Below are 52,629 nucleotides of genomic sequence, written 5' to 3' on the forward strand. Positions count from 1 at the left end.
AAAAAAAAAAAAAAAAGCCTAGAGGTTGCAGTCCTAATTTCAGACCAAACAAACTTTAAACCAACAAAGATCAAAAAAGACAAAGAAGGGTGTAATGTAATGGTAAAGTGTTCAATTCAGTAAGAAGAGTTAAATATCCTAAATATACATGCACCCAACACAGGAGCACCAAGATTCATAAAGGAAATCCTTAGAGACCTACAAAAAGACTTAGACTCCCACACAATAATAGTGGTAAACTTCTACCTTCCACTGGCAGGACAGATCATTGAGGCAGGAAATTAACAAAATATTTAGGACCTGAACTCAACATTGGACTGAATGGATCTAATAGACTTCTACAGAACCGTCTACCCAAAAACAACAGAATATACACTCTTCTCCCTCCATATGGCATGTACTCTAAAATCACCCACACAATCAGACATAAAATGATCCTCAGCAAGTGTAAAAGAGCCAAAATCATACTGAGCATGCTCTTGGACCACAGAATGATAAAAATAGAAATCAAGACTTAAAAAATTGCTCAAAACCATGCAATTACATGGAAATTAAACAGCCTGTTCCTGAATGCCTTTTGGGTTAATAATAAAATTAGGGAAGAAATTATGTTATTTGAAACTAATGAGAAAAAAGATACAAAAGTATCTTTGCAACACAGAATCTCTGGAACACAGCCATTGCAGTAAGAGGAAATTTATAGCACTAAATACCACATCAAAAAGTTAGAAAAATCTCAAATTGACAATTTAACATAACTAAAAGAACTAGAGAAGCAAGAGCAAACCAATCCCAACTGAAGAAGATTGAGACACAAAAAACAATTCAAAAGATTGGTGAATCCAGTTGTTTGTTTGAAAAAAAAATCAATAAGATATGCCACTAGCTAGACTAATAAAGAAGAAAAGAGAGAAGATTCAAATACGCAATTAGAAATGGCAAAAAGGGCCAGGCACCATGACTCATACCTGTAATCCCAGCACTTTGGGAGGCTGAGGCAGGTAGATCATCTAAGGTCATGAGTTCAAGACCAGCCTAGCCAACATGGTGAAATCCCATTTCTACTAAAACTACAAAATAATTAGCTGGCTGTGGTGGCAGGTGCCTGTAATTGCAGCTACTCAGGAGGCTAAAGCCAGAGAATAGCTTGAATCCAGGCAGCAGAGGTTTCAGTGAGCCAAGATCATGCCATTGCACTCCAGCCAGGGGGACAAAGCAATATTCTGTCTCTAAAAAAAAGAAAAAGAAAAAGGAAGGAAGGAAGGAAGGAAGGAGGGAAGGAAGGAAGGACGGACGGAAGGGAGGGAGGGAGGGAGGGAGGGAGAGAGAAAGAGAGAAAGAAAGAAAAGAAAGAAAGAAGGAAAGAAAGAAAGAAAGAAAGAAAGAAAGAAAGAAAGAAAGAAAGAAAGAAAGAAGAAGAAGAAGGAAAGAAAGAAAGGAAGGAAGGAAGGAAGGAAGGAAGAAGGAAAGAAGGAAGGAAGGAAGAAGAAAGGAAGGAAGGAAGAAGAAAGGAAGGAAGGAAGAAGAAAGGAAGGAAGGAAGAAGAAAGGAAGGAAGGAAGGAAGGAAGAAGAAAGGAAGGAAGGAAGGAAGGAAGGAAGGAAGGAAGGAAGGAAGGAAGGAAGGAAGGAAGGACAAAGGGGATGTTACCACCAACCCAACAGACATACAAACAACCATCAAATACTACATGAAAACATATATGAACACAAACTGGAAAACCTAGAAGAAATGAATAAATTCCTGGAAATATACACCTTTCCTAGACTGAACCAGAAAGAAATTGATTCCCTAAGCAGACCAATCATGAGTTCTAAAGCTGAATCAGTAATAAATATCCTACCAACCAAAATTAGCACAGGACCAGAAAGATACACAGTCAAATTCTACTAGATGTATAAAGAAGAGATGGTACCATTTCAACTGAAACTATTTTTTTAAATTGAGGAGGAGGGACTCCTCCTCAATTTATTTTATGAGACCAGCATCATCCTGATAACAAAATCTGGCAGAGACATAGCCAAAAAAGAAAACTTCAGACCAATATCCTTAATGAACATTGATGCAAAAATCCTCAACAAAATACTGCAAGTTGAATCTAGCAGCACATCAAAAAGCTGATCTACCATGCTAAAGCAGGCTTTATCCCTGGGTTGCAAAGTTGGTTTGACATATATGCAAATCAATAAATATTATTCATTACATAAACAGAACTAAAGACAAAAACCACATAATCATCTCAATAGATGTAGAAAAAGGTTTTGATAAAATTCAATATCACTTCATGTTAAAAACTCTCGACAAACTAGGTGTTGAAGAAATATACCTCAAAATACTTAGTGCCTTCTATCACAAACCCACAGCCAACATTACACTGAATGAACAAAAGCTGGAAGCATTTCCCTTGAAAACATAATTTTAATAGTAGTAATGTTATTAATAAAGCAACAATCTATTTGTTTAAAAAAAAAAGAAAGAAAGAAAACTAGCACAAGACAAGGATGCCTTCTCTCACCACTCCTATTTAACAAAGTACTGGAAGACCTGGCTAGAGCAATTAGGCAAGAGAAAGAAATAAAAGGCATTCAAACAGGAAGACAGGAAATCAAACTATCCTGGTTTGCAGATAACATGATTCTATACCTAGAAAGCCTCATAATGTTGGCCCACAGTTTCTTCAGCTGATAAACAACTTCAGCAAAGTTTTAAATACAAAGTCAACATACAAATTCAGTAGCATTCCTATATACCAACAACAGCCAAGCCAAGAGCCAAATAAGAAATTCAATCCCATTCACAACAGCCACAAAAAGAATAAACCACCAAGAAATACAGCTAAACAGGGAGGTTAAAGATCTCTGCAATGAGAATTACAAGACACTGTCTAAAGAAACCAGAGATGACAAAAACAAATGGAAAAACATTCTATGTTCATGAATAGAAAGAATCTATATCATTAAAATGGCCATCTGCTCAAAGCAATTTACAAATTCAATGCTATTTCTATTAAACTACCAGTGACATTCTTCACAGAACTAAAGAAAACTATTTTAAAATTCATATGAAACCAAAAAAGAGCCCAAATATCTAAGACAATCCTAAGCAAAAAGAACAAAGCTGGAGGTACCACAGTATCTGACTTCAAACAACATTACAAGGCTACAGTAACCAAAACACCATGGTACTGGTACAAAAACAGATACGCCAATGAAACAGAAAAAAGAACCCAGAAATAAGACTACCCACCTACAACTATCTGATCATCTACAAACCTGACAAAAATGAGCAATGGGGAAAAGATTCCCTATTCAATAATTGGTGCTGGCCTAAGTAGTTAGTCACATAGAGAAGATTAAAACTGGATCCCTTCCTCACATCATACACAAAAATCGACTCAAGATGAATTAAAACTTAAATGTACAACCCAAAATTATAAAATCTCTGGAAGACAACCTAGGCAATGCCATTCTAAACATAAGAACTGGGAAAGATCTTGTCATGAAGATGCCAAAAGCAATTGCAACAAAACCAAACATTAAAAATGGAGATCTAACTAAGCTTAAGAGCTTCTGCACAGGAAAGGAAACCATCAACAGAGTAAATAGGCACTCTACAGAATGGGAGAAAATACTTGCAAACTATGCATCTGACAAAGGTCTAATATTCTAGATCTATTAGGAACTTAAACAAATTAACAAGCAAAAATCAACCAACACCATTAAAAAGTGGGCGAAGGACATAAACAGACACTTTTCAAAAGAAGGCACACATGTAGCCAACAAGCACATGAAAAAAGCTTAATATTGTTGATCATTAGAGAAATCCACACTAAAGCCACAATGACACACCATCTTACACCAGCCAGAATGGCTATTATAAAAAGGCAAAAAATAGCAGATTCTGCTAGGTCGAAGAACTTACACAATGTTGGTGGGAGGGTAAATTAGTTTGACCTTTGTGGAAGGCAGTGTCGTGATTTTTCGAAGAGCTAAAAAACAGAACTGGCATTTGACCCAGCAATCCCATTAGGCATGTATACCCAAAGGCATATAAATTGTTCTATTATAAAGATACATGCACACGTATGTCCATCACAGTACTATTCACAAGAGCAAAGACATGAAATTAACCTAAGTGCCCATCAATGGTAGACTGGATAAAGAAAATGTGGTACATATACACTGTGGAATACTACACAGTTATGAAAAATAATGAGAATATGTTCTTTGCAAGAACATGAACGGAGCTGGAGGCCATTCCTTAGCAAACTAATGCAGGAACAGAAAACCAAATACCCCATGTTCTCACAAGTGGAAGCTAAATGTTGAGAGCCCATGGACCCAAAGGGCAGAACAACACAGAATGGGACCTATTTGAGGGTGGGGATGGGAGGAGGGAGAGAATCAGAAGAAAAATAACTATTGAGTCCTAGGCTTAGTACCTGGGTGATGAATAATCTGTACAACATGCCCGATAACAAGTTTCCCTGTATAACAAGCCTGCATGTGCACTCTGCATGTAAAATAAAAGTTTAAGAAAAAAGAAAACTGATATTTAGCCTGATTACCAGTTACAAGGCAGTGGCAGTGAATCAGGAATTACTGATGTATTATCTGCATGTGAAAGACATACAATGGGAAGTGAAAGAAATTCTGGAAATCTCAGACCAAAAAAGAATACCAAGAGAAATCTTGTTTTAGGCTGGGATCACCCACCCATATTGGTTATTTAGAATGAATTAACTGGGAACTGAATTGAACAGGAGTCTGACAATAGATGAAGCCCCTTCTGAGGCAAAGCTCTTCTCTGTGGCTTGGAAAAGAGGAATAAATATATTAATGTACTTCTCCGGGTGCTTGGAGAATTTGCAGGATAATGTCTGTAATGAACTCTAAGCTTCTTAAAAAATAATCCTTGAAAGTCATGCAGGGAGACTCATTATCACGGTGTCCTCAGGAGAAGCCAGGCCAGGTGAGAAGTGTGTGGCATTATAATGACGTCCTGGTGGTGTGTGGAGAATCAGACCCCTACGGATGCAGCAGAGCAGCCCATATGCTACACAAAGTCCAGAAAAGTCATTTGTGCCCCATAAGCAGATGCTTTTTTTCTGTGTGGGTGGAGCCGCACCTGTGTGGTGGGACTCATACACAGGCATCTCTGAGCTCCCAGTCTTCCTGAACTCCTCCTATGTGCAAACCAATAAATAAAAAGATCCTGTCTCTGATTCCTTGACAGTGTCTCACAGTAATGCTTATATTTAAACACAAACAAACAAATATAATGATGAGAACAAAAAGACCCTGTAAGATCTGTGACCCCTGCGGATTGCATGTAGTTTTTTGTTGTTGTTTTGAGATGGAGTTTCACTCTTGTTGCCCAACCTGGAGTGCAGTGGCATGATCTCGGCTCACCGCAACCTCCGCCTCCCTGGTTCAAGTGATTCTCCTGCCTCAGTCTCTCGAGTAGCTGGGATTACAAGCATGTACCACCAGTCCCAGCTAATTTTGCATTTTTAGTAGAAACACGGTTTCTCCATATTGGTCAGGCTGGTCTCGATCACCTAGCCTCAGGTGATCCCCCGGTCTCGGCCTCCCAAAGTGCTGGGATTACAGGTGTGAGCCACTGCGCTCCACTGCCTGTGATTTTTAAAAGCGTCTACAAAACCCGTGGAGGGACAGTGAGCTGGAATAGAATCTCATGTTCCTGGGCTTGTGCTTATGAAATCCAGAGAAATGAGATTAATGCTCCTAATGTTCTCACTGTATCCAGAACTGGGCATTTTGATAGAGCTGTGTCCTCAAAATGACTTCCTTTCTGAGGCAGGAAGTGGCCGACAGGCTTCCTAATAAGCTTATGATTTAGTTATCTGCCCCTGAGCACGTTCCCGACCTCTCTGACTCAGTTTCCCCGTGTGTGAAGTGGTGGGGTTGCTGTGACACCTTAGCACTCACAGGACCGGCCACGTGGCGTGCTTGGTGCCACTGTCACTGTGCGCCCTGCATTGTGGGGTCCCGGGTGCTCTGGACCGTGCGCTGGAGGGCGGGCGAGGGAGGCTGGACGTTTCCACGGGCCGAAGCGTTTGCATGCGTCCCCTCCCACCTCCACTCGGGGTGCCGAGGAACCCACGCTTTGTGATGCCCTCAGCGTCTTTCTCACACACTTCACGGGTCTTGGAGGAACCCGCGTTTGCAGCCCTTCTGAGCGACCTGCAGACACATCTGCGAATCGTGCCATGACCTCCTTTGATGCTGCTTTCCATGTGAAATGGTTTTCTAAAATGTAAATAAGCCATCGCAAAGCCCCCTGTTTATTCTGATTCTGCACCACCTGACAGAACCGGGCACAGAGGTGACGCGCTCCAGCTGCCTCTGCTCATTTTTTTTCTTTTTGTCCGCGGTGGCCTCTCCTCCGTCCATCCCCACTGTGTTCAGAGCAGCCGTTTAACGAGGAGCTCTAATTAGCAGCGCTTTGAGGTGAGCTCGGACACTTAAAGTCGTTCTCGCTCCCCAGGCTTTCTTCCTCAGTAATAATTAAAAACCGAGGACCAGGTATTCAAACTGTTTTTGCTGAGACGATGGCCACCGTTTCCCTGGAAATGTCAGGAGTGCACGAGGTGTGAGTCTTCAAAGCACCTCTGGAAAGTTCGCAGGCTCACGATGAGGCATCGAGAATTTCAATGAGAACTGTATTCAAATGACCAAGAAAGAGGGATTTATGCAGGTTGGAAGAAAACACATCAGTTACAGTTATAATAAAGACCTTAACTATATTCGAAATACATTGCTTATAGAAGGAAGATAGTTTTTCTTAATATCCAAGTCCATATTATCTATTTTATTTGACTCACATTTGTGTAATGTTTCATAAAGTCTACCAACAGGAACTTAAAATTAAATTGAGGTTATTTGTGCCCCACACCTACGGAGTGGAAGGAGGTTTAACAGTGGGTCCAGGCAGCTAACTCCATATTGGACACCTTGCGATGGCTTGAAATCTGCCCTGCTGAGAGCAGTCGCGTACCCAACTGACACCTGCTGTGCATGGGGCTGTGTTTATCGCTTTTTTGATCATTCAGACTTGAAAGAGTAATGGATAAATGGTAATCACACAGACACAAGTTTAAGATGTGGTGTTTCCACAGGTATCACATTGTGAATGGCACAGAAAACTACGGAAGCGTTCTTTTAATATTCAAAAACGATGGCAAAATTCAGCAAAGAGCTTGCTCTCACCGTTGCACTGATGAACAAGTCCCAACAAGTGTCTTCGCTGTTTCACTTTTGTCTTGTTAATGTAAATAAAAGATCAGCTCACGTTCACGTCAGGACTTCAGTTCGTTACGCGTGTGCGTGTGCATTTTGTTTTCCGTGTAGGCTCAGTCAGGTCCTGTTGACGGGTTTGAATGCTCTGTGTAAGCACTTCCCGCAGGAACGGCAGCACGTGTTCTCTCCAGCAGTAGGAAAGGAGAGCAAAGTGCTATCCAAAGTGACTTTTCATTAGGCTCCGTATCCTCTGCCAGTTCACCCCGTTTTATTCTGACTCAGAAGACTCTCCACAGGGTTTCTTTTGCTTCCGTGCAGAGCTGTTTCTCCTGGCAGTGTATCTTACTTTGTTTTTGTTGTGTCTGTGTCTCGGGAGATCTTTCTAATTTCTGCATCGTAATGACTCGCTGCTTCTTTACTGCCACTTTCTCCTCTCCTCTCAAACTGCAAGGCCCTGGATGGCAGGCAGGCAAACCCAGGCGTGCACAACCGAGGCAGGGCAGCGTCTTCTCGGGTGGGGGCAGGACTGCCTAGGAAAGGGGGACCAGTGGCCTGGGAGTCTCCATCCCTCTGCCACAACTAAAGAGGAAAATACGCTTTTGACGTAACACTGATGACGGGCTGTCCGGTGGTAGGTAGGATTTGCAGCCTGTATCCCAGGTCTTCCAGATTTGGGGGTGGGTCAGGCCGTAGGCACAGAGGACTGTGATTGTCCCTCCCTGGCAAACCCCTCCTGGCTCTCTCTGAGGGTCTCTGGCATGCCTCGCCTCGCGTGAGGACCTTGGGATGACTCTCTGGGCCCTGCTTTTTCCCTCTCCATCCCCTGGGGTTGTTTCTGATGCTGGCGCCCAGATCGGCAGCTCTAACACCAGCACCCTACACAGGTGGGCATCAGGCTGCGGCCCGCAGACACTGCTCACAACCGCCAATGCCGCCGGCCAGGGCTGCTGTGGTCCAGACACAGGAGGAGCCGCTGGTGCCAAGTCAGTTGGTAACTGGCCCTTTCCATGAGCCTCAGAGAAAAACGGGTTCCGTTTCCCTGTTTATCAGCCTTCCCAGAGGAAGGCGGGCAGGAACCCATGCAGTCCAGGCTGCAGGATTCAGAACCCCTCCCCCTTCTTTGGTGAATCCTGAAACTTAATCCCAGCCCCCCAGGGGGGTTCTGGAGGCACACACACTTGGGCCCTCCGACACTCCCAAGTTTCCAACCCTGGGGGCCTCCACCCAGGGACACTCCTTGTGTCCTGTGACTGTGAGAGTCCCCCCATTAGAGGAGAGAGCCCACAACTACCTCACCGTCGGGCTGTGTTTCTCCACCCGGACACCTGTGATGGGCTGAATCGTTGCCCCAAAATTTATATATCGACCTCCTCACTCCCAGCACCTCAAATGCCAACTGTGTCTGAAGACAGAGTCTTTAAAGAGGAAATTACCTGAAAATGAGATTATACGACAGCACCTAGTCCAATCCATAGGTGTCCTGATAAGAAAGGAGAAGTTAGCACGCAGACAACAAGCAGGGCCACAACCCCGTGGGGACCCAGGAAGACAGACTCGCTCTCTGAGCCCAGGAGAGAGGTCCCTGGAGAAACCACCCTGCGGACACCTTACCCTCGGGTAGCAGCTTCCAGAACCGTGAGAGAATAAAGGTCTTATTTAAGGCCCCATCAGTGGTGCTTTGTAATGGCAGCCAAGCATAGGAATGCAGCCACCAAATGTCCCCAAGCACACGTCTGTCTCTGGGGCCTGTGCGTTTGCAGCCCCTGAGGCAAAAGCGAGTGAGGACCAGGGTTACACAGTTTGGATCATGTTAGAGCATATGTCCATCAGTAACGTATCAGGGCATTATGTCAGTGGATGTTCAATTGCTCACAGTACTTGACTAACATGCACCATTTTCAAAGGAGCCGTGTGTTCAGCCTGGATCCAGGTGATCGGAAGCCCGGATCCAAGATGAAGCAGGAACAGAAGCTCTCGACTGTCACACAATGTCAAAGCGTGGGCAAGTCATGTGGACGCTTCCGGGGCCACAGGAAGGCGTGAGGAAAGACCTGGTTCCCCATCTCATTTCCATTCAGTAGGTGTGCATGTTAAAAACAAAGGGAATCTGTGCAGAATCAGAGTCGGAGGGAGTCAGCTGCACTTTACTCTTGTTCTTCCTAACGCAGCGTTGCACTGATGACCCAAACATAGCCTGAGGTGTGGGCCCCACGGCCGGCACCCCCTTTAAAGAGTCTGAGACCAGGTGGGGCCGGGCAACACAGCAAGTGTCCTGAGTGCTGGGGACTGACCTTTCCATCACTGCGCTTGCTGTACGACTCAGACCACAGGCACGGGGGCGGGGAGCCTTTCCACCGCATTTTTACAAAATGAGCCCCCTTCAAAGCGAAACAGCATTATTGATCAAAGCGTAGGTGACTCCATATGTAAAGAAGAAACAGCTGGTGTCACCCTGGGCCACTCACACATGCTGCACGGACGCCCCCTCTCATTAAAAACGGGTGGGATCGCATTCCAGGCCCAGCCTGCAAAGTTAATGACCAGCTGGCAACAAAGCAGCTTGTGAGCCTTGTACTACAACGTGGTTACCTACCGGCGTTCTTATGAGTGGGTCTGCGCAGCGGCCCGGCCGGCTGGTATTTGACACACAGACAGGGAAGTTCCCAGGCGCGCTGCGAGGCTGACTCACTTCAAAGTCCTCGCCCTGCTGGCTTGGTTTACACCTGAGCCAATTAGCTCCGGACATCAGAAGAGGCCTGAAAACGGAGCCAAGCCCTTATTCCCGGGCTGCAGAAAGTCACTTGATCCCAGGTAAATGATACAGGAAGAACAATGGAGGGGTGGGGGACCAGCAGGGCGCTGCGCCCCTCGGAGGAGCTGAGACGCAGAGACTGGGCGTTGGCGAGCACGGAGGGCCAGGCCCGCACTCCGGGTGTTTGTTGAGCTTTTGTTGATAACAAAGGAGCAAATTGAAATGAAGCTGTCTGCAGTCTGTTTGCCGCATATCAAATATGCTGTAAGATATGCTGATTTGCGCTTCTGCTGAATTATTGAACATTGAGCTTCCAGAAATCGGGCAGGTGGGGGGAGGCCCAGGAGGAGGGACCCAGCTGGAGCAGCACTGCCCTCTGAACGTTCCACTGTGTCTGCGGGGAAAATGGAGGCTTCCTGCAACCCCAGCACTTTGGGAGGCCGAGGCAGGCAGATCACCTGCAGTCAGGAGTTCGAGACCACCCTGACCAATATGGTGAAAACTCTTCTCTGCTAAAAATACAAAAATTAGCTGAGCATGGTGGTGGGCACCTGTAGTCCCAGCTACTCAGGAAGCTGAGACAGGAGAATGGCTTGAACCCAGGAGGCAGAGGTTGCCGTGAGCGAGCCGAGATTGTGCCACTGCACTCCAGCCTGGCGACAGAGTGACACTCCTTCTCAAAAAAAAAAAAAAAAGGAAAAATATAATGGAGAGTCCAGTGACCCCTGTGTCCTCTGCACCCTCCTCAACTCCCGGTCACTGTGAACTTGCTGAATGGGCCTAGGGCCTCACGGCAGATGAGGCTTGCCACCATTTTTTGGTTCACTTTGGTCAAGGCTGCAGCTGGACGAGCCTCCTACAAAGAGCGGCTATCTGCCTGTAAGACAGGTGCTATGCTTACACCTCCCACGTGTGGGGTAGGCCAAAGAATAGGACCTACTGGAGTCAGGTCAAAGTTCTGCGCATTAAACAACCGTGTTCCCAACACCTTTCAGGGATGAGGCGACACATTTTGGTGCTGGAGACACAGGATGAAGGAGGCACAGCAGCACCCCGTGGTGGTTGGCCTCTGTCTGGCAAGGAGTGAGTGACACACGCATCCCTGCTGCTGGCATCATGTAGGCGATGGCATCACACAGGTATTGCAGAAACCGGGTTCCCTTTAGAAAAAACAAAGAAGAAGCAGGATATGCACATTTTTGAGAGCCGGTGCATGTATGTGGGTGCGTCTTCCTGTGTGTGGACACATGTGTATTTCTGTACAGTGTGCTGAGTGGTGCAGAAGTGCGACCAGGGAGACATCAGGCAAACCCATGTCACAGGGTCCCAAACACAGTGGCCAGAATGATTCACTTACTGAAAGTCCAAGCTTATGTCTTGATTAAGCTCCTTCATAACTTAGGATACGTTTTATTTCCACTGTAAGTTGGAATTACACTCCTGAAATCCACAGTAAGTTGGAATTACACTCCTGAAGTTTTGCAATAAGACGAAATCTTAGGCATTTTTTTTTTCTGTGATGATTTAGATGACTGCATCTCAAGGAACGGAAAATCAGCTTTTCCTCCTGTGGGATAGAGATCATGCCAACTAGAAGGCCCTCTTCGGACAACTCGCTTGGAGTTTAGCCAAGACGTGCATAATTATTTTTCTAATAATGGGAGAGTGAAAGCCACAACCTGTGGGTATGTCTGGCTGTGTAGTGAAGTTGTGACCACAGCACACGGTGGGGCGGGATGGGGTGACATGAGGCTTATCCCCTAGACGAGAACCTGCCCACTGCACATGGAGGAAGAAGAGGTCAGGGCCCCCAGGGGACTCAAAGATGCTGGTGGCCAACTCGGGCCAACTTCCCAGGTTTTCCCTCCTTCCTCCTGCCACGTCCTCCTGGAGAAAGGGCCTTTCCGCCTTCACCAGGTCCTGGACACTGAGCCTGCTCTGCACTCACGGTGGACATTTGGACATTTGGTGGGGTCATTACAGGACAGAGGGGCAAACACAGAGTGCTCCAGATTTTGTTTCCAAAACAACATCCTATTCTAGGACCCATATGCTCAGTTCTAAGGAAAGTGACAGAAGGTGTGAGGCTTACTTTGAGGGTCCTGGAATCAATGTGACATGTGTCCTTCCTTCTCCCCTTACTGCTCCCACTCTGTCTCCTTCCAAGCCAAGCACCAGCACAGCCACACACATATGTGCACGCAGGTACACACATGTATCACTGGTGCATATATGCATGCACACAGCAAGGTACAGGCACATGCATGCATCACTGGTATATGCACACACACACACAGCACATACATGCATCACAAGTACACACACACATGAGCAGAGCAAGACACAGGCACACACATGCATCACAGACACGTGTGTACATGTAGGCATCATGGGTACATGCATGCACACACATGAACCATGAGTACATGCACACACACAGGTGTACACACATGTATGGGTGCATGCATGCACACATATGCATCACAGGTACCTGTGTGTATATACAGGCACACGCAGGCATTGTGGGTACATGCATGCACACACAGGCACATACATGCATCATGGGTACATGCATGCACACATGTGTATCATAGGTATGTGCACACAGCAAGACACAGGCACACACATGCATCACAGGTACATGCACACACATGCACATACATGCATCACAGGCACATGTGTGTACATGCAGGCATCACGGGTATGTGCATGCACACACAGGCACACAGGCATGAGTACATGCATGCATGCACATGAATCACAGGTATGTACACATGTGCACACAGTAAGACAGGCACACACAAGAATCACAGGTACATGTACACACACATTCACCACAGGCACATATGTGCACATGCAGGCATCACAGGTATGTGCATGCACACACAGGCACACAGGCATGAGTACATGCATGCATGCACATGAATCACAGGTATGTACACATGTGCACACAGTAAGACAGGCACACACAAGAATCACAGGTACATGTACACACACATTCACCACAGGCACATATGTGCACATGCAGGCATCACAGGTATGTGCATGCACACACATGCATCATGGATACATACATGCAGGCACACACATGTTGTTATGGTTTGGCTGAGTCCCCACCCAAATCTCATCTTGAATTTCCACATGTTGTGGGAGGAACCTGGTGGGAGGTAATTGAATAATGAGAGTGGGTCTTTCTTGTGCTTTTCTTGTGACAGTGAATAGGTCTCATGAGATCTGATGTTTTTAAAAATGGGAGTCTCCTGGCACAAGCTTTCTCTTTGCCTGCTGCCATCCATGTAAGACGTGACTTGCTCCTCCTTGCCTTCTGCCACTATTGTGTCACAGTTCCCTAGCCACATGGAACTGAGTTCAATTAAACCTCTTTCTTTTCTAAAAAAGAAAAAAAAAAAGCCCCCAGATCACGTCTCCCACCCACAGCTGGCTCTGGGGGCCCCCTTGGCTGCTGCAGAGGATGAGGTCAGGCAGGCATGCGCTCTTTTCATCATCAGTCTGTAGCTCTAAATGCTTCTGCAGGAGCCCAGCTCTGGGGAACTGGACAGACCACACAGGAGCCCAGAGCCCCCAGCCTGACGAGACCCAGCCTCCCTCCATGGCTGCCTCCCGGCGGACCCACCACCTGCTTGTCACGAAGGCAGGGAGCATCACTGGCCTGAGCCAGCTTGCAGTGGGGAGGGTCCCCAGGGCAGAGGCCAGTGCAGGCCCCCAACAGCAGCAGGGTGGGCAGCCGCAGGAAGCAAAGCCATCTACAGAAGGAAAGGGCCCCGAAAGGGAATCGCGTGGCTTGGACACGCAGCAGCACTCAGATCTCAAACTGGAGCCCACACTCCCTGGGCCCCACGTTCAGAATATCTGGTCTCCTGTCCATCTTTTGGGCTGGAAGTGGTGCCAATTACTATGATATTTACTCCAGCAAACAGCAGTTAATAAGCACTTCCGGTGACGTTTCAAGGGCCTCTGTATTTAGAGAGCAGCAGGCGTATTTCCCACTCTGCCACCTGCCGTGGACTGAAGGAGTCCCCCACGCATTCTGTGTGGAGCTTGTCACCCCCAGAGTGATGGTGTTAGCAGCTGGAGCCTCTGGGGATGATGAGGTCGGCAGGGTCCCTCACACACGGGATCAGTGCCCTCACCAGCGAGGCCCCAGGAGCTCTCCTGCTTCCTCTGCTGTGGGAAAACACAGTGAGAAGTCAGCAGCTGCAGGAGGCCCCCATCGAAGCCCAGCCCTGCTCGTGCCCTGATCTCCGACTTCCAGCCTCCAGAACTGAGAAATACGTGTCTGTTTAAAAGTCACCTGCTCCATGGTATTTTGTTACAGATTCCAAACTAAGACACCACCCATGAAATTCACATACCCCTTGTTCATGGACACCCGGAATTAAATAAATGTCATTGAATATCTTGGGCCAGCCAGAAAATGTCTCTGGGAATGCAGACACGAATTCACCGCAGCAACATATTCGCATGTCAAAGTCTCAGGCATGCATTGTTTATTTGTATCTACTTATGGCAGGTGCAAGAGACGCGCACAGGTACACACACCCTGTGATCCACATAAGAGATGGCTGGTATCACGTACCCAGGGCTGATGCATGTGTGTGTGTGTGTCTGTGTGTGTAAGTCCGCTCCCACGTGCCGAGTTGGAGGTGCACAGACTCACAACACGCATGATCTCCTCAGATGGCCAGGCTCACACTCCCTCCAGACAGGAGGAATTGGAAAAAGGAAAACATCCGAAGAGGCGCGCTGGAGGCTGGAGGACTGCAATCAGATAAATTAATGATTCTTCATCATGGTACATTTTTAAATTAGGCGAACAGACCACCGATCCCTTTCCACAGAGCCCTAGACCTCCCCAGAAGCACAGAAGGAGACCTCAGTAACAGAGAGCCGCCCCACGAGGGGGCCAGCGCTGGGGGCAGTGGACATCCCCACCCACCGGGTGTTCTCCCAGGCCGTGAGACATTAATTATATGAACTATGAGGAAATCACTTTTTGGTGCTCCAGATAAAAACAGTTCTTTGGCAGACACCCTCTTCTCTTCATTAAATATTTAATATTTTATATCCAGCATTGTATTAGAAATTTGATCTCAAATGCCAAAAATTTAGGTGTGGTGCTAAGACTCAGGTTGTCAGCATGGAAATAAATTATCCCTGATTTTCTGAGAACTGAAATCTCCACTGGGGGCCCGCCCTCAGTTCCCTGATTCTAAGTGGGCGGGAGTGGGCGAGGTGGGGTCTGTAAACATTGGCCCATTTGTGGCACAGCATCTGTGGCTACTTTCACACCACAGTGGCAGGGCTGAGTAGCTGCCCAAGAGGCCACATGACCTGCGACACCCAGCTGGTTGTGGGACAAATCTGCCACCTCTGTTCTAAAGGAACTGAGGTGTGCAGGCACTGGCAGACGCACAAACCCACACTCACCTTGGTAAGGCTTGGACTGAACTTGGGAACAGGAGCAGACCAGGGCATGGGGCCCACTGCTGGGCCAGAGACACCAGCCTGATTAGAAGGGGCCGTCTGGAAGAAGTGCCTCCCAGTGCTGGAGATGGGAAAGCCCCGGATGGAGATGGTTCCCTTTGGACACCATCAGAGGAGAAAGGCTAGACATTCTCCTACTCCACAGAGGTGTCCCCAGATGCGGAAGTGGAGGCAGGGGTCAGGTCCTGTGTCTCTGAGCAGGACAGGGCCAGGATTCCAGGGACAGCAAATGTGCCTCTAAGGGGCTGGTGATGCAGAAGCCACAGCAGCCCCTCCCTCGGAGATCTGAGCTCTCCCTGGCTGCAGACTCCCCACGGGCTGCCCATGGCCTGGGACCTGTGCACCTCAGAGAGGGGCAAGCCCTGGCGAGCCTTATTCTCATGCAGAGGAAGGAGCCCTGGGACAGAGGGACGGGCTATTAGCCAGTCAGAGCCCACTCGGGGAAGCACAGCCACCAAGACCTAGGGGAAGGTGGATGGGGAAGGAATTAGCCCCCACCTGCCTGAGAAAGCCGGAGAACTTCAGGTCCAGGAGGCCCGGAGGGGCCACCAGCCAGCCAGTGGGCCGGGTTTCCCAGGATGGCCCCTGACTCTGATGCCAGCGACAATGGCTCCTTCCTTTGTGTTTCCAGGCTGGTGGGTAATGGCCTTGCTGTTGCTTAGAGCTCTGGGCTGCTTCTCCTTGCCCCGTTTGACCTCTCAGCCATCCCAGCTCTGGTTTAACCACATTCTGGTGTTAAGTCTCATGTTTGCCTCGCTGGACTCCTAACGCGGGGGACAGGTGTTCAGAATGCTCGTCCCTGTGGACCACACGAGGATGTAGGCTTGGGCCCAATTGTGCATTTCCATTCATCAAAGTCTTGGCAGAGATCTGGGAAGCGGAGTGGTTGGGGAGTGTCCGAGTGTGAATGGCACATTTTAAAGAACCAGGGGTGACGTCAACTCAGCATGAAGCCACAGCAACCAGGGAGCCATAGGTTACTTGTGCACAGGGGCAGAGCAATGACGATGACAGCTATCTGGGTCCAGGTACTGCAAAATACAACGCTCTGGCGTGATTTCCTGCCTCACTGTGGCTGACCCGGCCCCATCCCCGAGGTGGCTGAGCACCGTGGTCGGCAATGCCCTGCCTGCCCAGCTGGACCTGGGCTTCGGTCCTGGCTCTCAGCCGTTCTGTAAAGTAGAAATAGTGAAAGTCCCTTCCTCCCCCAGCCTTCATGGGAACCAAATGTATCATTCAATACAAAATTTCTGAAACACTGTTCCACATTTTCTGCCTCCATTGTCTCATTGTTCAGTCCTTTTGCAACTATTTGCAAAAAAAAAAAAAAGAACTGCAGCTGATTAGAAGTAACTTTGATTAACTTGGGTTAAGTTATCAAAAGCTCAACGGCCTTCACGTTAACCCCGTTAGAGTGCAGCTTCGCACCGCTGGTCATCAAGTCCTTTCTATTCTCACTCTGCGTTCACCCCAAGCAGCACCTCCGGAAAACACCGCTTAGTGACGGAGGCTATTTCTGTAGGAAGACAGACGTTCTGGGTTGGACTTCATTTTTTACCCCTATTTCTCCCACTGGGGAGAAGACCCTCGACATTTTACCTCAGAAACATTGTTCTTCACCAAATAAAAGGATTACTTTTTGGGGGGAAGAGACTTTGTGAAAACGAATATTTCATCAAAGAACAAGGATAGCTTGGACCAGCTGATCCCTCCACTTCTCTCCTGAAGGGCCTCTCTCCTGAGCCGCACCCTCCATCTGCCCGCTGAGCGCTGGCCGCCTGTTGGCCTGGGTGATCACGCTCACTGGGGCCGTGGTCTGCCTGGGAGCCCCCACCCACGGCTACCAAAGCACCTGCTCGCGTCATCCGTCCGGGAGACCAACCCTCACATTCACTTTCAGCCTCCTGTTTTGCTACAAAAGGGACCAACGCCTTCTGAAAACAACTCATCCTTACTAATCAAATGGAATTTAGGTTTTGTAGAAGCAACTCATTGTTTATTCAAATTCATGTTTTATCCTTTAAATAGCCTGGGATAATGTGCAAAGTAGAAAAGTTCCTTTTAAAAGTTGTCTTTCTTGTTAAAGAATAAGTGTGCTGAGGGTTACAGCTCTTTTAGAATTTGTCTAGCAGGCTTTCTGGTTTTTGCCAGAAAACCCCTAAAAAAAAAGAAAAGAAAAAGATAAGTGTCCTAGTAACTCTGTCAAGCCCTAACCTACATAGCCGTTAGGCAGACTGTACTTACAGGCACAGAGTACATTCTATATCCTTGTACGTTAACCAAGATATCTGTGCTGGACGTGCTCACAGGCATGTCCCATCTCTCCAATGTTTTCACCGGTTTAGAAAAGTTTTAAGTTGTTAGCCAATCGTGTTTTAGTTTAGATGGTGAGGTCTGGCTCCAGCCAATGGAGATCAGACACAGCAGTGAGGACAACCCTAAAAGTGTTAGGAACAAATTTGTGTGTTTTCCTTTGCTCATTGCACTCTCGTGGCAAGATGGCTAGTGAGAGTACCATTTCTGCAGTCCACGGAGTAAACATTGCATGGCTAAAAGATCCTTTGTCTCCACGCTAATTTTTCTTTGCGACACTGCGCATCTATTTCCAACAGATAAGTTACATTGCTGCTATAGTATTGTCAATGATCATAAACATGACTCCAGGTGAACAGGCACCACGGCATAGACACAGTGGTGGTGGCAAGAGCAGCACAGCATCCATGGCCCCGTGCCCTCCCCTAGGCTCCAGCGGCTCCATCTCTGGAGGGCATGGAGAGCCCTGGGCAAGCTGGCAGGTCAGCGATGCGAAGGTGATTCCAGGAGGACCTCTGAGGTTTCCCTGTTTTCCAAGGTGCTCCTTCGTTCTTCAAAACGAACACCGGGCTCAGTGGCTCACGTCTGTATTCCTAGTACTTTGGGAGGCCAAGGCAGGTGGATTAGGAGGTCAGGAGTTCAAGACCAGCCTGACCAATACGGTGAAACCCTGTCTCTACTAAAAATACAAAAATTAGCAGGGTGTGGTGGTGTGTGCCTATAGTCCCAGCTACTTGGGAGGTGGCGGCAGAAGAATCACCATAAACTGGAAACCACTCACGCCACCCAAGTTCTTTCCCTTCTCTCTGATCTTAGTGGCAACAAATTTAATTCACTGCCCTGCTACGTCTTGCTGAGAAAGCACATGTGGAGCACCGGGTAGATGACAGAGAATGCTTCTCATCTGTGCTAGTCTGCTCTCACGCTGCTATGGAGGAATGCCTAAGCCCGGGGAATTGACAGAGGAAAGAGGCTTAATTGACTCACAGTTCCACATGGCTGGGGAGGCCTCGGGAAACTTGCCATCATGGGAGAAAGTACCTCTTCACAGGGCAGCAGGAGAGAGGGTGAGTGCCAGCAGGGGGAACGCCAGGTTGTTGTAAAGCCATCAGATCTCATGAGATTCACTGACTAGCATAAGAACAGCATGGGAGAAACTGTCCCCATGATTCAGTGACCTCCACCTGGTCCTACCCTGGACACATGAGGATTATTACAATTCATGGTGAGATTTGGGTGGGGACACAGAGCCAAACCATATCACCATCACCCCAGGAGTCTCAGCAGTTTGAAGACATCAACCGATAATTCCTCATGGTAGCTGTTAGGGCAATGCAACTAGAAAGGACATCCCAGGGCTCCCTGCCATGCCCTGGACTATGGCTGCTGCTTGGAGTTTGTGGGTGAAGATGGAACCAGGAGGGGTAGCACCCACCATCAGTTGCCTGACCCGTGCCCTTCTGCTGCTGACTCAAAACAGATCAGTGCAAGGCTACAGTCTCAGATGTCAGCTCACACTCCAAAGAGAACCTTACAAAAACATCTCTTGCCCACTCCACCTCCACCCCAGCCCCAGCTCCTGATGCAAAGGGGAAAATAACCAACTGTTGGGCTGAGCATGGCTGGTGGCTCATGCCTGTAATCCAAGCACTTTGGAAGGCTGAGAGGTGGAAGGACAGTTTGAACCCAGGAGTTCCAGACCAATCTGGGCAACACAGGGAGACTCTGTCTCTACAAATAAAAAAATAAAAAGAAATTAGCTGGGCATGATGGTGTACCTTTGTGGGCCCAGCTACTCTGGGCTCAGGCTACACGATGGCTTGAGCCCAGGAGGTAGAGGCTACAGTGAGCCATGATTGTGCCTCTGCGCTCCAGCCTGAGTGATAGAGTGGGATCATCTTTTAAAAAGTCATATTAACTGTTGACTGTTTTAGATGTCTCTCCTACCATTCCATTTTGTATTTTAAGTAACATTTATACTACTACTTATTGATTATTTAGGATGGGAAGCTGGGTACCAACGGTCTCCTGTGGAAGGTGAAAATTCAGTGGATGTATTCCTGAAATTCCACTACACACACACACACACACACACACACACACACACACACGTTCACAACCACTGTCCAAAGTAGACTACAATTTTCTTTCTTTTTTTTTCAAGTTCACTTATCCTTTCTTTTTTTATTTTTATTTTTATTTTTTATTGCATTTTAGGTTTTGGGGTACACATGAAGAACATGCAAGATTGTTGCATAGGTACACACATGGCAGTGTGATTTGCTGCCTTCCTCCCCTTCACCTATATCTGGCATTTCTCTCCATGCTATCTCTCCCCAACTCCCCACCCCCTGCTGTCCCTCCCCTATTTCCCCCGACAGACCCCAGTGTGTGATGCTCCCCTCCCTGTGTCCATGTGTTCTCATTGTTCAACACCCGCCTATGAGTGAGAACATGCGGTGTTTGATCTTCTGCTCTTGTGTCAGTTTGCTGTACAGTTTCCTTTCTTTGCAAAGATTTTTCTTTTTGTTTGTTTTTTTCTGGATTTCACAATTTTCTTTTACGTATCACGCCCTGTACCCAAACTTTCTATTGGAGCTGGAAGATTCCTCACGGTGCAGGGAGGCACATCAGGCCATGGGCAGCCCCTTTCATGAAGGGCTGGGAGAGTCTCTCCATCCTGCTCCCCCAAGACCAGCCCCCCCACTCTCCTGAGGGCTCCCCTTCACCCTTCACCTGCTGGTGCACACTTTTCCATGTCTGGGGCTGGGCATGGGATCCTCCTTCATTTTCTAGTTTGAAACATGCCCATTAGCTTTTGGGGGAGACAATGCGCACAAGACCTTTTATTGAGGCTTTGAATATTTGAAAACACTTTTAAATTTTACTTTGACATTTGAAAGCTTAGACAATGTTTTAGAAATAACTGAATTAATGTAAGAGAGAGAGAGAGAGAGAGAGAGAGAGAGTGTGTGTATCACTGCTGCAACTGAAAGAATCCCAATCTGAAAACCATTAATAAATTCAGGGGTCCTGGGCTGGGGCTGGACAGTTTTCTGAGAAGTGAAGGCTTCAGGCTCCATCGGGCACTTGGAACTGGAGAGGAAGGAGCTGGAAGGCCCTGCCTGGGCTCCGGCTTTAGGAAGATGCCTGGCCGCATCCTCAGCTGTGCCTGCATCCTAGGGACCACAGCCCTGCTGGGTGAGGCCTCCAGCTGGGCTCCCTTCCTGCTGGCCTGTGTGGGGTGGTCAGGGGAGCAGCTGCACATCTGTGTGGGGGGCAGCAGGGGTCTGTGCATTCTGCTTTTCATCAAACGCAAAGACCCCTTCCACTCCCCGCCCTCCCCACTATCCCTGCCTTCAGAGCTGCTCTGAAGAGGTGGCTCCGATTTCTGCTCAGCGTGCTGAGGCCCCTCCACCTCCACGTGTCTTACCCTTCCTGAGGCTGTGGCATCAGCTCCCTGCTGTTCATGAGGCCAGGCCACGGGTCCAACCACCTTCAACTTCCAGAATCATCTGTACTCGCCCGATGAGCTTTCGTCTTCTTTTTTGTTCCCCCTCTCATAAGTTCCTGCTTATTTTTATTCCTTAATTTTATGAAAGCTCTGAGCAAGAGGGCTCTCATGTGAGTCTGTTCAGATATATATGATGGACTGGGAGCATGTTAAGAAAAAACAAAGAAACATTGGTTTGAACATATATTGGACCATTTTCCCATTATGTTCTGACAAAATAAATTCTGTCTACACTTGGAGGCTGGAGGCAGACACAGAAGGAAGTTGCAGGTGCCCCTGGGCTTTCTCTCCTCCCCAGTGGCTTTTCTGATTCCCCCATTGAGTCTTCCTCCCAGATTTCACATGGGGCTGGCAGAAAACAAACGGCAACAACAAACACACATGCACATGCACACATGTGCGCACACATACACACATGCACAGGCATGCACACACACGTGCATGCACACATTTACACGTGCACACTCACAGGCACACACAGAGGCACATACACGTGCACATACATGTGCACACTCACACACATGCAGGCACACACACATGCACAGGGGCACACACACATGCATACACACACCCAGGTATGCATGCACACACAAGCAAGCACACACACATAACACGCAGACACATACATGTGTGCACTCATGCACACACACACACACATGCTCACACATGCACACTCACATGCACACACATACAGGAACACACGTGAACACGCACACAGGCACATGCTCACATGCACACACATACACACACTTGCATACGCACATGCTCGGGCACACATGCACACAAAAAAGCAAGCACACACTCACACATACACACACACAACTTTACAGAACTCCCAGGACACAGCAGGTACCTCATGGAGTTTCGGGGCAGGGGGAGCAGGGCTTGAGGGCACTTACCGCTCCTCTCTGACACCCACCACAACTTGGTCTGCCATGAGGGCATCTCAGTAAAGATTTTTACATCTAAACTTTCTACAGGAACTTTTCACTTTCCCTCTCTGATTTCTCCCAGTATTTCACTTCTGCTGCTGCTTTCTCTGCCTCTGGGGCTGGCTGGGACCTCAGCTTCATGGTCTCTCAGCCTGAGAGGCTTCCCCTCTGCCTCGGGCCTCATGTGCCCAGGCCCTGGCACCCAGCTCCCCCTCCCTGAAGCTGGCATCCTCGCAATTTCACTTTTGCGTAATTCCTTCTGTTGTCTCTGGCTCCCCCAGTAGACAGTCAGTGTTCCATGTGCAGCATCGTGACTGGTTCGGAGCAAATGACAGGTTCCCGACGGACATTCCCAGGGAGCAGCTGCCCCAGCTCTCAGTCCTGCTGCCCACGAGTCCCTCGCTACAGACATTCCACAGTGTGGACCCACCTCCCACAATGCAGGTGTGAATTTTAAAACAAATGTGTGTTCCTCTTTGATGTAGTAACTACAGCCTTATTTAAAATTCTTATTGGGTTTGATTTAGGAACATAACAAATTAATTTTCAAATTAAATCCGTGTTTTTGGAAATTTTTATACATAGGTTGAATACCAAGTTTATACTCATCCTATGAAACATTAAAACTCAAGGGATATGTGGCACCCTGTGGTACCGCAGTGCAGCAAGTGAGCGTGTTTATGTCATGTATTTTTATACATGGCACCCTCACATGCATGCACACTCGGGTGTTTCTTCTGTTGTTTTGAATAGGAAGAAGTCAGTCCTGATGTTTAAGGGTGGCCTGCGATGCTGAATTTTTGTTTCCATTGGAATAACTGATAGCTTCTTGTCTCTTTTTTTTCCTCAAATAACTCCACCCCCCCGATGTGGTTTGGATTTCTGTCCCCACCCAAATCTCATGTAGAATTGGAGGAAGGGCCTGGTGGGGGGTGACTGGATCATGAGGGCAGATTTTCCACTTGCTGTTGTGGTGACAGGGAGTGAGCTCTCGTGAGATCTGGTTGTCTGAAAGTGTGTAGCACTGCCGGGCGCGGTGGCTCACACCTGCCATCCCAGCACTTTGGGAGGCTGCGGGGGGCAGATCACAAGATCAGGAGTTCAAGGTCAGCCTGGGCAATATGGTGAAACCATGAAACCTATCTCTACTAAAAATACAAAAATTAGCTGGGCCTGGTGACACACACCTGTAATCTCAGCTACTCGGGATGCTGAGGCAGAAGAATCACTTGAACCTGGGAGGTGGAGGTTGCAGTGAGCTGAGATTGTGACACTGCATTCCAGCCTGGGCAACAGAGACTCCGTCAAGAAAGAAAGAAAAGAAAAGAAAAGAAAAGAAAAGAAAAGAAAAGAAAGAAAGAAAGAAAGAAAGAAAGAAAGAAAGAAAGAGAGAGAGAGAGAGAGGGAAGGAAGGAAGGAAGAGAAAGAGAGAGAGGAAGGAAGGAAGGAAGGAAGGAAGGAAGGAAGGGAGGGAGAAAGAGAGAAAGAGAGACAAAGAGGGAGGAAAGGAAGAAAGAAAGAAAGAGAGAGAGAGGGAGGGAGGGAGAGAAGAAAGAAAGAGAGAGAAAGAAAGAAAGAGAGAGAGAGAAAGAAAGAGTGTAGCACTTCCCCTCTCACTTCCTCTCTCCCCTGCTCCACCATGATAAGACAAGCTTGCTTCCTTCTCACCTTCCACCGTGAATACGTTTCCTGAGGCTTCCTAGCCATGGCTCCTATAGAGCCTGCAGAACCAAGAGCCAATTAAACCTCTTTCCTTCGTAAATTACCCAGTCTCAGGTAGTTCTTCATAGCAGTGTGAGAATGGACTAATACACGCCTTAAGGCATCTTGAAGTCACAGTTTTGTCTGGGAGTGGTGGTGCATACCTGTAGTCCCAGATACTTGCTGAGGTGGCAGAATCATGAACCCAGGAGTTTGAGGCTGAAATGAGCTATGATTGTGCCACTGCATTGCCAGCCTGGGTAACAAAGCAAGACTGTCTCAAAAAACAAAACAAGACAAACAAGAACACACAATTCTATAGGCGCAAGATCTGGCTTGAGACTTGGTACAGTGAATGCACTGTAATTCAGCTGTGATTCTTTACCCCTTGTTCTTTCCCCAGTCTGAAATTTAAAGGATGTACAATATAGAAGATTACTCTCTTTTTAAGTCTATGTTTTAAGCAATTTCATTATCACATAATTGCAGCGTATTACTTTGCTCAATTTTAAAATAACCATTGGTGTGAACAAGGTGTCTAATGTGGCAACAAATATTTCCCAGAGTACAAATGGTCTAATGTAGGTAAATACGTTCACATGGCAGATACTATGAAGAGTAAAACAAAATAGTAGTTTTTAAAATATGAGACTATTAAATTTAATTGTAGGCTTAAAAATTAAGTTTCATTGCCCGCAAATAATTTTAATAAAACTTATATCTCTTTCATTGAATCTTAAGAAAGCAAAAACAAGAACAGAATAAGACATTCATATTAAGTGACAAAAGGAAAAGTTCCCAGTGCCAGGAGCTATTTGATATTTGAATACGTTACCAAGAGACGGTATGAAGTTTCTGAAACTTTAAGGGGAAAAAAAATGACACCAGTTTGCAACCGCTTAGTGTAACTTAAGTATAAATCCCGTAGGTAAAATCCCCTGGCTGAGGTGGCTGGGGGGCGAAGCTGACCCTCGGGTCTACTCGAGGGCACTGGGGCAGGAGATTTTTGCCACTGGTGAAATGGCAAAGAATAAATACTGTGCTTACAATCTGCAAGTATCATGGTGCAATCAGCTGTGGTTATTTCTCAAGGCTCTTTTTGCACAAGTTAGTACTTGATCGGTTCATCATCTCGTCCATCAGCCTTCTTTCTCACACGTCTCTCTTTCTTGTTTCTTTATCACTCCAGAAAGGACATGCTGAAATGTCCATAAAGAGAATGTTCTGGAATGAATACCAGGCAGTGTGGGGTTAGAAGGCCAGGACTGGGAAGCAGGGGTGGGGTCAGAAAGTGCAGGGAGCCTGGCTCCTCACATACCTATCCCCAGAGTGGATTCCAACCCGTAGCCCAAGGCTGAATATCCCAAAGGAATAAGCTGAAACTTTTCTTTTTCTCTTGATTGTTCATGGCTAATGATAAATTCAAAAATCAAAGCAAGGGAAAATTAAGAGAATTCACTGGATAATTTATAAATAGATGATGAAAGCACAAACACGCATTTGTGCCCAGACTGTCCACCTCCCTGAGTGGAGATTATCTGGGCCTGCATGGAATTCTTGCCTGCATGAAAATCACTGATAGATAAATATTGGCACAATACAGTGTTCTGTTCTAACCGTCTAAATATTCCATGACACTCAACATTTCTGCCTTGCAGGGTGGCTTTGAGAGACACCCTGAAATGAGGCGATGAACACAGAAGTTCTCCCTAGACTATGAAGCGCTTTATAAGTGAAGCAATGAACTTTTACAGACCAACATTGTTATGGAAGATTTTCATTCTTTAACGAAATGACCATTCTTGCACATGCGTGATTCTTTGTCATGAGTAAGAACAGAACTTGTGTGTATTAGTCTGTTCTCACATTGCTAGTAAAGACATATCTGAGACTGGGTGATTTATAAAGAAAAAGAGGTTGAACAGACTCACAGCTTCACATGGCTGCGGATGCCTCATAATCATGGCAGAAGGTGAAGGAGGAACAGAGGCACATCTTACATGGCGGCAAGCAAGAAAGCGTGTGCAGGGGAATCGCCCTTCATCAAACCATCAGGCTTATTCGCCATCATGAGAACAGCATAGAAAAACCCACCCCATGATTCAATTATCTCCATCTGCTCCCTCCCGTAACATGTGGAGATTATTTTTATTTTTATTTTTTATTGCATTTTGGGTTTGGGGGTACATTTAAAGAACATGCAAGATAGTTGCATAGGTACAAAACCATTCAGGACATAGTCGTAGGCAAGGACTTCATGACCAAAACACCAAAGCATTGGCAACAAAAGCCAAAATAGACAAATGGGACCTAATCAAACTCCACAGCTTCTGCACAGCAAAAGAAACAATCATTAGAGTGAATCGGCAACCAAGAGATTGGGAAAAAATTTTTGCAGTTTACCCGTCGGACAAAGGGCTGATATCCAGAATTTACGAAGAACAAAAACAGATTTACAAGAAAAAAAACAAGCCCATTCAAAAGTGGACAAAGGACATGTAGAGATTATTACCATTCGAGGTGAGATTTAGGTGGAGACACAGAGCCAAACCACATCACTGTGGTTTTTACCTGAACAGGCAGCATCGTTTACAAGAGCTTGATTTTTCAGGTGAGAAAGTTAGCGCAGTTCCTTCTTCTGCCTGAGGTTTAGCTGCTCCTTGGGAGTACCCGGGCTTCCCTAACCACAACAAAATGCACACGGCTGTGGAAAGGGCAGCATTGATTTTTCTCAGCCACCCCACCCTCCTGACCATGGAGACCGCAGTATCCATTTCCCAGCCTCCTCTTGCATCTGAATGCTTGGATTAGTCACCTGCAACCTCAGATGCTGGGCGAAAACCCAGGAGACACCAGAGCCCTTCTAGCCGACATCTCTCCATGGCTCAAGAGCAGAAGCTGCAGGAAATGCAAGCCCTGGGTGCGAACATCGCCATGCAGTATGCACCTCCTAATGCCACTTCCAATGGGAAACTGATCCAGACCATGCTGGGCAGTGCCACAGCCCGTTTGTTCTCTGATCCTTCCATCTCCTGCCTCCCTGGGCACCTGGGGTTAGCACCACACTCCTTAGGCTCCTGTCTCTTCTTCAAAGGGTGAAATGTGGCCACACACTGATCCACGTGACTTCTTAATTCCCCTCTGGGGCATCCTTTTCTTCAACAGATGTTTTCAAAATAATTAAGTGATGGGGATCATGCATTATTGAAAACGCTGGATGCCTCCCTAATGTTCTTCACATTTGTATATTTGTCAGCACAAAATTGAGTGCTTGGAAATGTTGTGCTTATTTATTTTTTAAATTACTGAACACACTCATCCTAGCCAACTGAGGAGAGGGGAGCAGCAGCTGAGCAAGCTCTCTGGTTCCTGCAGACATTCCACAATCAGTGGTTTGGGCCATCATGAAGTCCTGCAGGATTTGGGAGCAAGGAACCCTTTAAAAGACTATTCAACTGATTACCCACCCATAACATAATCCCCCAAATTGGAGCTATTTATTTATTTATTTTAAAAATTTCAGGAATTTTACCTTCTCTCTTGGTAACCATTTTCCAATGATAAATAGCTCTTGGTCTAAGAAAATGTCCTTTTTCCTAGAAATATCCGTTCGGTGTCTAGAATCTTAAAGTCCGGTTCACCTGCACCCCTTACTGTTGCCTTGGAACTTGCTCGGGGCACATATGACATTTCCGGACCACTTGGTCTTAGATCTGATTGTTATCTTCACCTAGGCAATGCAAAAATCTCAGTGTTTTCGACGCCCGTGTTTCCAACATTACAGACATGGTAACAATTCTGAGAAACATATGAGTCTATGGTATTAAAATGAATTTGTAATTTTCATGTGATTCTAGATTGTTATCTCCCTTTGTGAGCATATTTTTGGGTGTCATTGGTATTTATTGTTAGAAAATATTTGAACTGGGTGCTGTAAGCCTGGGCTGACATCCTGCAGGTTTTCACTCCATGTCTCAGATCTGCTTGGGAGACACTCTCCAAGGTCACAAGTGACCGAATGTGTCTTAGGATAAGATGCTTTCAACAAGGTGGCAGATTCTCATGCCCATAAGAGCTGCTCAGATAAAAGCATGTCTTTCTAAAAGGAAATTTTCTGGAAAAATGTTGTTCCAGAATGCCTTGGCTTTCAAGCTAAAAATTTGCTTATTTACATTTTCCACAAATATTTACAGAGTAGTCACCTTGTTGCAGGGTCTGTAAATTCAGCCATAAATGTGACAAAAGACCGCCCAGTTTTCATGGAGCTTAAACAGTTGGGAAAGGGGTAAATCAGCAGTGTCTTAAGGCGTGTCCAGGTCTCCTGACAACTGCATGCATGCACACGTGTCACTTCCTGGCAATCGTATTCCCAATTCCTCCATGCCAAGTTGGCAATTGACCCTGTTTTCTGGGACTCACAGGGAGGTCAGAATAGAAGCCTGGGTTCAGGGCTGCTGGCTAATGACAGTGTTCTCCGTAGGAGATGGGGCAAGCAGGAAAATGACCTCATGTACCATTTCGCCCCGCCCACCCACGAAGCACCAAGGCCAGTGCCAGAACCTGTCCACGATTCCCAAGTGGGATTCGCGAGGAGGTGTCAAACAACATGGTAGAGGATCTTGGGCTCTAGTTGGACGAGACAGAGGAAGAAGGAAGAGGAGGATATTTAAAATACACAATCAAAAGAAAAATAGTACATATTTCTCTTTGATATTAAAACAGCATTTTGGTAATTTTTGACAAATGACTTTTAAAAAATCACCATTTAACGCCGTATGCTTTTAAGAGCCTTTGGATATTAAAAATAAGGGAATTTTTTTATTCTTGACTGAAATGTGGTGTCATGAAAGTGGCACAGTCAATCAAAATCCTTTCAAATAGGAAGTCTAAAACTGATGTTTTAACATGTTTGGATTGGCAAGATTTAGAAAAATTATTCTGGTGAAAAATCAATGATGACAGAACTGTGCCAGGGAAGATGGAGTACATTCTTCCTATTTCTTTCTCTAAAAATAACTAAAAACTTTGGACGTTAATAGGAAACAAATACGTAATGACTCTGGAAGGGGGAAAGATGACAGACTGGCTGGAAAACCTGGGACCCAGGGAACAACACAGTGATGAATTACCTGAGTTTTCTTTCTGCCTCAGAAATCCTAGACTTGATGCTAAAGTTAGCAACTCAGAAATTCCAGCAGGTGCAGAAAAACCATGCAAGACAGCACTCTCTGAAGACATAGGCCCAGAAAGGAGTAGCCTAGCAAGACAGAAAACTTTAGACAATAACCACACTTCTCCCTGCCAAATGCCACATAAAAAACACGGCTTCACCAAACCCACACCAGCCAGGGCCAGTGGCGCACTTAGATGTCCACCCCCATGATGCTGTAGTGAAGCATCCCAACATCCCAGCCAGGTAGTGGCAGAGAAGGCCAAGTAGGGAGGCTAGATTTTCTTCATCACTGGGCAATAACCAGGCCACCCCACCCAAGATCAGGGGACCACATGAGGAGCCTGAGCTTCCACCCAAGCAACGGTAATGAGGTATACACCCTTGCTTCTGGGTGGGGGACCAAGTAGAGAATCAGGAATTTTACAACTGCTTAGTAGCAGTGAGGCTACTCCACCAGTGAGTCAATGAAGCCCACATGAGAAGGCAGAGTGCCCAGCCCAGCTTGCAGGAAGAAGAACCACTCCCTTGCGATGCCAAAGGAGGTTATTGGGAATTTGAACATTCAGCCCCACATCCTTCCCCTGTTGAGGTGTGCCAGAGAATATCCGTTAAATTAATTGGTATAAAGAAGATCCTGCATTTCATAAAAGAATGTAAAAATATTATGGTTTCAGTTAAAAATCACTCACTGTACTGTAAACCAAAGATGTCATTGATGTTAAAATTATCTGACAAAAACTCAAAGCAGCCATGAATGAAAGGGGCTTTGGGGAAACATATGACCACACTTGAAGCAAAAGCAGAAAATGAGAAAATCTCAGGAAACGAATAGAAGATGTGAAAAAAAAATGGAAATTTAAAATTAAAACTACAAGAATTTTAAAAAGAGTTTACTTGACACTAGAACAGAGAAAATAGAAATGGCAAATTTGTAAATAGAATAATAGAAACCACCCAATTTGAATAGCTGAGAGCAAATGGATAGAAAAAAAAAAAGTTATCAGAGCCTCAGGGGTATTTACGACAATGATTTTTTTTAAACTAACTTTGTGTCAGAGAGCCACAAAAGGAAAGCAGAAAGAGAAGGAGCTGAAAAAGTGCTCTAAGAAATAACGGCTGAAAATTTCCCAAAGATGACAAAAGACAGAAAACTTTTGGTTACAAAAGATAAGCAAAACTTTCTCAAAATAAAATTTGCAAAGAATACAATTTCCCAAATTTATACCAAGACACATCATAGACAAGTTTCTGAAAACTAATGACAATTAAAGTCTTGAAAGAGAAGCAATATCCTACTTAGGTAAAAAAATGGTTCAAATTACAGCAGATTTCTCAAAGGAAACTATGGACATCAGTAGGAAGTGGCACAACACTCTTGCCACTGGAAGAAAAGAACAATTAGCTCAGAATCACAACCAAGTGAGAATCTCTGAGGAATAAAGGGTATATCTAGACACTCACAGATGAACAAAAGTTAAGAAAAAAATTTGCATCAGCTGTTATACCTAAAATAATGGCTAAAGAAATTTATTTAAACAAAAAGAAAATTATAAACAAAAAAATCCTGGAATATCAGAAATAAAAAGGAAGCTTAGAAGAGTTGAAATTATGGGTAAATGAAATCAGTTTTTCTTCTTCTTGAATTTTACATATTATGTTTGATAACTGAAACAAAAATTTTAGCAGCATTTGATTTACTTCTAAATATTTGCATAGAAATATTTAAAATTATTGATAAACAAGGAGGGTAAAATGACATGAAAATAAGTAAGGTCTCTATATCTCACTCAGACTGGTGAAATGTTGTCACAAGTTGACTGAAAATTATGAACATATAATGTAATACCTAGAGCACCACCTAAAATGCTATACAAAGAAATACTCTAAAAAATTATAGGTATAGCAAAACTAAATTTGAAAAAAAAAAGTTCAAGCAACTGATAGGATAAAGAAATAGAAATGAAAAAGAGAAAGGACACAAAGAAAACAAATAAGAACATAAATTTTAATTGCCAATACATTAATAAATGTATTAAATATAAATGGTCTAATATCACTTAAAAGACAGAGATTGACCAAATGGATTTTTTTTTTTTAATGACAACCATATCCAGGGTTGTGGCTCTTGCCTGTAAGCCTAGAACTTTGGGAGGCTGGGGTAAGCAGATTGCTTGAGTCTGGGGGTTTCGAACCAGCCTGGGAAACATGACAAAATCCAGTCTCTACAAAAATAAAAAATTACCCATATGTGGCAAACACCTGTGGTCCCAGCTTCTCGGGATACTGAGGTGAGAGGATCACCTGAGCCCAAAGAGGCAGAGGCTGCAGTGAGCCATGATCATGTCACTGTACCCCACCCTGGGTGACAGGGCAAGACCCTGTCACAAGTCATACATACATACATACATGCATACATACATACACACATAATTAAAAAGACAACTATGACTCAACTATATACTGCCCACAAAAAACCTCACTTCAAATTTAACAATAAAGGCAGACTGAAAGTAAAAGAATGGTTTAACATGGTTTAATGCAAGATCTATTATAATCCTAGCAAGTTTTTTTGTAGATATAGACAATATTACTCCAAAAATTGTATAGAAATAAAAAAGAACTAGAAGAGTTAAAAATTATGAAAAAGAAGAATAAAGTGAGAAGAACCAATCTAACAGGTTTTAAGACTGATTTTATAGCTACAGGAATGATGACCGTGTGACATGGGCGGATTAATGGTCACACAAATTTAGGGAACAGAATAGAGAACCAAAAAATAGACTCACACAAATGTGCCCAATTTATTTGTGACAAAACTCCAAAAGCAATTCAAGAGGAGACTCTTTCAACAAGGGATACTGGGGGCACTTGGGCATCCACAGGTCAAAAAAAGAAAAAAAACCTGAACTAAACCTTACGATTTATAAAAAAATAACTCAAAATAGATCACAGGCTCCAATATAAACTGTAAAATCATGCAACCTTTGGAAAAAATCATAGGAGAAAATTTTGAAATAGATGTTTGACACCAAATATGATCCACAGAAAAGAAAATTGATAAATAGGACTTCATTAAAATTTAAAACCTTCACTGTATGTGAACAATGTTAAAATATAAAATGGCAAGCTACACACTAGGAGAAAATATTTGGAAACCACGTGGCCATCTCAGGCCAATATCTAGATTACACGAAGAACTTTCAAAATACTTTTTAGACTCAAGTAGAAAATGAAAAAAAGACATGAACAAACAATATACAGATGGCAAAAAGTCAAGCAAAAATATTGTCAACATTATTAGGGATTAGGGAAATGCAAATTGAACCAAAACGAGACATCATTACACAGCATTCAGAATTGCTAAAATTAAAAAAGAAAAAAACAGTGACAAGGATGTGGAACAGCTAAATCATTTGCACATAGCAAGTGAGAATGTAAAACGGTACAGTCGTTCTGAAAGACAGTTTTGTAGTTTCTTAGGGAAATATGTGTCAACCTAAATAACAAATAACAAAGAGAGAGAGGCTCTTTAAAAGAAATGATATTATTCAGGAATAGGACAGCAGTGGGAAACCCTGCCACAGCAAACAATGTGTGTATTCAGGGAGGTCAAAGAAGACAAAAGTTTTTAAAGGGAAATTGAGGAGGATTACGTAATTGTCTGGTAACAGTTACCCGTGGATACAGGTATCAAAAACAAGAGGGGCTCCAGGCCAAGGCTGGCAAGGCAGTTGCACACCAGATGTTCTTCCAGGAATTGTGTGTGTGTGCGTGTGTGTGTGCATATGTGTGTTCATGTGCATGTGTGTGTGTGGGGGGGGGTTGCAATGGCCTTTGTGCAAGGTTCTGCTTTGTGCCATTTTTTCATGATAGGCCTTGTCATCAGTCATTTATGTCTGAGAATCCTCTCTCCATGGGCTTTTCTGGCTCTATTTGTCAGGGCATGTTTGTTTGTTTGAACAAAAGTGACTCCATTTTGACTCTGACAGCTTTCACACATGCAACTACCATTTGACCCAGCAAGTGCACTGCACGCCTGGGTAATTATGCCAAAAAAATTAAAATGTCTATTCATAGCAGCTTTGGCATAACAGCCAGAAACTGGAAAAAAAAGCAGGTGTCCTTCAATGGGTGAACGGTTAAACAAATGGGTCCGTCCACATCATGGAATACTGCTCAGCCATAAAAAGGAATAAACTATTCACCCACTCAGCCACATCAGTGAGTCTCCCAAGAATTATGCTGAGTGGAAAAAAAAAAAAAAACATTTCACAAGATTACATGCTGTGTGATTACATTTACATATTAAATTATAGAAGCTGAGAAGAGGTTGGTGGTTGCCAGGGGTGGGGACATCAAAGGGTGAGAGGGAGATTCTTCTGCCATGGCAAGTTCTGAGCCTGGAGTGTATCCATGTCGGGTTCCTGTCTGTTACACTGTACTACAGTGTTGCAAGACGTTATCATTGAGGGAAACTGGAGTATGTGGGATCTTACTTTATTATTTCCTGCAAACCAGGGGAAGCTTCCAGGTTCTCGAAATGTTTTAAATAATTGAAAAAACAAAGAACAACATAGAAGCTATACCTGTTTCCTCATTTTGAAAGGATGTAGAATTAAGCCAATTATTTATACTTTTATTTCATAGGTATGTACATATGTAATATATACATCATAGCAGATAGAAAGGGTTTTATGTTTACCCTCATTGGAGTATGGAATAAATAGAAGCTGCTTATCTTTCAAAGTCAAAACTTCTGTGAGCAACATAAAGTTGGGCACTTCCTGCAGTTGCTTCCATTAATTTTTACATTAATGTGTTCTTAGATAATTGTCTTGTTTGCCTAGAAGGAGCCAAAAGAAAGGCAGAAAAAGTGTAATAAAAAAAGTAAATGAAGATACATCCAAAAAGGAATACGTAAGACCTGCGAAGATATTGCCACGTGGTCTAAACAGCAGAATGGCCTAAGACGTGTGAATGTGTGACCGGGGAGGCACGGGCCTTGTGGGTCACTTGTTTCTGTTTGGAATACGTGGAGCGGGAGGGCAGCCAGGCCCAGGTGCCTGACGGAAACCGTGTGAAGTCACTCGCAGAGAGATGGTGGGAGGAAAGGAGCCCTCTGCCTGTGGCTCCCACGTTCTTCAGCAGGTGAGAAGCTGTGTGCTCTCCTTGCCCAGGAACAGTGCCCTTATTGAAGTGCTGAGATGATTCCGGGAGGGATCATCCTACTCTGCTGTCACTTCCCTTTGTCTCTGACATCACAGCTACTGGTTCTTCCGAGCCAAGCCGTCAGCCCCACTCCAAGGGTCCCCACATTCCATAAACAGCAGAGCAAGTCTCCTTGGCACACATCAGTTTATGGAGTGAAAACATTTGTTTGATTGGTTGTTTCTGATCATGCCTGGAAACAAATTCTAAGTCCTCCGGGCTGTGGGCAGACTGTCTTGCAGAACATGCTCTGGTCACTATAAAGTGATAGTTGTCTCAGTGTGCGACCTCAAGACAGCCAGGAGCTCCCACAGCACCCGGCTCTAAAGAGGACGTGGGGCTCCTTTCCTTCCTTTCTCTTCCTCTTCTAGACTGTAAGATGGTTGAGTGTAAAGCTCACGTTTAAAATCACATTTGTGTCTGGGGCCTGGCAGCACGGTGTCTTCAAGGGATAACTGGGGTTCCTAAGCTATGCTTGGTGAGGTTGAGAATGCTCATACACACACACACACACACACACACACACACTCACACACACACACACACTCTCTCACACACACTCACACACACACTCACACACGTGCACACACACTCACACTCGCACACACACTCACACACACACTCGCACACACACTCGCACTCACACGCGCACACACACTCACACACACACACACACACACACAGAGAACACAGACAGGAAACACACACACAGAAAACACATTCATGCATAGGCACAGAAAATGCACCCAGGAAACACACACAGACAGGAAGCACACACAGAAAACACACAGAGACACAGGCACACTCACACATGCACACACTTATAGCTGGAGATGACCATAATGTTGTCCCCTGTTTCACAAAGGACGGTCCTTGCCAGCAGCTCTGGGCCACATTCCAGGGTCAGGTGAAATGGACAGCCGCCTGTGTCCCCACTCCGGGCACAGGGATGCTCTGTAAGAGAACACACTCCGCTAAGAGCAGTGCTACACGGCTCATGCTAAAATCCGTGTGTACTGTCATTCTGCCAACAGATTTCTCCAGGTCTCTCATAAGATCATGACAATCAGCATGGAGAAATGTTGGCCTGCTGAAGATGAAAGTGCAGAGACTCTCTTCTATGAGAGCACAAGGCATGGAGGATTCGCAGAACTGCATCCTCAGTGGCCCCATAATGACACCATCTTTTGTTCCTTTCAATATTGCCATTCGTGCCCTGGGTGAACACGTGTCCATGTCTTCAAGGAAGTCCAGGGGAGCGGAATCCCACCATGATGTGTTTCCCGGCTTCAAGTTCATCATGGTCACATTTTAATCCTTGGGCAACAAAATGCTATCGGCGTCACAGTGGTGCAAGTGGCACTATGGTTACGATCCCTATTGCTAACAAAAGTACCAAGAAAAAAGGATTAGGCGAAGCGAGAGACTTTGTTTCTTTGCAAGCTGCAGAGCCACAGTCTTTGGCACAAAACAAAGGTGCACTCCATGAGAACCAGGAGAGGGGCTGCCTTTTATGGAAAAGATTTCCTCCCAGGCCCCCATTCTGGTCCACTACATAAAGAGGGGATGCAGGCTTGTTTCGTTTGCATTGGTTGGTAAGACTGATGTAAGCCAGGTCTGTGGCAGGTCCAGAAGGAGACGTGGCAGTTCCCATCCAACACTGATTCAAGCAGCGGGAACAGGAGCAGGCAGGAAACCGTGAGACTACAGGACAACTCAAGTGCACAGTGTCTGCCAGGAACACAGAATACACAACCGTCCTGCGGTCAGCAGAAGGCCAGGTGCCTCCACCTTGAATTTAGGCCGGTCAGCCCCTTGGGATGCATCTTGAGGGGCTGGCTCCTCCGGGTTCACACTGGACCTCGGAAGGGCCACGTGTGTCGTAGATCCAGGATGTTGTACCACAGTGGGAAAACATCATCACGAAGCGATAAAACTCCTCTACCTAAGAAGTCCCACACGGAGGACACCGAGCTCCCGTCATGTGACTGCACATTCCATCTGGGGGATCCTTTTTTGGTCTCTTCCCCTCCCTCTCCAACAAGCCACATTCTGTGCATTCCAAAGAGACGGAAAACCTTGCACTAGCCAGTCCTGCAATGTGCGTTGGTAACTCTCCAAATTCACAGCGTGTCAGTCTCATCCTCATAGTTTGTTAAAAATAAATGTCCTAAACTCACCCCCACCCTAAAATTCTGATTCAGTAGCTCTGGAATGGGGCCCAGGAATCTGCAATGAGAACGGTCTTCCCTGACGGCCCCAGGATTTGAATTCTGTGGCCTCTGCACTGCACAGACAGGGAGGACTGTGGCATTCGGAAGCCTCTGTTAGGGATCGTGGGAGCCCAGCATGACGCTGACATGGCTGCTCCACCCAAGCAAGGCCCTTTCCACCGGCAATGGACCAGAATCACTGTGGAGATAATTCGGTTTTTTTTGGAGATTGAGTCTCACTCTGTCACCCAGGCTGGAGCACAATGGCACACTCTTGGCTCATTGCAACCTCCACCTCCCAGCTTCAAGCAGTTCTCCTGCCTCAGCTTCCCAAGTACAACTAGTGCTTGACTTACGACCACGACTGGTTCTGACAGACCGGTCGTAACACGATTTGGTCGTAAGTTGAGTAGGCTATGTGCACGTGGAGATGGTAGTGCTGCCGGAAGCTGGTCCGCACTGTCGTACGCCCACCTGGGCAACGTTTGCACTGCCAGGCGCGGAGCCGTCGTGGCTAGCGATTGTGGTCGTAAAGTCGAATGGTCGTAAGTTGCATAGGTCGTAACTTGATCAATACCTGTAGCTTACAGGCTCCTGCTACCATGCCTGGTGAATCATTTGTGTTTTTAGTAGAGATGGGGTTTTGCCATGTGCTAGTCTAGTCTTGAACTCCTGACCTCAGGTGATCCACCCACCTCGGCCTCCCAAAGTGCTGGGATTACAGGCGTGAGCCACCGCGCCTAGCCAAATACACAATTGTTTCCCCCAAATTCTGGGACAGGAGAGCAAATCTCAAGACGGGGCTTCCACTGAAACCCCCCCGACGCTCTCACAACCTGGTGAGCAGTGCCGGGCAGCCTTCAGGATTGCCTGGCTCTGGTCTCCGTTCCCTTCTTCTTGCTACCCCTGCCTCTGTCTGCACTCTTCTGCCTTCTCTGAGCATGGAAATAGCCAAATTAAGCCACAGCTCCGCTGCTCCGAAGCTTGTCACTCCCTAGGAAGAGCCGGCGGGCAGGCCAGGTAAACATTAACACAGGTAGTGTTGGCATCACTGACCGCGGATTTGCATCAAAAAGAGACATAAAGACCAGAGACCACTTAGGGGGTTTATCAACGCGCCAATCCACCGGGCCTGCCACAGACCAGCCACATTTCACCTGTTCACCAAGAGAAGGCCGGACATCTTGTACCTTACAGAACGGCTGACACAAGCCAGACGACAGAACATAAATGACAAATCAAATCTTTGACTGTGTCTATACTAAAAAGAGAAAATGTGAAGGACTTCTCAAACTAAAACTAGAATTCCACCTTTTTGGTCACATTCCAAGTATGAGCGGAGGCCACAGTTGAACGAAGGCCACTTTTTCATGTTTTGGGGTTTCTCTGGCCTATAATCTAAGAGAAAGGGCAAAGGGGGTGGTTTAAAAAGGAAGCTCAGAACTTCGATATCACACTGCTTGTTTCACAAGATTACCTGCTTCAAGAGAACAAGAATATGCAGCATTGCTTTCGTGTTTTCGCTCTGTAATCGCCTACACGGGTCTTTCTCTGAAAGGTGTTCAACAGTTTCCACCATGTTACATAAACCAGTGATGGCAGCTGCCAGGAATTCACTCTGGGTTGGCGAACTACCTTCTCTCGAGTTACACATTTTTGGTCACTGTGCATGTCTGCTGTCTCCACTGTATTTTAATCTTCTGATGTTTCTGTATTATTTTCTTTTTCAATTATTACCTCTTTTTTTCAAAAGCTAAAGATGTGGAAACCAGTTGAGAAGGCTCTCTGGGCATCAAATGTCTCTTACCAAGCATGCCGATGACTTGTGCGTCAGTGAATTTCAAACACATGGCCCACATTTTCCTTAACACCTCGTGACTTCAGAAACGCAGGGGAAAGAGGCTCCACAGAGCCATTCTGCAGTGCTTTCCCAAACCCCTGCCAGAAACCAAATGCACTTTGGTTTCCACGTGACGTTTTCCCCAAATAACTGATGTGACATGTCGAAAATCAGTTATTAAGAATGTATGGACGCAGGCATACATACATACACATCTACAAGCGGTGTTTATTTTTAAAGTTAGATCGTAATTGAGAGTTAATGCTGAGACTTCAAGATGCAATTCAAGGAATATGGAATTGGTAACAAAACTGCATGAAGCAAACACTGTTAGAACTACAGCAATTCAGAGCTTTTTTTTTTTTTTTTTTTGAGACAGAGTCTCCCTCTGTCACCAGGTGCCATGCTGGAGTGCAGTGGCACAATCTCGGCTCACTGCAACCTCTGCCTCCCAGGATCAAGCAATTCTCCTGCCTCAGGCTCCTGACTAGCTAGGACTACGGGCGCACGCCACCACGCCCAGCTAATTTTTGTATTTTAGCAGAGACGGGGTTTCACTATGGTGGCCAGGATGGTCTCAATCTCTTGACCTCGGGATCTGCCCGCCTCAGCCTCCCAAAGTGTTGAGACCACAAGTGTGAGCCACTGTTCCTGACTCAATTCAGAACTTCTTAATGGGAAACTGTGTTAATTCCATTTCTTTCCTTCCCATTTTCTTGTTTTAACATGCCCATGAGAAACGTGGTGACTTCTGTCCCGACAGCGTGCCCCACGCTGGCTGTGGATGGCGGCTGAGCCCTGGCGTAGCATTCCTGCTGGCCTCAGATGGCCCTCCCGGGCGAGACCTGGAGCCAAGCTGTCCGCAGTCTGAAATGCCCTCCAGATTATTCCAAATGTGCATGCTAATGACCATCAGATCTGAGTGCTGGTGGAGAAGTTAAAATAAATAGAGAAAATCCTGACTGTGTTTGCTTTGGGCCACATGAGACTCTAAACTTATCCTGAGGCTTGGAGGACGAGGCACGCAGGGCACTCAGCGGCGGCTGCACCAGCAGATGCCTGGCCTCTTATTTCTTCGGCTAAAAGCTCTGAAATTTGAGAAGCCACGGCTGTGCCTGCAAAAAGCATTGCAACCAGACTGAAAAAGACACAGGGAAACCTATAGGAGCTCCTGGAGAGGCTGATGAAGGGGTGTATTCTGGGGGGCAAAGCAGCGCATGAACCGCAGCACTGAGGGCTGGTCAGCAAAGCCCCTGCTCCACGTCTCCTTCTTAGACCCACGCATGGAGAGGTGGACGCAGAGGGGCACAGACACGCTCTTCAAAATAAATGACCATAGAAGGCAATTATTATTTCTTTAAAAAACAAGTCTCCTACTAAGTTAATCCTGCGGGAAAGACTGGCACTGCTGCTTCCACGCCTGGCATCCGAGCTGTGAGGGTTGTCATCAAAACCATTTGATGAATAAAAACATATTCCTTTCATTTGAAAATAAGTAGCTAATGTTGGCTGTGGAGCTTACAATGAGGTCTCTTGTGGGTTCATATGAGGCCAGAAGTGAAGAGAGGGACTTTCTTCGCCGAGGCGCGTCCGCCTGCTTTGACATTGTTGTTAACTGAATGAATACCCTGCGCCTTAAATACCTGGGAATTTGTAGGTGAAAGGAGACCAGCCGGTCGTGAAAGCGGTGGGAAGGTGGACCGTCTGAGGGTGGCGGCCTCATGATGGGCTCCACGGGACAGCACTGCAGCCTGCCCCATGTCCCGCTGCCCCCCGGGCTCCTCTTTCCTCCTCCCTAATATTTCTAAGCACCATGGCAGATAATTCAGCTTTTCTGAAAACCCAAGTCTAACTTAATTATAGTTCTGCTAAAGGGGAAAAATGATATTAGATGCCCAAGATAAAATAAAATGAACTCCACTTTTTTCTTCCTTTATTAGATTTTAATGGTATTATTATAATAATTAAGCTTTTCATTAATTTTTCCATGCTTATTGAGTCACAGTTCCCTGCAGATTTGAATCATATTTAACGTATAATGATGGCGGTCTGTTTTTAGAAGGAAATGTGAATGTGGGGATGTGGGACTCCACCTGGCCTTCTTAAATTAAAAGCGGCAGCAAGGGGCCGGCTGGGCAGGTGTGTGGGGCCACAGCGGGCAGCAGAGCCCGTCTCACGTGGCCCTGGGGAGCTTCGATTCACTGTGTCGCACCTGATGCAGGTGTGCCCTGGAGACCTCCGAGGTGAGTGAGTGAAACGCCAACGTGCGTTCGCTTCTGGCCTCCGAGGGGCTTCAAGGTGGGACGAGGCAGGGGGCAGGCCCGTCTCTCCTGTGTCGCTTCGGACACCAGGCGCTCTCTGTGAAGGTATGTGGGGACGCCGTCTCTGTGCAGGCCACTTAGAGACAAGAAAGGGAACCAAATCCACACGCCATTTGAAACAACTCAGTTGAAACGTTAGTCCATCGGTTTACCTCCTTTTCAGAAAGGAGTGAAGACTGTTCACCAGCCTGCCACGGGCAGCTCAGTCACTAGCCAGGCTGTCGGACTGCAAGCCAAGGGAGGGCGGGAGTGAGGACAGGAGTGGGGGCGGCGGTGCGTGAGCACGGAGGCCCCGTAGGAAGCGTGGGAGAAGGGCGCCAAGGGGCCCCTGCTTAGGAGCAGGGGAGTCCCCACATGCAGGGAAACTTCCAGAAGCAAGTCCTAGAGGCCTTCCACTGCTGGGGGGAGGGAAGGAGAGACAGAGAGAGAGGCAGAGGAATGGAGACAGAGAGAAAGGGAGGGAGTGCGGGAGAGAGACGGAAGGAGACAGAGAGGGAAGGGGAGTGAGAGAAGCAGGGAGACAGGGAAGGGAGGGAGGACAGAGACAGAGACAGGAGAATCTCAGGGAAGAGAAGAGCGAAGGAGACAGGAATGTCTGCGGACCCAGGGGAACAAACACGGATCTTCTGCAAGTACACAAGATCATTTCAAATTCGAACTTTTCCGCAGAAGCTGGCCCACCTTGGGTCAAGTACTTACCCTCCTGTAAACTAGATTCTCCTCTTCAGAACCATGTCTGCCCAAGCAGGGCTGTTTTGAGGAACCACCCAGGGAGCCATGCTGGGGTGAGCAGCTGACAGCCATGCCTGTCCTCCTGCAGGTCCCAGAGAAGCAGGGAGAAAGCCGAGGACACACAGAGCCCCCCAGGCCTGCCTGGGGACGTGTCCTTCCCAGCTCCCGGTCCCAGGGATTGGAGCAGACTGGTCCTCTGCGTTCTGCAGCAGGTTCCTATGCCAGAGCCGTGTCCCGCAGACCCTCAGGGAGGGCATTCCGTGCAGAGCAGCCACAGCCAGACCGTGTGCCAGGCCCCAACACTCAGCCAGGACATGGGACCCACGGGGACTCCTTCCCCTCTGATGGCGGGGGTGCGCTTGGCAACTGGGGCACCTCTGCAGTGGGCTCAGGGCAGCACCCAAGCTGCATTTGTTTCTCCAAGGCCCATCACATGGCTCACGTGACTCCTCCAGGAACAACTCCTGTGGTGGCATCTTCTCTTCTTCCCACGCAAGGAGCTGCCTTCTGAGATGTACAGTGAGGGACGGACCTTGGCCTCCAGGGCCGCTGTCCCAAAGCCACCGCGCACTGGGCCCCAGTCACAGCCCAGCCAGTTATGTCAGGGTGTCACCTACCCCCTCATCCACAGGGGATGGAACCAGAGCCCACAGAAAGCAGGTGAGTTTGCCCAAAACCACCCCAGCGCCCTGAACCTCAGAGCCAAGTTTCCTGCTTCTCACGTGCTAGGAAATAGGAGTGCTTTCTTGGGCAGGAAGCACAAATCCCCAGAAGAGCTGTGGGTGTCCGAGCACTTGGGTTTCCCAGCGTTGATTTTCACTCTTCAGAATGTGCATTAGAACTCACTTGAAAGCCAGTGTCCTTCCTCATTATAGACAAGTGCTTTTCCACATCTTTGCAAATGTGTGGGTGTGCATGCCCAGGCCAGGCCTGTGTGTACTGACCACGGGCGTGCATGTGGTCAGATATGTCTGCGTGGCCTGGGTATTCAGGCACTAGTGCAGAGGGGATCTGAGGCCCCTGCAGAGGTGGGTCCAGCCTGTGCTGTCTGCGTGGGGTGCCCGTGTCAGGGCAGCGGCTGGGCTCCCGACTGCCCTCTTGCTTTCCTGGCCCCATCTGCTGTGCAGCCCGGTCCTCAGGACGGCCCTCTCTGGAGTGCTGGCAGGACACACTGGCTTCCTGGCCCAGTGCCTTTTGTCTCCCTGGCTGTGGACATGGTGATCTGTGTTTCCCTCACTCCCTCCCACAGATCAGCCTCTGGTACCCCGCGCTGCCTCCTGGATGCCCTCCAGAGAACAGATCATGGTTGGCTTCAACCAGCGTGGCTCCAGTCCTAGGAGATGTCCATGACGGGCGGTCTTGCCACTGCTGTGCCGTCCAGTGTTTTCAGACGTGGAAGTCTTTAGAATAAGAGTCTTCCTGCCTTGTCCAGCCTCTGGGGCCCTAGTGCTCTCAGGCGTGGGGTTCACGGCACTCCAACCCTGCCTCCATCCTCACTCAGCCTCCATCTGCAAGCAGCCTCCATCATCACGCAGCCTCTGTCCTCACTCAGCCTCTGTCCTCAGCCTCCATCCTCACTCAGCCTCCGTCCTCACGCAGCCTCCATCCTCACGCAGCCTCCGTCCTCACTCAGCCTCCTTCCTCACACAGCCTCCGTTCTCACGCAGCCTCCGTCCTCAGCCTCTGTCCTCACGCAGCCTCCTCCCCACGTGTCTCCCAAGGAGCAGCTGCTGCTGGCTTTGTGACCTATCCTAAATGTGGATGATCTCGTCTGGACCTTTTTCCAAATAAGGCCACATTCTCAGCCTCTGGGGGTTAAGATGTGGACACATCTCTTTGGGGCCACAGTTGAGCCCATGGTAGAAAGCGTTCCCGTCTCTCCTGTTCCCCCGTCACATCGAAACTAACGGTAACCTTAGAGGTAACTGTCAGGATAGAGCTGGGGAGAGAGGAGACAGGATGTGAAGAAGGCGTGGCAAGGGGGAGGGGCCCTTAGACCCAGGCCCGCAGGCACCCTGGAGCTCCCCAGACCGGGCCCGCAGGCACCCTGGAGCTCCCCAGACCGGGCCCGCAGGCACCCCAGAGCTCCCCAGACCGGACCCGCACTCACCCCGGAGCTCCCCAGGCCAGGCCTGCAGGGTCCCCAGAGCTCCTGCTGCTCCCGTGCTCCCTGCTCCTGTCCGTGTTAAGACAGCAGCAGGCTGGGCAGGGGCGCAGGCCGGGCAGGGGCGCAGGCCATGTAGTTTGCCAGACGTGGCCAGGGCGGACCTGGGTGATGCTGACCGGGGCAGGCAGTGGAGGCGCTGGTCGTGCACACGCATGGACTGTGCCCCAGGCCCAGTGACTGCTGTGGCTGGGGTGACTCAGGGAGGGGGGTCACCGCAGAGGGTCGTGGAAAGCCCTGCAGACCACCGTGGGGACACGTGTCAACCGTGAGTGTGGCGGTAACCACAATGCCACGAGGGCTGGGAGGGGGAGCACCAGACCCATCACCTCAGGGGAGGGACCTGCCGCAAGGCTGAGAGGAGCGAAGAGGCCAAAAACTTTTCACCAGAAAAGGTCCACGAGAAGAATGACGCAGACCTTGCCACAGATGCCACTATGTTCCATCCAGTCACTAAAACCAGCACGGTACTGCCCCGGGAATGGGCCAATGGAAAACGCTGGCCCTGGAAGCCGGGAGGTGTACAGTCTGGCTACAGAGTGAGGATGGCTCTGACCCCGTCACTGAAGGGGCTTCCTGATCCGTCAACATGGACGCACCACTGATTTAGAAGGAAAGAAAACCACACTCCTACCTTCCACCAGCAACAGGAGTAAAATGCAGACAGATGAAAGGCTTACTGCAGGAAGATAAAATCAGCTTGCCGCACAAACTCCTGGGAGTCCACACACTCACCAAGGGCTGCTACCTGGCAGGGCGCTCGGGGGCTGCGAAGGGGATGCCTTTGACCTCGCTCACGTCAAAATCACTTCATATGGGGAAAATGCAATAAAACGTCAACAGACAAGCAAGAGATTTGGAAAAGGAGTACGTGTAGCAAGTGCAAATAGAAAATCCACTGCAGAGAGGCAGAAGCAGCTCACGGACGAGCAGGGGCAATGGCCAACAGGGCAGGGAGCGGTGCTCAGACTGGGGAAGGACAGTCGTGCAAGTTAGGGTCGCGACGGCAGAAGTTGAAACCGGCAACGACACTGGCACGCTGCAGCCTCCGGGAGGGGAGAGGAGGAGCACTCACACGAGGGGGGAAAAGGCAAACTTCAACAACCTTTGTGAAAACCAACATCTATTACCCTTAGGGAAGCACATACACTGACCCCGTGATCTGACCCTGGGGGATCAACGGCCTGCACGTAAAAGGGCAGCATTTGCAAAGTTACGACAGGCAACGTTGTTCACAGCTGCAAAAAGCCAGCAGCAGAGAGAGAAGCTACTCCGGTAATGCTGATTCACTCCCACAGTGAAATACTACGCAGCATGGAAAAGGCCCAGGAAAGCTGCCTCACAGAGGAAGGTCCTGGGAGCGTCTTTGAGAAGTAAAAGATATGTAGAAATATGATTGTTCTCATGTGAAATCACAGAGAAAAGACAACTCTGCCTGGAGTGACCAAAAAGGAATGTGTGAGCAATCTTTCTAAACCGTGGAATTTGCACATTTGCATAGGATTGCATTTAGTCACACACGTTTGTGTAAAATGCATGTGTGTTTATACCTGAGTATTCTTTACTTGCTTCCTCCCTGGACTTAGCACTCAGCTCTGTTTTGATGGAAATGTACGTTTCCTTTCCTTTACTGATGCCTGGAATTTCCCCTGCTAGTTAATTACACGGAAGGAGGCATTTGAAGGCTGCACTAACCCTACCTCTGGCTCAGTGAACTGAAATGTGCCCCGGTGGATAGGCAAGTACTGAGCGATGGCAAAATGGGGAACCTGCCTGATCCAAAAGCACCTTCCTTAAGAGTTCCTCTCCTTATAGGAGATCCACCTGTGGTCTGAGGATTGTGGGATTCAACCCTTTCGAGGACTGATCATCATGCAACAATAGACCTCAAAATGTAAAACCTCACAGTTGTAGGCTCCCTAACCAACGGGACAGGGGCGCCTTAGACCACACGTTCACGAGGCTGCTCTGAGCCTTCTTCTCCGTGAGGCCTTGTCCTTGGTCAGCTGAGCCCAGTCTTAGCAAAACTCCTAAGCCAGCCTAGGAAGGATCCCCACCGCGACACCCGGCCAGGCCCTTCCTCCTCCACTCTTGGTATCTGGTCAAGTCCTTCCTGGTGGTTTGCGGTCTTCCTTCCCCTCTCACCCACTATCCATCTCTGCAGGCCTCTTTTATTTAAGTTGAATTCAGCCCCTCTCCTGTTGTCAGTCTTGAGTAAAGTCTCCTTTCTGTCTCTAATACACATTAGAATAATTTCTCTGTAACAAATATGAAGTGATGCTTTTCCCAACCAAATTTGCTTCCAAAGCTCTAGTTCTCCCCAGCTGCCTTCTGAAGCCTCAGAACTGTCCCTTGACAGGACCTAGGGAGAAGGGAGGTGCATGGTGTCCTGGGTCCTGGGTGGAAAGCACCCTACAGGTGGCCCTGCAGTGGGTGCCCCAGACCACCCATGCTCCAGGGAAGCTGGGCGCCTGAAGAAGTCGGGAAAACTTCTTTGAACCCAGAGACAGCCAGTCCCTCAAGACAGATCTCGGGTTGAAACTGGTCCTAAATTCAAATAGAACCCAGTGGCCCGCAGCTGACTCAAGGCCACACAGGCACTCCGTGTTCCAACTCTGTTCCTATTCAAGCGCCTGAATCTCGACGGCTGCCTACAAAGCCCATGTCACCTCCTGGACCTAACCCAAGACTGCGGCCTGGGTGGACCAATCAGAACTGAGCCAGTCTGCGTCCCTCATTCGCACAGTGGACCAGAGTGGAAACCTCGATGGGAACTTTCTCTGCAGAAGACATTCCCCGCTCTTTGTTCTTTCAGAGCGCATCTTTGTTTTGAACCTAGGCTGTATCTCCTCAGCGTGCCATCTGTTTCCTGGAATAAAACCTCTTTCCTTTCTTAAAAAGGAAATCCTTTTCAGTAGGCAGATTTGTTGACACTTCCAAAATCCAGTGGTGATGGGTGCACTGGTGCCACCTCTGACGTGGCACAGGGGGGCCCCACAAACTCCCACCCCTGGATGGACAAGGAGAGTCTTTGCTGACAGCATGATCTTCTTACTGTCTTAAGTTCAGTAAGTTTGAGAAAAAATTCTGGCCTTGTAATTTTCCCGAGTTCTGCTTTATTGTTCTGTAGTGCACATTGTAGATTGTAGAATGACATCCCTGCATTGTCAGCTGGCCGGGGAGGGGCACCGGGGCAGCCTTGAGTCACAGCTCCTGCAAGGTGAAACCCCGGACCGAAAATGGATTTACTCAGAGAGGCCTGGAACGGTAACACAAGAGGGGGCATTGGAATATTACCATATAAATGAAACCCACGTCTGAGTTGGTAAAATGTTTGAAAAATGTTATTTTTCTAAGGAATAGTTTGTAAGTTGTTTTATGTATTGAATCCTCACCTGAATATTCGGAATATCTTATTTTGGAAGACGTGTGATGTAACCAAGCACAGCACACGGAGGGCACGCACACAGTAATAACACCTACGGTAGACAGGCTGCAGGAGGCTTCCAACACGGAACAGAAGGTGCACATCCTAATTTCATTTTAATGTAAAAAAATCCTGAGAGTATCACAGAATATATTTGTTGACATTTAAAGTGCATCAATTTACACACAAAATAAACCAGTATTTGTCCCTTTACAGGAAAATGATACAGCAGCAACTCCTGCCATTTCTCCCGTAAGTGAATAAAGACACAGATACACAAGCCTTTCTGGGCATCTATTTCCGCACCCTTGTCTTGGCAGGACTCTGTGAGTCTGTGGGTCATGACTGCATCAGGCAGGTAACAGGAGAGCGCTGCGCCCTAACGTGGCCTCCAACCAAGGCCAAGGAAAACCAAGGCCAAGGGAGCAAGCAGCTTCCGCAGGAATCCACCCCAATCAGTTTCCCCCATTAACACCAGCAGTCACAACACGTTACAAACCAATACCTAAAATGACATTTAAGGTTGATAGGGACAGCAATATTCTGTACACATATTTTCAGACTCACATATATTCCGACACATTTCAGACTCGCCCTCAGTGTTGCTTCAAGGTACAGCAGCTAAGGAAGGTTCCAGTTCCCACGTGGGAGCACACCTGCCTTCTCCCGCTTTCAGAAAGCACATCACATGCCCTTTAATCCATTTCTCTCCCTACCCTGACACATCCCTGGGCCAGTTCCAGAAAGGTTTTGCTTAAGGAGAATATCATAAACGAGCAATTCAAGAATATTCACCACTCAGCATATAAGGCCTCACTTTTCTGTACGGAAAACATGACATTATTTTACCTTCCAGGGTTCTCAAGAAGAAAACAGCCCTGTGCAGAACTCGCCCCTGATTCCAAATCCCCAAGGCTCTGAAGCTTTCTCCTTGGTGACCTCTCAGCTCTGTGGATGCCCCCAGAGGCAGCTCTCACCCCAAGGTGGCCCTGGGTTCTCCCAGCTGTGGCCTCTAAAGGTGCCTGTCTGGAAACTAAGAGGAAAATCACTGAAGAGATGCTCATCCACGCAGGAAAAGGGGTTGACAAGTTGAAGCACAATGCCCTGAGTGGGAGCTCACAGCAGTGAATGCCCTTTCTTTAAATAAAAAAAATAAAAAATAAAAAACTTTTATTTTAGTTTCAAGGGTACAAGGGCAGGTTGCATGTCACACAGGTTTGGTGGACAGATTACTTCATCACCCTGGTAATAAGCACAGCCCCTGATAGGGAGTTTTTTTCATCCTCATCCTCCTCTCATTCCCAGCGTCAGGTAGGCCCTGGTCTCTGTTGTTCCCCTCTTTCTGTCCACGATTACTCAAAGTTTAGCTCCCACTTATGACTGAGAACATGCACTCTTTGGTTTTTTGTTCCTGCGTTACTTTGCATAGGATAATGGCCTCTAGCTCCAACCATGTTGCTGCAAAGGATGATCTCACTCTTTTTCATGGCTGCATAGTATTCCACGATGTATATATACCACATTTCTTTTCTCCAGCCAACTACTGATGAGAATCTAGATTGATCCCATGTATTCGATATTGTGAATAGTGCTGTGATGAACAGATGTGTGCATGTATTTTTATGGTAGAACAATTTACATTCCTTTGGGTGTATGGCCAGTAATGGGAGAGCTGGGTCTAACGGTAGTTAGTTCTTTGAGAACTCGTCAGTTCTTTGAGAAATCTCTGAACTGCCTTCCACAGTTGTTGAACCTAATTAACATCTCCACCAGCAGTGTGCAAGTGTTTCCCTTTCTCCTCAACCTTGTCAACATCAGTCATTTTTTTACTTTTTAATCATAACCGTTCTGACTGTTGTGAAACGGTATCTCATTGCAGTTTTGGGTTGCATGCCTCTAATGACTGATGATGCATTTATTGAGCATTTATTCATATGCTTGTTGGCTATGTGTATGTCTTCTTCTGAAAAGTGTCTGTTCATGTCCTTTGCCCACATTTTAATGAGGTTGGTTGATGTTTGCTTGTTAATTTGTTTAAGTTCCTTACGGATTCCAGATATTAATCCTTTCCAGATGCATACTTAGCAAATACTATCTCCCCTTCTGTACATTGTCTGTTTACTTTGTTGATATTTTCTTTTGCTGTGCAGAAGCTCTTTAGTTTAATTATGGGAACCCTCATTTGTCAAATTTTGCTTTTGTTGCAACTGTTTTCAGCGTCTTCGTCATGAAAGCTTTACCAGGCCTATGTCCAGAATGGCATTTCCTAGGTTTTCTTCTACGATTTTTACAGTTTTAGGTTTTACATTTGATTCATCTTGAATTTATTTTTGTATATGGTGAAAGGAAAGGGCCCAGTTTCATCTTCTGCATATGTCTAGCCAGTTATCCCAGCACTATTTATGGAATTATGAAAAACTATTCTAAAATTCCTATGGAACTAGAAAAGAGCCCAAATACCCAAAGCAATCCTAAGCAAAAGGAAGAAAGCTGGCGGTATCCCGTTACTTAACTGACTTCAAACTCTGCTGCAAGGCTACAGTAACCAAAACACGATGGTACTGGGACAAAAGCAGGCACACTGACCAAAGGAACAAAATCGAGAGCACAGAAACAAAGCCACACGCCTATAGCCATGTGAACTTTGACAAAGCTAACAAAGACATGCAATGTCCTCTCTGTCTTAATGTCTGTCTTCCCTTGCCAGCCAAGAGCTTGTGAGGCAGAGACGTGGCCTCAGGAGTCTGCACCAACCATGAGCTGAGTGTCCAGGTCCTACCCAGTGACTAAAGGGACTCTGACCTGCTGTCCCCATGGGACTCATGGCCCAGGGTAGAAGATTACACTCAAGGAAGAAGAGAAGGTTCAGTTTCATTTGTTTGTAATGACCTGCTTTTAATAAGAAACTTAACAGACAAATGCAAACTTGATCAGGGTAGAACTGAGGGCTCTGGAGGCAAATGTGCCCAAGCCCACATGGGGGATGTCCATCCTACTAAGTGCCCAGTGGCCCTGGAGTAAGCTCTGACCCTTTCTGAACACCCTAATGTGAGACACCCCTAAGAACACATGAGATGGAGTGAGACAGCTCCCAGCCCAGTGTCCTCCATGCCCAGGACAAACTCAGCTTGCGGCCCAGTGTCCCTGCTTGGGACAGATGCAGGCCAGCTCCAGCCCAGGCCCCAAGCTCAGGCCCCAAGCTCAAGACAGACCCAGGCTGACTCCAGCCCAGGCCCCACACTCAGGACAGACGTGGGCCAACTCTGGTGCTCGGTGCCTTCCCAGTGCTCAGGCTTCCTCTGCATGAAGCGCCAGGCCTGCCTGCGACTCCTTTAGCCCTGCAGGAAGCCAAGACTTTGGCAGCATCTCTGGGGTTGCCCAGGGTGTTGGGTAGCTTCTGGAAATTGGTGTGGGGGTGTCAGGGGTCTGGCATCACCCTCTGTGGGCTGCTTACTCTTACCTGTTAGGAAAATCACAAGGAGGAGGAGAGCTCAGACCTTCTCACCCTCACGCGGGAGATGGGTCTCTCCCACTGAGCACTGGCCACAATGAGGCCAAGCTGGACAGGAAGATCACAGGCCCCAGAGCTGCCTCTCTGTGAAGTCGAGTGCTGGCATGGAGACAAGGAAGCTCCCACAGAGAAAGGAAGACAGGCTGGCTGAAGGTGTGTGCACAGGGCAGCCTCGCCCTCAGCTGGGTGACCGGGAGCCAGGTGGAGCGGCTGTCTCGGGGAGCCTCACGTGCTCATGTGTCCCATCTCATGTTCCACCTGCAAGCATCCAGCCTGGGACCCAAAGAGGAGTTCGCTCTTCTGGCTGCACATGCCAGGAATGCCTGCTGGCATTTGCAGAATACAAGCCCTTCTTTCTTGATCTCTTGTACTTCCCTATGAAAGTAAAGAAAAACGAAACAAAAAGGGAAAAGAAAAAGGAAGGAAAAGGAAGGGAAGGGAAAGGGAAGTAAAAAAAAGAAAGAGAGAAAGGGAGAAACAGAAAGAAGAAAGAAAAATAAAGAAAAGGAAAAGAAAAGAAAGAAAAAAGAAAGGGAGGGAGGGAGGAAGGAAGGGAGGAGGAAGGGAGGCAGAGAGGGAGGGAGGGGAGAAGGGAGAGAGGGGGGAGGGAGGGAGGAAAAGAGAGAGAGCTTGAGAAGGGAGAAAGAAAGCAAGAAAGAAAGAAAGGAAAAGGAAAAGGGAGAGAGAGACAAAAAGAGAAAAAGAAAAGAAAGAGGGAGGGAGAGAGGGAGGGGCGTGGAGCTGCAGGGGCAGGGAGATGCAAGGATCTTCCACTTCAGCCCACCGTGGCTCCGTTATTTACACAACCAACGTGAGGCGGCGTGTCCCGGAACTCTCGGTAGGACTCCATGGGGGACGCAGACATGCTCTCTTATTCCACAGTGGGCTCACTGTGTGCCACTGAAGACCCCTGCACCCTCTATTAGCTGACACATCATCCCGAGTAGCGGTTTCATTGTAACGTGAGCTCTGAACCAGACTGAAGTCTCAAACCTCGGTGTGTGTCAGCAGCACCCAGAAAGCCTGACACCGAACACCCGGGGTGGGGTGGTTCTTGGAAAGTGTGAGGCTCACAAGCACCCCTGGGAGCCCATGCTGCCTGCTGGGACTCCGGGAATATCCCCACTTGTAAGGCATATGCACATTGCTTTATGCCACGAATGTCTTTGGAACACACATATGATAGATTCCAAAGCTTTCCTACACTTTATTTACTTATTTATTTACGACAGGGTCTTGCTGTGTCACCCAGGCTGGAGTTCAGTGGCGCGATCTGGCTCCTGCGATCCCCAACTCCCAGGATCTAGTAATCCGCCCACCTGAGTCTCCTGAGTAGCTGGGATTACCAGCACACATCACCACACCCGGCTAACTTTTGTGTGTTCTGTAGAGAGGGGGTTTCACCATGTTGCCCAGGCTGGGCTCAAACTCCTGAGCTCAAGTGATCTGCCCACTCGGACCCCCAACATGCTCTTCTTTTAAATGCCTCCCGGCCGGGAAACCTTGGGACCAGCCTTACCGGAGGGCCTCACTGCTCCAGCTGGGTTGGGTACCTTGGGTTCAGTGGCGGTCGGGCACCGAGAGGAGGGCAGAGGGTGGACCGCCTCGCCCGCACAGGCCCGCGGTTTGGCCACTAAGACCCCGATGTTGCCAGCCCCGGCCACGTGGCTGCTTCCGCTGAGCCTCCAGCTGCAGCAGGCAGTTTTCTGAAGCTGCGCTTGGAAGGTTTGGCACACCGACATTGACATTTGGAAAACGAGAAACACCACTGGATAGAGTTCGTGTGTCCCCTCCGAGCCTCATGTGGAGACGAGGTCCCCGCGTTGGAGGTGGGGCCTGATGGGCGGCGTTGGGAGGGGTGGGTGGACGCCACGTGGCTTGGTGCCCTCGGGTGACGGCGAGTGAGTTCTCGCGAGATCTGGCTGTATAACGGTGTGTGGCGCCCGCGCCCCTGCGCTTCCCACTTGACTGCCCGATGGTGAGTGAGTGCTCCAGTTCTGGGGAATCAGCTCCGACTGTTTAGAGGTGCGTGGCGCCTCCTCCTCCGCCCCCGCCCCCCCCC

At 47.5% G+C, this 52,629-nt stretch overlaps 1 long non-coding RNA gene and 1 other non-coding gene across 2 annotated transcripts; both read left to right on the forward strand.

Moving 5' to 3' along the window:
• Positions 1-13,154: 13,154 nt before the first annotated feature.
• Positions 13,155-29,533, forward strand: LOC108316262. Its single transcript, XR_001830263.2, has 3 exons — positions 13,155-13,268; positions 18,352-18,359; positions 29,523-29,533. It is a non-coding gene; the product is annotated as an uncharacterized LOC108316262 (long non-coding RNA).
• On the forward strand, positions 17,617-17,678 carry LOC119473796. Its single transcript, XR_005203017.1, has one exon. It is a non-coding gene; the product is annotated as a U7 small nuclear RNA (small nuclear RNA).
• Positions 29,534-52,629: the final 23,096 nt, after the last annotated feature.

Source organism: Cebus imitator, unplaced genomic scaffold, assembly GCF_001604975.1.
Source record: "Cebus imitator isolate Cc_AM_T3 unplaced genomic scaffold, Cebus_imitator-1.0 Scaffold185, whole genome shotgun sequence".
Lineage (NCBI taxonomy): Eukaryota > Metazoa > Chordata > Mammalia > Primates > Cebidae > Cebus > Cebus imitator.